Here is a 70915-nt window from a genome sequence, read left to right on the forward strand (position 1 = left end):
CTTCTTCTTTAGGGAATCCTATAATGTGAATATTATTACGTTTCCAGTTGTCCCACAGTTCTCTTAAGCTGTCTTCCTGTTTTTTAAATTGTTTTTTCCTTTTGGTTTTCTGATTGGTTGATTTTTTTTTCTACCCTGTCCTCTAATTCACTGACCCAGTCCTCAGCTTCCTCTACTCTGCTGTTTAGACCTTCCAATGTGTTCTTTATTTATGACATGTCATTCTTCATTTCTTCTTGGTGGTTTTTAATTTCCAACTGGTTGATTTTCAACATTTCTATGTCTATACTCATGGTGTTGATGTCCTTACTCATGCTATTGAGCTTCCTCAAGATCATGGCTCTGAATTCTAGCTCTATTAACTTGCTTAACTGCTTTTCATTTATCTCATCTTCGGTAGAGGTCTCTTGTTCTTTCATTTGGCATTTGTGTCTTTGTTTCACTATTTTGGCTATCACAGTAGGTTTTGGAGGTTGCCAAATTATCCCTGTGGGTGTTGGAATTCTGCTATTTGTGGCTCCCTCTCCTGAATTTGGATGAGTGTGGGAGGACCCATGTTAAACACCACTGTCAAGTCTTACTTTCCTGGGCAGTGTTGGAAGCCAGGAATGGTTCAGTTATCCTCTTGCTTTTGGCCTGGGGGCTATTAGTTGAGGTTATTTGAAGAACCTTGGGTTCTCAGTTGAATGAAAAAATCTCTCAGGTGCTCAGCATAAGGGGATTTCCTGGGGGTGGGGCAGATGCTGGTTGTTTATGAGCCTCAATTTGCATTTCAATGGCCCACAGGGTGGGGTTGAATCTCCGAGGGAGGGGCCACCACCTCTCCCCAGAGCCCTGGGAAGGAGTAATATGGCCACTGTCCTGTGTGGCTGCAACTCAGCAAGAGCTCTGAGTGCCCTTCAAATCCCGAGTGTCCCCACACAGTTTCAGTCCAGTCCCCCCTCCCTCTGCTGGAGCCCAAGGTGAATAGTTGTGGCTATTTTTGCATTTGTCCTGGCTCTGTGCTGTGGAGCAGCCTGGGAGTGTAACCCAAGGGCGCTGATCACAGCTAAGACTGCTGCTATCCATGGGCTCCCAGCCCCACTCTGGTGCCTCCACAACCCTACCAGAATTGAGTCAGTGCCCCTGGTTATATGGTCCTTGCAAGCTGCTTTTCTGTTGCTTTTTCCTGATGATTTGTCTTTACTTTAGTTGTAATTCCAGTTTGGTCCTGGGAGACAGTCTGTGTAGCTTCCATTCACTCTGCTGCCATTTTGGAATCAGGCTCATATTTATTTATTTTTCTTTTATTGTTCTTTTTCCATTTTTGCTTTCCTAATTCTTTCCTTTTGCGTTTGTCTTTGCTGCTGTTCTAGGGTCATTTGTATGTTTTTGTTTAGCTCTGTTGGCACCTCTACAACAGCTCATAAGACGGGGTCAGGGTTGAGCCTCACAGTGAGCTTGAGGGGACATCTCACCCATGAACAGGACAAAAACTATGAAGACCCATTTACAACAGGAGAGCCCAAATATCCCATACAGGGGACATTGCTAGAGCATCTAACTCAGGAAATCAAAGAGACTGCACCACTGGGTCGCAGGGGACACTCACTACAAAGGCCATCCCACAAAGACTGGTAGGCATAGCAGTTCTATTCAATACATATTCTTAACAGATTCAAGAAAACTAAAAGTATACCAAATATCTTCTTGGATCACAGTGGCATGAAACTAGAAATAAACTAACTAAAAAATTCAAAAACACTTAAACTCATGGAGGCTAAATAGCATGTTATTAAATAATAAATAGGTTACCAAGGATATTAAGGAAGAAAAAAAAAGTTACCTAGGAATAAATGAAAAAGAACACAACAACTCAAACTTATGGGAAATAGCAAAAGCAGTCTTGAGAGAAAAGTTTACAGCATTACAGGCCTACTTCAAGAAGCACTAAAACAAAACCCACACCTAGAAGAACTATAAAGAGACCAACAAGAAAAGTCTAGAGTAAGCAAAAGGACAAAATAATAAAGATCAGAGTGGAAATAAATGACATAGAGTAACTAAACAAAAGAAAGACAAAGAACCCAATTAAAAAATGAGCAAAGGAGCTAAACAGACACTTCTCCAAACAGGACATACAAATGGCCAACAGACATATGAAGAAATGCTCACTGTCACTAATCATCAGAGAGATGCAAATTAAAACCACAATGAGGTATTACCTCACACCTGTCAGAATAGCCGCCAACAACAAATCATCAAACAAGTGTTGGCGAGGTTGTGGAGAAAAGGGGACTGTAGTACACTGCTGGTGGGCATGCAGACTGGTGCAGCCACTATGGAAAACACTATGGTGTTACCTCAAAAAACTAAAAATTGAACTGCCATTTGTCCCAGTGATCCCACTTCTAGGAATATACCCTAAGAAGCCTGAACCACCAATCAGAAAGAATATATGTACTCCCATGTTCATAAAAGCACTACTATAATAGCTAAGATCTGGAAATAGCCCAAGTGTCCATCAATAGACAAATGGATAAAAATGCTGTGGTACATATACACAATGGAGTACTATGCAGCTGCAAGAAAGAAAGATCTATTATCCTTTGAGATGGCATGGAGGGACCTGGTGAGTATTATCCTAAGCAAAACAAGTCAAGCAGATAGACAAATAACACATGATCTCACTTATATGTGGGATATAATGAACATAACAGTCTGAGGAACAGGGTAGACCCAGAGACATGGAAGTAGGGTACAGACTGACAACCCTCAGAAAGGGAGTGGGGGGAGAGCGATAAACCACAGAACTTATATGCATGTACGCATAACTGATGGACATAAACAACAAAGCTGGGAATGGGGTGGAGAGGATGGGGAGGAGGGTGTCAATGGGGGAAAAAGGAGAAACATCTGTAACAAAAATAAATTAATAAAAAAAAATGACATAGAGTCTAAAAATACCAAAGGTCAATGAAACCAAGAGTTAGTTCCCTGAAAAGATAAATAAGACTGAAGAACCTATAGCCAGCCTTGCTACGAAACAAAGAGAGAACCCAAATAAATATAATCAGAAATGAAAGAGAAGTGACAACTGACATCACAGAAATACAAAGCATTGTAACAAAATACTATGAACAACTATATGCCAGTAAACTGGACAACATGAGCAAAATGGGAAAATTCCTAGAAACATACTTTTCTAAAACTGAATCAGAGCCCTGGCCAGTTTTGCTCAGCAGTTAGAGCATTGGCCCACAGACCATAGAGACCCGGGTTTGGTTCCCGCTAAGGGCACGTACCTCGATTGCAGTTCGTCCCTGGCCCCAGTTGGGGTTGTGCCAGTGGCAACCTGTCAATATGTCTCGCTCATGTTGATGTTTCTCTCCCTTCCTCCCTCTCTTCCTCCTGCTGTATCTGAAGATAAATGCAAAAAATATGCTCAGGTGAGGATAAAAGAAAAAAAAAAAAAAACTGAGTCAGGAAGAATCACAAACCTGAATAGAAAAATAACAACTAATGAAATTGAGGCAGTAATCAAAAAATTCCCAGCAAACGAAAGTCCTGGCTGTATGGCTTCACAGGCGAGTTTTACCAAATATTCAAAGAAGAACTAACACCTATCCCCTCAAACTATTCCATAAAATTCAAGAGGGAAGACTTCCAAACTTTTCACAAGGCCAGCATTATCTTAATTTCAAAACCAGATAAAGACACCAGAAAGAAAGATAATTACAGTCCAATATCCCTGATGAACATAGATGCTAAAATCCTCAACAAAATAATAGCAAACCAGATTCAGTAAAACATTAAAAAGATCACACACCATGACAAAGTGGGATTTATTCCAGGGATACCAGAACGGTATATTCACAAATCAATAAATGTGATACACCACATAAACAAAATGAAAGATAGAAAACACTTGATCATATAAATAGATGCAGAAAAAGCATTAGATAATATCCAGCACTCATTTTTTATAAAATCTCTAAGCAATGGAGGGGTCATACCTCAACATAATAAAGGCCACATATCACAAACCTACAGCCAACATCATACTCAATGGGCAAAAAACCAAAAGTATTTCCCTTAAGATTAGGAACAAGATAGGAACGTCTGATTTCACCACTCTTACTCAACATAGTGCTAGATGTTCTACCCACAGTGATCAGACAAGCAGAAATAAAAGGCATCCAATTGGAAAGGAGGAAGTAAAACTGTCATTATTTACCTATGACATGATTTTGTACATAGAAAACCATAAGGACTTGATCTAAATAACTACTAGATCTAATGAATGAATTCAGAAAGGTAGCAGGATACAAAATTAACATCCAGAAATCAGTGTCATTTTTATACATCAACAACAAATTCTCAGAAAGAGAAACTAAGAAAACAATTCCATTTACTATTACAACAACAACAAAAAATAAAGTATCTAGGAATAAACTTAACTAAGGAGGTAAGAGATCTGTACTCAGAAAACTAGGACACTAAAGAATGAAATACAGAAAGATGCACACATCTGGAAGCATATACTGTGTTCATGGATAGGAATAATTATAATCATTAAAATGTCTGTTATACCCAAAGCAATCTATATATTGAATGCAATTACTGTTAATATACCAATGGCATATTTCAGATCTAGAAAAAATAGTCAAAAATTTATTTGGAATCAAAAAAGACACTGAATAGCTGCAGCAATCTTGAGAAAGAAGAGTAAAGTTGAAGGGATCACAATACTGGATATCAAACTATACTACAAAGCCACTGTAATCAAAACAGCCTAATACTGGCACAAGAACAGGCATATAGATCAATGGAACAGAACAGAAAACCCAGAAATCAACCCATGCCTTTATGGTCAATTAATATTTGACAAAGGTGGCAAGAGTATACAATGGAGTAAAAACAGTCTCTTCAATAAATGGTGGTGTAAAAATTGGACAGGTATATGCAAAACAAAACAAAACAATTAGACCACCAACATACACCATATATAAGAATAAACTCAGAATGGGTAAGACTTAAATGAAAGTCATGAAACCATAAAAACCCTAGAAAAAACACAGGCAGTAAAATCTCAGACATTTCTTGCAGCAATATTTTTGTCAATATGTCTCTAAGGGCAAGGGAAAGACATGAAAAAAAAATAAATGGGACTACATCAAACTAAAAAGTTTCTGCACAGCAAAAGAAACCACCAACGAAAACAACAGTAACCCCACTATAGGGGAAAATATATTCACCAATGTGTCATCAGATAAGGAGTTAATCTCCAAAATATATAAAGAATCTATGCAATATGTCCTTGGGTAAGGATAAAAAAAAAAAAGAACTCATGCAACTCAAAACCAGGAAGACAATGCAATTTAAAAATATGCAAGACCTGAATACACACTTCTCCAAAGAGGACATACACATATAACACACACATTGAACTATGCTCAAAGTCACTAATCATCAGGGAGACGCAAATTAAAAATACAATGATATATCACCTCACAACTGTCAGAATGGCTACTACCAATAATCAATAAACAACTGCTGGTCAGGATGTGGAGAAAAGGGAACTCTAGTGCACTTTGTGGGAATGCAGAATGGTATGGCCACTGTGAAAAACAGTATGGAGTTTCCTCAAAAAATTATAAATGGAACTGCCTTTTGACCCAGCAATCCCACTTCTGGGTATATAGTTTAAGAATCCTGAAACACCAAACAGAAAGAATACATGTGCCCCTATGTTCAAAGCAGCACTATGGAGTTTAAAATAGTAATCACTATTTACAATAGCCAAGATCTGGAAACAGCCCAAGTGCCCATCAGTAGGTGAGTGGATAAAAAAACTGGCATTACACAATGGAATACTATGTGGCTGTCAAAAAAGAGGGAAGTCAACATTTGTGACACTGTGGATGGACCTGGAAATTATTATGCTAAGTGAAATAAGCCAGTGAGAGATAGACAAATACCATATGATTGTACTAATAGGTGGAATCTAGCAAACAAACTGACAAAATAGAACCAGAGACATGGATACATGCAACAGACTGACAAATGTCAGAGGGGAAGAGGGAGGGGAGACTGGAGAAAGGAAGGTGAAGGGATTAGCTATAGAACATGTCTGCTTAGGCCATCTACACAGAAAATAGTGTGGTGAGGGCCAAGGAGGATGGTGGCTGGGTGGAGGTAGGCAAAGGGGGGTGGATAGAGGACATCTGGAATAATGTCAAAAATAAAAAATTTAAATAATAAAAAAAAGGATGGACCTTCTTGTGGATGGTCCTCCCCACACCTGCCAGGCAAAGCTTAATTTCCTTCATCCTCCTCCTCCTCTATCCCTAGGGATTGATTCCTATTATAGCTCCCTCCAGCAGAAAAAATTAATGAAAATGAGCAACGACATTGAGCAAAGAGAAGAGGGGGCAACTGGGAACAACCAAGACTGGTGGTAGTGGACGTTCTTTGGCGACAGGTTGGGACTGCAGAAGGCTGACCATGCAGGAGTCTGGGTGTGGATGAAGAAGGTGGTACAAGCTTCATAGGGCAGACAAGCCACCCATGAGCCCCAACTTGAGGATTCTCTAAGATGGGTTTCTCCATCCCAGAACTATTGACACTTCAGGTAAGAAATTTTTTTTTTGTGTGTGGCTATCTGTGCATATAGGATGTTTAGCAGCATCTCTGGCCTCTACTGCTAGATGCCAGATACATCCCCCAGTGCTGACAGTGTCTCTAGACATTGCCAAATATTCCCTTGGGGGTAAAATCACTCCAGGGTGACAAACTCTTCTGTAAAGATTTTGAAAGGCAGCTTGGTCCTTACCCAAGAAATGGTTTCACATAGCAGTAAGAAATTGTTCTATATATTTTTGTTTTCTTTTTCAGAACCATGCAGTCAACTAGCAGGGAGTCTTGGTTTTGGTAAATGGATTGCTGGTTTGCCTTCCAGTGTTAAATGTATATCAGGGTAGTACCACTGATGTATTTAACCATGGCTCACTTTAATCAAGAGACTATCAGATAATAAGGTATCGCCATCTTCCAAGGCCTTCCCTGTCAGTCAAAATGGTTAGTAGACAATAATGATCTGCCCTCAAAGAAAGGGGATGAAGCAACACAGGCCACAAGTTAATGCTGCAAAAGACCATTCTCAGTGTGTGAGAGTTGGGTCACCTAAAGCACCTGTTTCTAAATTAGTCTAACTGCTGGCTAAAATGAGGGCAATCGTAACTCTAGCCTGAGGTATATTTAAGTCAGCACCACTGGCCTCTGGCAGGATCCCCAAATCCATTTATACCTCTGTACAGCTGGCCCTGGGAGTCCCCTTCCAAGTGACTATACTGAAGAAAAAGAGAGGGAGAGGGAAGGAAGGTGGGAAGAGGGAGTTTGTAATAGTACAGGATGGTTATGCCCCGTGATCCTTCATTCTGGCCCTGAAATCTCTGTCCCAAGGATGTCAGGTTCCATGAAAGGGGAAATGAGCCCCATGTGGGTCTTCCCTGTGTGCGGAATCTAGAAAAACAATAGAAATTTTTGGCAGGTTATTAAGATTACAAAGTAGTTTGATCTCAACTTTGTGAGACCCTGAAAGTGGTTTAGCAACCAAAAACTGTACTTCCTTTATTCAGTACTTCCTCATTTATTGTTTTTTTCCCCCTTATTATTCATTTTGTCTCGGAGTCATTGCTATTACTTGTGACTTGAAAGAGAAAAGGCATGCCTAGTGTGGTTTACACAAATCAAAGTTTAGGGCTTATTGGTGGTATTGTTGAGGCAATTAATCAATCTCTACCTGCGTGATTCAACCAGATCAAAGTGTGGTCATGGAGACATTGAAAGTTTGCATCCCAGCTTCACTTATGAGCAGTGGGACCTTGGGTTAGGATTTCCTTCATGCCTCATCTGTGTACTGGGCATAATAGTACCCACTTCTTGGAGTTGTTAGAACTAAGTGTGATAGCATCTGCAAAGCATTTAGCATGGTGGTTGGCACTATTATCAATAAATATGCAAATAAAGTGTCGCAGGAACACGATAACACAGCATTCCAAGGGTCGGTATAGTCTTCAGTCCCAAGAGTTGCCAGGGGGATTTCAGAACATCCATGAGAGTTACCGGGCATCATCAGCAGACCTAAGAAGGGTTAAGCAGGGCAGGAATGAGAAATGATGGCAAGACAGAGAGAAGACAGGAAGGAAAGAGAAAAGAGGCACAGGCAGGCAGAATTATATAGAACATTGCTCAGTCAAAACGTTGAGCCAGGCGCTATGCATTCTATGAGGAAAAGACAGTCCCTGCCGTTGAGTCTTGTAATGTTTTGAATGAGACAGTGATGTGAATAGAGCAAGATAAACTATCACAGAGAGAGTACAGGTGATTGGAAGCACAGAGCAGCCATCCCAGTGAGGGGTGGGGTTTGGAGTTGCAGAGTAACAGTGGAGCCCTTAAGGACACCTGACAGTTAGAAGGGTACAGCGTGTGCAAACACATGGAGGGAAGCTGTGTACAGCAGAGGCTGAAATTGTCTGGCTGAAGGTGGAATGTGAGATTAAGTCAGGAAATCTGTTATCCAATTCTGCTGTATTTGTTGTGGACCATCTACACGACAGACACATGCAGGATGTGGTAGGGACAAAGCAAAGTCCCTCTTCTCAGAAATAGTATTTTCTAGAAGGAGGTCAGTTTCCTCGGCAGCAGTGGGAGAGCACCCAGAGCAGTGCGATCGCAGGGGCCACCGGAGACAGCGCCGGCAGCAGCACTGGCAGAACAAGGGCGCAGCGGATCACACTCGAACAACAATGCACTTGGTGCCCCATGCAGGGTCGCGTTGCTGTCCAGTTTGGCACTGGTCCTACTAGCTGCCTGGACAGCTTGGGTGCTGAAGGTGCCCACTGACAGCAATGCAGAACGCCAGGTCACCATGTGTTGTGGCAAATTGAACATGCACATGAATATGCAGAATGGGAAGTGGGGGTAGGATCCATTGGGGACCAAACCCTGCATTGGCACCAAGGAAGGCACACTGCAGTACTGTCAGGTCTACCCTGAACTGCAGATTACCAATGTGGTGGAAGCCAACCAGCCAGTGACCACCCAAAACTGGTATAAGAGGGGCCACAAGCAGCGCAAGACCCACGGCCACATGGTGATTCCCTACAGCTGCTTAGGTGAGCCAGCCAGTGTGGCCCTGATCTTTGGGGATGAACAAGAAGGGTACTCTAATCTTTGGGGATAAACAAGGATGCTCTGATTAGCTCAAATACAGACTTTTTTTAGCATATTGCCACTCTGTGTCAGAGTGTATTTTGGATTGTTAAGGTAGCCTGTGTTCCAACAGTACAGGAGACTTATTTCTGAATTTCTAGCACAGAATGAATTTACCCAGTACATTTTTCAAAATCACAAATTCTTGGACCAGTCCCAGGACTGCTGAATGAGTGCCTGGTGGTAGAGCCCAGGAATCTTAATTTTACCAAATTCCATAGGTGATTCTCACGTTTACTGACTATCCAGCCTTGTAGAATTAAGACTTTGTGTTTTTCCTCCCATAGACTTCATAGAAGAAAGGACCTAATGTGAAGCTCCAGCAGTTTGCTATTTAATCTCTTTCCTACAACTGATTACTCTTCCTGTTTGGCCATAGCTGGGGAATAGGGAGTTGGGGATTTTTTTTTTTCCCTGCTCACATCAAACTAGAGAAAACAGTTTGATCACTAAGGTTTAAAAATGTGTATATCTCTTACCCACCTCAGATTTTACTTTAATTTTTTATTTTAAAAATTGAATTGTTTATGCCATTTGACCCAGTGATCCCATTTCTAGGAATGTACCCTAAGAAGCCTGAAACACCAATCAGAAAAAATATATGTACCCCTCTGTTCATAAGCAGCACTATTTACAATAGCTAAGATCTGGAAACAGTCCAAGTGTCCATCAATAGATGAGTGGATAAAAAAGCTGTGGTACATATACACAGTGGAATACTATACAGCTATAAGAAAGATCTCTTATCCTTTGAGACGACATAGAGAGACCTGGAGAGTATTATCCTAAGCGAAGCAAGCATCAAAGACAAATAACACATGATCTCACTTATTTGTGGAATATAATGAACAAAAAAACCTGACGAACAAAATAGACCCAGAGACATAGAAGTAGGGTACAGACTGACAAACCTCAGAAGAGGGGGTGGAGAGGGGAAGGAAGAGATAAACCACAGAACTTATGTGCGTGTATGCATAACCAATGGACACAGACAACAATGCTGGGGACTGGGCGGGGAGGGGGGATGGGGAAGAGGGTGTCAATGGGGGAAAAAGGAGAAACACCTTTAACAAAAATAAATTAATAAAAAAACTAAAAAAATATTTTCTAGAAGGGATAGATGATAAAGAAGTACAGACTAGCCCTGGCCGGTTTGGCTCAGCAGTTGGAGCGTTGGCCTATGGACCAGAGAGTCCCAGGTTCGGTTCCCACTAAGGGCACATACCTCGGTTGCAGTTTGTCCCCAGCCCTGGTGAGGGTCGTGTGGGTGGCAACAGCTCGATGTGTCTCTCTCACATCGATGTTTCTCTCTCAATGAAAAAAAAAAAGTAGAGACTAAGTAAACAAATACATGAAAGTTCTATGATGGAAATAAACAATGGGTAAAGTGATAGAGGATGAGTGGATGGGAACCCAGTTTAGACAAAGTGATCAGCAAGACTGAGAATGGGGTGTTTCAGCTGAGTGAAGGATAAGATTCAGCTGGCAGTGCAGAGATGGGCTGTGCATTTAATGTGGTGGGAAGCCCCAGTGCAAATGCCCTGAGGCTGAAAGGGTAAAGCAGAGATTAGCTACTAACAACTGCTCCAAGGTCTGGGTAGTGAGTACTGAGGAGCCTGAATGAGGGAGAGACTGCCGCAAGGGGATGCAGAAAGGTCACAAGTTTGACTCAGGTGGCCTTCAAAGGTGCAGAGACCAACAGTAGTGGGGGTCCCCAATATTTTGTCCTGCATCTTAGCCAGAACTTTGTGTTAATTTCCAAATTCTGCCTAAAAGCTAGGATTCAAATATCACCTCAAGTAACTTTTCCTTCTGAGACAAAGGTGGTGAGATCCAGGGAGGGGCTGACAGCCTCAGTGGGCACAGCAAAGAGAATCCCAGATGACGGTGACAACAGCAGCCCATACCAGTGCTTTGTGCACAGAAGATGAGGGAATTCCACCAACATGGGCTTTCACAAAAGCTGCTTTGTAAGGACCTCCAAGTAGTAGGTGTGGCTGGGTCAGGAGTAACTTCCGCGCCTGTAAAACGTGGACAATCAAAATTCTCTGCCCCTGCGTAGCCCGTGTGGCTCAGTGGACTGAGAGGTTGGGGTTGGACTCCCAGCGAGGGCAATGCTCGGGTTGCAGGCCCATCCCAGTAAGAGGGGTGCCGGAGGCAGCTGGTGGATGTTTCCCTCACATTGATGTGTCTCTCTGTTTCTTCATCTATCTAAAAAAATCATACTTAAAAAAATTCTCTCCCCCAGGCCGGTTTTGCTCAGTGGTTAGAGAGTCAGCCTGCGGTCCAGAGAGACCCGGGTTCGGTTCCCGCTAAAGGCATTTACCTCGGTTGCAGTTTGTCTTTGGCCCTGGTTGGTCGTGCGGGTGGCAACCACTCGATGTGTCCCTTTCACGTCGATGTTTCTCTCTCCCTCCCACTCTATCTGAACAAAAAAATGGAAAAATGTCCTCGGGTGAGGTTAAAAAAAAAAAATTCTCCTCTCCCTATAACCTACAGCAAGATATCTTCCAGATAAAGAGGAAAAGAGAAAGCTTTTAAGCTCAGTGAAAGTCCTTGTTAGTCGCTTTTAAGCTCAGTGCAAGTCTTCGTCGACCAGGATTGCAGCCTGTCTGCAGGGCACACTCGCAGGTGCGGGGCCAGGTTCCAGGCGGAGGTAGCATGCCATCCAATACCGGAAAGTGCAGGACACCGTCTAGGGCCCGGGTTCTAAACTGGTCAGTCCTTGGCCTTCGAGGTCTAGGACAGACTTCAGCTGGGGGTGGGGGGCGGGGTCCCCCTGTGCCTTTCTCTCAGGAGCGAGCCTAGAGAAGTCACTCCCAAACGGACGTCTCCAGAAGAGAGACTGTCTAGCTCTGAGGCCTAGTCCACTGCCACATTCTTACCGCTGGGAAAACTACAGGCGCAGGTCTAAGAGCCCAACCTCAGAAGCGCGGGGAAACAGAAACACCTTCAGGACTCACTCAAACCTCGATTACTCTCGCCACAGGGCCAACGCGCCAAAGCCAGTCGCTGGATATTTGCGTACTCAGTCGCGGAGCATTGTGGGGCTGGTAGTCCAGCCTGGGGTACGTCTTCGGACTGCAGAAGCCACGGAACTACATTTCCCAGGAAGGATTGCGCCGGCGACGTCGTATGCGTGACGACCATACTTCCGGAAGAAGCCGGGGCGGACCGCGGCTGAGGCCTTAGCCAGGTGTCAGGATGCAGCGCCCTGGGCCCTTCAGCACCCTCTACGGGCGGGTCCTAGCCCCACTGCCCGGGCGGGCTGGGGGCGCGGCATCTGGAGGAGGCGGGAACACTTGGGGCGTGCCGGCCTCCCATGTGCAGCCGCCTGGGTGCGCTCAGCCAGGGATACTCGGCGCGGGACAAGCAAGCACTCACGGTGTGGAAGCCAGCAGCGTCTTCCCGGCCCCCTCCACGATGTCCAAGGCCGAGGAGGCCAAGAAGCTTGCGGGCCGTGCGGCGGTGGAGAATCACGTGCGGGTGAGCATCTCCGGGCGGCGGTGGGCTCGTGCTGGGCTCTGCCAGGGCGCCCTGGTTCCCGAGGGCTGGGTTCCGGAAGGGGCGGGCTGCGTGTTTCCCGGCCACTGCCCTGCCCCCTGAGGGCCGTTTGGAAGTGGGGCTGCGGGGCGGCTTTCTAAAGACTCCTGTGCGCCCGACATCAGCGTGCAAGTGCAGCCCGGCGGGTCTGGGCTTCCGTGGGGTGGAGGAGACTTGGCCCTGGGATCCCGCTGGGCACCCGGAACTGGGCGTCCTGGGGCTGCAGAGAGGTCTCCTCACTGTCCTGGGAAGCCGGGGACAGCTGCCTTGAACATGCCCGCAGCTGGACTCCAGGGAGGTGTTAGCTGGGCGCCCGCCCGAGTGGACTCCCCGGAGGGAAGGGGAGGGAGTGGAGGGAAGACCGGAGCTTTCAAGGCCCTTCCACAGGCCTGGTGGACACTGGGAGTCCGGGGGTGCTCTTGGAGAGGTGCACCTGACAGTGGCGAGGCCTGGCCCCACGTGTTTGTAGGAGGGGTTGTCGTGCTGTTGGCGGGAATCTTTGAACCTTAGTGGGTTTTCTGTGGCCAGTCAAGTTAATTATATTGATGATAGTATTTGGGGAGCCAAGTGGAATATCTTTGTCCTTATGTGGAGTTTCTTTGACTTTATTGGCTTTCTGTCTTTCTTTTCTTTTAAAAAAATGGTATCATCCTCTAATGATAGTTCTTGGAAATACATTATTTTACAAAGTTATTTTGCATACATAGATGAAGTTTGGTCCCCAGTCAGCCTGGTTAAGTGGGAGGGGCCCGTGTGGTAAACGGGCTCAGCTCAGCATGTGCTGCAGAAGGAATGGCCAAGGCTCCCCCAGGACAGGGTGAAACAGAGCGACTCCTGTTGCGGTGCCCTTCCACCAGTCCCCTGCCGCCCTGTCCTGGTGTCACTTATTTCTAGTCTGGTTGGCAGTGGGAATTCCCAGGGTTAGTGTAACATGTGTTCTCTGGCTCTTCTGTTGGGATTCAGTGCCTCAGCTGCAAAATTGGGACCAGAAGCTGAGATTTCAAATGCCAGGATAAAGTGAATAGCTAAAGGACAGGTAACTGAAATCTGTACAATTAGAAATCTTAGTTTTCCTATTTTAATAAAATATTTATATTGATTTTCAGAGAGAGGAAGGGAGAGGGAAAAAGAGAAACATCAGTGTGAGAGTGGAATGTAAATAGGCTGCCTCCTGCACACCCACCACTAGGGATCTAGCCCACAACCCTGGCATGTGCCCTGACTGGGTATCAAACCGGCCACCTTTTGGTGCATGGAGAACGCCCAACCAACTGAGCCACACTGGCCAGGACAGTTTTCCTATTAAACCATTTACTTAAAACTTGGTCATGCATATTCCTCTGACCTTTGTTTTATATTTATGTATTTGCTTAAATAAAAATCTGCAAGCCCCCAATTAGGCTAGAGCCCCCAAACAGTGGATTCCAGATACTTTATTCCATGAAGTTACCAGTTGATCCTAGAGCGATCTCCATTGGGTTTTTTTGGGTTATCTCACCCCAGTCTCAGTGGCATCCACTTTCCCTATCAACATTCTTTTGTGAGATGACAACACTACTTGAATATTGTATTTTCTGCTCTTTACTGTTGGTTTATTCATTTCATGCATTTTCTGGGTATTTATTGAGTGCCCAGCAGTGTCAGTTGGTGTGGTACCAGAAATGTGTCTAGAGGGGATGAGGAGGAGAATCTGGTCATGGATACTTTGCAAGTAGATTAACCATTCAAATCCACACAAGTGTTCAGCATGTCCATGTACTTCCTTGTCATGCTCTCTCCAGGGAGATGCTTTCTCCATCTGAGGCCATGGTTTCCTCTAGGACTTTGTGACTTGGATTTCTTTACCCACTTGTATAAGCTTATTAAGTTATGTTATATGCTAAGTCCTGTTGGTCCCGTCATTAGAATGTTCTTAGAACTGATCCTTCCCTTTGACCTACCGGCTTGCCCCGTTTACCTGCTCCCCAGGGCCGAATGATCGTAGCTGCCCTTGTCTTGTCCCCTCTGTCAACCTCCCAAGTGGTGCATTGTCGTCTTTTATTTTTTATCCTCACCCGAGGACACTTCTTGTATTCATCTTCAGATAGAGCAAGAGAGAGAGAGGGAGAGAGAGAGAGAGAGAGAAACATCGATGTGAGAGAGACACATCAACTGGCTGCCACCCATATGACGCCAACCGGGGTTGGGAACAAACTGCAACCGAGGTACATGCCCTTAGCAGGAACTGAAACCCGGTCTCTCTGGACTACGGGCCAACGCTCTAACCGCTGAGTCAAACTGGCCAGGGCACATTGTCATCTTATGAAGTGCTCATCTGCTCTTATGACAGTGGCCCGCATGGGGCTTCACCATGACCTCTACGTGACACATCCAGAGCATCTGTTGTAAGCCAGGTCCTGAGCCCTGTGGGGAGGATCACAGCCAAGAGACTGGTCCTTGTCCTCAGTTCCACCATCTTGCTCCCTTCTCTGCTCCCTTCTCCCCTGTACCAGAACATTGGGAAGGTCAGACAACTGGCACATAGTGTGTTTAACATCACTGCCCTTGACCTAGAACGCTCTTTCCTGTCCTCTGCCTGTCTGTTAAAGTCGTGTACTTCCTTCAGGGTTTGGTTCTCAGGCCATTTCTTCCTTTCTGTTTTCCCTAGCCTCATAAGGAGAGGGTGAATTATCTTCAATTTCATATCACTTTATACCTCTTGGGCATCTTATGCAGGTGTCTTAGGTTCTAGGCATCTCTGTGTTTGTCTCTCCCAGCCCCATAAAGTGTAAGCTCCTGGAGAGTAGTTAGCCCTATCTTTATGCAGAGTTGATACAGTGGGGCCTTCCTTCCTAGTGAATGTTCAATGAATTGTGTGAAGTGAGGACATAAATATGGAGGTTATGGGATTATTGGTGGATTGAATCTGGGGGGTATAGATCCAGTTCCCTAGTCCATTGGTATTCCATTGTGGTAACCATGTCCTCATCTGAGTGGATGGAGAACTGGGAGAGTCTCAGCCCAATCCTTTGGGTAGCCACCCTAAACTTTGATCTGCCTGTTTCCGGGAGTATAGTCACCCCGGATGGATTACCATCCAGGGCCCTGTTCTCCTGAAGCTCCATAGCCCCCTTTGTTCTTTTTGGAATCTGGTTTTGTTGTCGTTGCTGCTGCTACTGCTACTGCTGTTGCTTTTGATAGGCTAAGCCTGAAGGAATTGCTGGGCAAGTGGTTCCAGTTGGTTAGCAGGAGTATTTCCAAGGTTACCACAGTGGACAAGGTGAGTGAAGTTCTGATGCTGCACATGTGACATGTGGTTCAGAATTGCCCATTAGAAGATGCCTACTCCTCCAGCACAGCCTGCTTGGCGGCCTTCTGCTGTTGGGCCACCTCATGGTCAGCCTTTGACCACATCTGTTGGGCTTTGGCTTGGACACTGATTCCTGGGCCATTGAATTTCAAGGCCCATCACGTGGTAGAAGAGCCTTGGGCCTGGTTGCCCCCAGCAATTCCTAGCCTCCTCCAAAAGCCGAGGGAGGAGCTTCACACACAGCTTGTCTGACTCACCCTAGTTCATCAGTGTGCCACCTGCCTGCTGGGTGATGGGAGTGTATGGCTGAGCATTGCAGTGAGCAGTGTGGCAGTTGACCTTGTGTATGGCTAGAGCTCTCAGCTTCAGGTGAGTGTGAGTCTGCCTAGGCATTCATAAGTCAAAGTATGTATTTTCTTATTAGTTCAAGATTTTTACATGTTCTGATATTTAGCTGCTTTGCATGATTTTGCATCATGATGTACTGTTTACTTGTCTTGAAGACCTTGCTGTTGAGGTTTGCCCAGGTAGCTAAATGACCATTACAGGGTCTGATCCATCGGGAGATCACATCCACAACGCAAGGCCAGTGTAGAGCAAAATAACTTTATTGCGTGTGCCTGGGTGTAGGCGGGCCGAGCCGAAAAGAGCCCAGCACCAGTTTTTTTGTTGTTGTTGTTCTCTGGCTTATATAGGCACAGACTACAGAAACTACAAAAAAACCCCAAAAAACTAAATTAAAAAAACCCCACATTCTCTTGGCTCCACTTTTTGGTACCAGGGCTGATGTGAACTGCTACAGAGGTGAGGGAGGAATCTGTTGCGGGGGATGAGATGGGCTTGTTACAGAGATCAGGGCAGTCGTTAATCTTTCTTTTTCATGGTCCCTCCAAGTTTTCCAAGGCACCATTAACCCCTTATCCTCATGGTTCCTCTGAGTGTCAGTCCCAGGGTTTTTAGAAAACTGCTCAGGTGTTTACGTGCAGGAATAACTGGTCAGAATGGAGTTTAAGTTCGGTAAAACATTACTACCCTTTCAACTATAGGATGCATTGCCTTCTTGAGGGCATCACTGCTAGTAGAATCCTGACCTGGCAGGAGTTCTGTTTAAAGGCCCGTCGGTGTATTTGGTGAACTTGAAATAATGAGCTGGTAAGTGATTTCCATCAAGTTACAACACTGAGGTTGATGGGTAAAGCCCTCTGTGGGTAGGAGACACCCAGCTGGAAGTTGGGACATTAGCATTTGATATCATTTTGTAACTCCCTCAACATGTTCGTCATTGTTTCCAGTCTTTTCTATCTTGAAGTGCAGTCTCATTTGGGGGTGTGGTGTGGGGGCCTGGGCTGACCTTGGGTATTCCTTTGGCCTTTGTCCTGTGGGGAGGAGGGCTGTTGGCTGCAGCCTCCATTTTGTCCTGAGGGTCCAGCATCACCTTTCTTCCTCTACAAAGTAAGTTTCACTACTGGCTTCCCTTCAGATGAGTTCGCTGTTAGTTTCTGGAACTCTAAGACCTTTGAAGTGAAATGATGTTTCAGCAAATTGAACTCCTGGAAGTCTCTCATTCAAAGTGAGATGTGTATGGGGGTTATTGATATTGTTCAGAAATGATTTTTTAAAAAAGTAAAATCATGGTTCTTATACATATATAAACATATAGCAAAGATTTTATTTTACTTGGTAAATTAATGAAGGGACTGGAAAAGATGTTATAACCTGTTCACAGGAAATACCAAAGAGCCATGATTTATTTTTCCTTTTTTATTTTAAATTACAGTTGATGTACAATATTATATTAGTTTCAGGTGTACAACCCCATGATTAGACATTTCTATAATTTGCAGAGTGATTACTCCAATAAATCTAGTACTCATCTCACATCATATGTAGTAATCTTGGTTGTAAGGTCCTTGCTTTTCATCACTTTGAATATTTCTTACCACTCCTTTCTGGCCTGAAAAGTTTCTGTTGAGAAATCAGCTGACAGTCTTATGGGAGCTCCCTTGTAGGTAATTAACTGTTTTCTCTTGCTGCTTTTAAGATTCTCTCTCTCTCTCTCTCTCTCTCTCTCTCTCTCTCTCTCTCTCCCTCTCCTTTTTAAATAGAGTGGGAGGCAGGGAGGGAAAGCAAGAGAGAAACATTGATGTGAGACACATCAATTGGTTGCCTCCTGAATGACCCCGATTAGGGATTGGGATCGAATCTGCAACCAAAGTACATGCCCTTGACTGGGAATCGAACCTGCAACCCTGGCCCACATGCTGATACTCGGCCTCTGTGCCAAACCAGCCAGAGCTTAAGATTCTCTCTTTATCTTTACCTTTGGCATTTTAATTATGATAGGTCTTAGCGTGGGCCTCTTGGTTTATCTTGTTTGTGACTCTGCACTTTCTGAACCTGTCTATTTCCTTCACCATTTAGGGAAGTTTTTCATCTTTAGTGTTTCAAATTCCTTGTTCTCTTTTTCTCCTTCCATACGCCCATGACTTGAATGTTGGTATGCTTGAAGTAGTCTCAGAAACTCCTTACACTGTCCTCGTTTTTGTTTTTTTCTGTTCTGATTGGGTGTTTTCTGCTTTCTTATATTCCAAATAGTTGATTTCATTCTCTGCTTCATCTGCTGTACTGTTGATCCCTATAATTTATTCTACATTTCAATTAATGTAGCCTTTATTTCTGACTGATTCTTTTTTGGTTTCCACATCGTTTTTTTATGCTGTTGAAGTTCTCACTAAATTTCTTGAGTATCCTTATAACCATTGTTTTCAACTCTGTCTCTGGTAGTTTGCTTGCCTCCATTTCATTTAGTTCTTTTTTTTAGATATTTCTTCTGTTTATCATTTGGGATCTGTTTCTTTGTCTCCTCATTTTGGCTGCTTCCCTGTGTCTGTTTCTGTGTATTAAGTAGAGCTGCTACATCTTCCGTATTTGGTGGAGTGGCCTGATGTAGTAGGAATGCTGTAGGGTCCAGTGGTGCAGCCTCCCTAATTACCCCAGCTGGGTGCTCTGGGTGAGCCCCCTGTGTGGGTTGTGTGAACTGTCCTGTTGTAGTTGAGCCTTGATTGCTGTTGGCATGTCAGTGGTAGGGAGTGACCCCCACGTCAATCAGGTGTGAGGCCTGGCCTGGACTACAGCAGAGGAGCTGCGTGCAGGAGTTGACCCTTCGGAGCAGGACTTGCTCTGTGGGGCTTTGGTGCTCACCGAGTCTTCCCCTTAAGTGTGTCACTCATGAAGGTGGTTAGTTTGTAATCTTGTGTGGTCTGAAATTGTCCACTGGGTGAACTGGTTCTGGGGCCTCCTGAGAGGTATTAAGTCAACCACTGCCTGTGCCCTGCCTGGGGCCACCCAGTACAAGCTACAGAGCAATCTGCAGGTTGCTGCTACTTGTGTTGTGCTTGGAGGTGCCCAGTAGAGAACAAGCTGTGAACTAAGGCAGGCTGCCACTAGTGCCAGGCCTGGGGTCACTTCGCAAGAGGTACGGGGCACGCTGAGGCCAGCTGCTGCTTGTTTGAGAGATTTTAGGAAAGTCTGAAGCATGAGCCAAGAGAAGCTGTGTGTATGGGAAAGCCACAGGAAATGGCTTGCGTTGGGCCCACAAGTGGGTTGGGCAGGGTCTCAGGGAATCACCAGGAAAGGGCAGATAGTATTAGCAGGTTGATGGAGACTGAGATATGGCACCTGCCCTCCAGGTCTGGCGGAGGGCTCAGCAAAGAAACAGTGGTCTGTGCCTACACTTCTATCTGGGAGAAAGCTGTCCCTCCAGCCCTGGCCTTGAAACCAGGCAATTCATTTCCTCCCAGTATGTCCCAGGCTCCTTTCTAGCTGCTACCCCAGTGCTGGAGCTCAGAGTGAGTACAAATATGTCAGTGCCCAGGCCCTTTAAGAGGTGTTCCTTAGACTTCAGCAGCCTCCATGTCACTAAGCCACAATCCCCGCTGGTTTTTACAGTCAGAAGTTACGGGAACTTCTCTTCTCAGCACTGGAACCCTGGGCTGGTGGGCCTCGCTCCTGAGGGGGGAAATCCAAAGATGAGACATTCCTCCCTGTTTTTAACCTCCACATGTGGGTGTGGGACCAGTTCTTCCCTGTCTCTGCCCTTCCTACTGTTGTAAGGTGTCAGCGAGATAACCAGAGACACACAGCCGAATCGTAACGGAGCACTTTATTACACCGGCGGGCTGGGGGATCTCCCAAATCCCAGCACTGACCTTTTCTTGTTCTTTGCTTATAGAGGAACAAAATACAGAAAAAACTACATTAAAAAAACAGAAAGAGCTACATTCAAAGAAAAAACTTACATTTCTCCTGGCTCCACTTAATTGGCATCAGGGCTGATACAGACTTCTCCAGAGGAGAAGGGGGGTCGGTTGCAGGGGTCAGGGCCATCATTAATTTCTTTCTTTTTTATGGTCCCTCCAAGTTTCCCAAGGCCACCATTAACCCCTTATTTTTATGGTTCCTCTGGGTGTCAGTCCCAGGTTTTTTAGAAAACTGCTCGGGTGTTGACTTGCGGGAATAACTGATCAGAATGGAGTTTGATTTTTTAAAATAGCCCAGTTCACTACCAGTTTAATGTGGCTTCTTTATATCCTTAGTTATAAGACTTTTGTATAAATTTTAGGCATTCTGAATGATGGTTGTTCTATGATTGAGTTGTGGATTTGATGTGGTGGGGAGGTTCTGAGTACAGTGTTTACCTACACCACCATCTTGACTGGAAAAGAACCATAAATTAATGTGCAGTCAAAAATGTTTAAATGGCCCTGGCCGGTTTGGCTCAGCGGTTGGAGCGTCGGCCTGCGGTACAGAGAGACCCGGGTTCGGTTCCCGCTAAGGGCATGTACCTCGGTTGCAGTTTGTCCCCGGCCCTGGTTGGTCGTGTGGGTGGCAACCACTCGATGTGTTCCTTTCACATCAATGTTTCTCTCTCTCTCTCTTCCTCTCTCTCCCTCCCGCTCTGTCTGAACAAAAAATGCAAAAATGTCCTCGGGTGAGGATAAAAAAAACAAAACAAAAATGTTAAAATGTATAAGATCTGTTGGTGGCGACAAGAATGGTCCCAGGTGTTAGACTGGTGGGGTCAGACCAGACCTTGGTTCAGCAACCTTGGCACTTGAGGTCTGGTAGGAAAGAATTCAGAGATAAGACTCAAATCATAAGGGAACATTTACTTAGAAATTCATAGAGGTGGAAGAAATGGGCTCAGGAAACAAGTTACAGAGGCAAAAAAAAAGGATTGTGAAGCTTGGGAGTGAGGAGGGTAATGGTAACGCACTTTGGGGGGAAGGGGTAGGGGAGATGGAGGGGAAAGATGCAGGAGGGAGAGCAGTCTGGGTCCTTCGTCCTACCTAAGGGTTTTAAAGGTGGAGATTTTAGGGGAGCATCTCAATAGAATATTCAGCACCTTTCCAGGGTCTAGGTCTCCATTGATGGATTGATTGGTGCCAGGGCAGGAGGTCATTAGTCAATGCAGCTGGTCCTGAGGTCAGCTGTGGGGTCACTTGTCTGGTTTTGGTGCTTTTCTGGGTCTGGAGCTGAAACACAGGAGAGGCCTAGATGTTATCTCTAGGGAGGAAAGATCAGGGGTTCCAAACCTCATTTCTAGGGTTATGCTGGGGAGGAAAGGTCACCTGGGGGCAAGGTCCCACCTTACAATTGTCCATGGCTGGGCACCCAAGGAGTTCTGTCCTGGTGACCTTCTGTGCCTGGCCCGTCCTCCTTGCTCTGCCTCCCACAGATCTGTCTCTAGGGTAGTAATCAAATGGATCTCACAAAACACAGTTAATTTGCATTTCTGTGGGCATGAATTATTTGTATTGTTGACGGTGTTCTACAAGTTAAAGTTTATATCTACAGAGGTGTAAAATATACCAAAGTGTTTCCAGCATTAGGGTTCTTGGGTTCCCCAAGATAGAATCGAGAGGAAACCCCAGAGAAACGTCGAGACGTATTTTAGTAAGCTCATGCCCGAGCACAAGGGGAGCAGCACGGAGGAAGCGTGTTCTGTTACCTGGCTGGGGACTGGCTGGGGACAGGCTGGGCCCCACTGCTCTCAGAGGCTGGGGGCAAACGGCTTGCCTGCAAAGGGAGTCTTTTTGAAAAAGGCAGATTTGCAGAATTTTCAGTCCTGGTCGTGGGTGATTTCTTTCCCAGTCTTGTTGCCAGGTAAGTACATTGGTTCCAGAGCTGTCAGGGCAAGATGGTCCACTGCTCATTACTGCCACACTGGGAAGGTCAGTCAGGAGTCCCTGGCTTGTGGGTCAAGTTAAGAAGGCAGAGAGAAGGAAGATCCAATCAGCTACTTCTGTGTTTTTGAGTAGGGAGTGGAGGGGTGGAGACATTTTGGGGTCTGGCGTTCCTTTTGACCATCTGGTGCCCTTAGGATCCTGGACCCAGGTCCCGGTGCTGCCTCAGGCAAAGGCACACACCCCTGTAGAAAGTACAGCACCTACAGGCTCCAGCATGACATTGAATCTCTTTTGCTCATTTTTAAATTTTACGTTTTTCATAGTGTTGAATTCATCTCTAAAGTGGGGAAAATAGGTCTTGAGATCATAACAGGTTTTGTTGTGAGATATGACTTATAATAATGTTTGTAAATCTTCTCAGAAGACACTTGAGAAATGGTAGCTGCTGCTTTGGTTTTCAGCTGCTTTGCCTTAGACTGGCAGGAGAGTGCTCCCGGGAAGTAGCTTAGGAACCGGGCTCCACATTAGTGCCCGAGTGTTCCTACCCTGACCTCGGTGTGCTGTTTGTGGTGTGACTGACCTCAGCTGGGCCCCGGCTTGGCCTCAGGTCTGCTCATGGGTATCTTCGCCCTTTGTGAAGAAGGCAGGCTCAGTAGTGTGATGCCTGTTTCTTGTCCGTTGCACCCAGGAAATGTTCTACATCTTTACAAATCCTTCCCGTTGCAGAAGAACTTCCTCATGTTCCTAACGAAGCCTTTGCCCTCTTTCCAGATTCTTTGAGGCAGGTTTATGCAGAATGTGGACCCCTTAGCATCAACTGGATAGATGCTGATATAATTTGCTATTTTGCTGTTACTGTAGACTCTCCCCTCTTCTGGTAACTCTGGGGGAGTTCTGGATGGTGGGCTGAGTATGTTCCTCAGTTTTCCTGTGATGTCACCAAGGTGAAGGTATCTGTGGTCAATTGCCTGCCTTCTAGATGCTAGGCTCTTGTGAAAAGCTACTGAGGCTCTGGCCGGGTAACTCGATTGGTTGGAACATCATCTCAATGCACCAAGGTTGCAGGTTCGATCCCCAGTCAGGGCACATACAGGAATCAACTGGTGAATGCATGGATCAGTAGAACAGCAAATCAGTGTTTCTCTCACTCTAAAACCAATCAATAATAAAAATTAAAAAAAAAAAAGGCATGCCCTGGCCGGTTTGGCTCAGCGGTTAGAGCGTTGGCCTGCGGTCTGGAGAGACCCGGGTTCGGTTCCCGCTAAGGGCACGTACCTTGGTTGCAGTTTGTCCCCGGCCCTGGTTGGGCTGTGCGGGTGGCAGCCACTCGATGTGTCCCTTTCATGTCGATGTTTCTCTCTCTCTCTCTCCCTCCCACTCTATCTGAACAAAATATCGAAAAATGTCCTCAGGTGAGCATAAAAAAAATAAAAAAAAGGCACTGAAGCCAGATCTGCTTCTTGCTCTGTGGGTGCTTTTTCCCTAGTGCCTTTCCTTTCTGATCGCCCTGCCCCGGGGTTGGTCAGGGATCCTTCAGGGCTCATCTACAAGGATTTTACTATACACTGTAAGTGAGCCACGCCTTTGTCTGATAGGGTGTAGGACTGTTAACTGTTAGACAACAGGTCCAAAATGGAGTCGCATATGCTAAGCCCACATCACCAAATGAAGACTTAATTACAGTTTTAAACCAGTCAATCAGCCTGATAGGCCCCTACCATCCCTTAAAGGAAAGTATGTGAAGTTTTTCAGTTTGTACAGTTGCTTGGAGTTCTTTTCTGTCTGCTAGATTGGATGATTGGATGCTGCCCAACTCGAATAAGTTTTTGCTCAAATAAACTCTTAATATTTTTTTTTTCTTTATTGATTTTAGAGAGAGAGGAAGGGAGAAGGAGAGAGAGAACCTTGATTGGTCACCTTCTGCATGCCCCCCACTGGGGATTTGGCCCCCAACCTGGGCATGTGCCCCGACTGGGAATCGAACTGGTGACCTCTTGGTGCATGCATGGGTCAACGCTCAACCATTGAGCCACACTGGCCAGGCAACTCTTAATGTTCTTAAACTTGCTCAGCATATCTTTCAACAGGTAGAGCTGGTGACGTCAGTGTCAGCAACGAAAGGAGGAGGGCTCTGCTGATAAACTGCCACTGGGCACTGCATTAAAGGCCAGCTTTGAAGTTCAGTGGTTGTGTTTCTGTAAAATGGGCACAGTACCTGGTTGGTGACTAATGTTCATAATAATTTTATAGCTCTAGGAAGCAGGCTGAAGAGGGAATGAAAGATGGTATTAATATGTTTTGGTTATTTTTCCTCTCTTTTTTTGACAGAATAATCAAGTGCTGGGAATTGGAAGTGGTTCTACAATTGTCCATGCCGTGCAGCGAATAGGTATGTTCCTGAGCTGTCTCTTGGCTGAGTCGTGTGTGCAGTGGGTGTGTGGGGGCGGGGCAGGGGGCAGAGGTTTTGCCTGGGCCGGGTCGTCTCCAGCAGTGTGGAGCTGGGAAGAGGGGCCGCTTGCCTGAGGTCAGCTGAGTGTCCCTGCTGCTCTGTGACAGAGGTGTTCTTGGGTTTCTTCAGCCACCTTTCAGAGTTACCCCAGCTTTGTGTGCTCTGCTCAGCAGGGAGGGAGGAGCCAACTTAGAGTGAGGTTTCATCCTCCTCAGTGTGTGTGATCAGTGCAGGCTTGACCCTGGAGTGAACTTGAGGGGCCTGCAGTTGGTGCCTGGGTCCTGCAGGTGCTGACTTAGTCTGATTAGGGTGTTTCTCTGCTTAGCAAATGCTGAGGAATTCTCAGCCCCTGTGGCTGTTCAACAGGTTTTACTGCCCTGCTGTTTGTAAGAACAAAGCCCAGAGGAGAGGCTTGCTAGAATGCTGACCTCTTCTAGTTCCAGGGGACATTGCTCAGGAGACAAAGTCCAGCAACGCTTTGTCTTTAAGGAGTGGCCATGGTGCCACTGGAGTGATGGCTCCTGGAAGCCTTCTCATTGGTTGAATGAGGGCTCTCGTGTTGTACACTCTTCTGCCTTAGCACTGTGTGTGTGGAGGATTTTAAGCTCAGGAATTAACTGTAGGTTTCATAATAGTGACATCTAAACTTCAGAAGGTGCTACCCAGTGATTAAAAAGACTTAAGTCTGAACAAGACAGTGTTTTTCTTAAGACTTTAAAATCAAGTTTTTCTGAAAGGTATAAACTCCAAATGAATAAGCAAACCCACTCTAATAACCCTCTGGGGTCTACAAATGATTCTATATTTTGTACTAAATATAACATTTGAGTTCTACCTTTTCTCTGTAAAGTAGCAGAGAGGTAGTGAAGACTATCTGAGAGCATATTGCAGTTCTGCCAATTGTGAGCTGCCTAACTACCAGTTACTTTACTTCTGTGCCTCAGTTTCCTCACCTGTGAAATGGAGATAATAATGGTAGCTTATCTCTGGGTTCTAACTGACCTTTATGATAAAGAGTGCATATGTACAAAGTTTCTTGAACGTTGCCAGGCACATAATAATAGCAAACACTGGCCTTGCTTTGTCTGTAATTAGCACCTACTTAGCCTTCCCAGTGTCCCTGTCTTGTGACATGTGACCTATGTTCACCAACTTGGTCAGCAAGAGTGGGGACACAGGATGAAAGGCAGTATGCAGTAGAGGGTTGACCTTTCCTTTTCCATTGGATTTGAGCAAATGTGTCCAGAAAATATGACAAGAAAAGTAAAGTGAGAAAGTGAAAATCCACCAACACAACTTCTGTCTCCACAGCTGAAAGAGTGAAGCAGGAGAATCTGAACCTCGTCTGTGTTCCCACTTCCTTCCAGGTAGGTGCTGCTTTCCATTCACATCTGAACAGTGGCTGCTGAGTCTTCTGGGTCCCTGAGCACATCGAGGTGTGGCTTTGGGGTGTGCACCAGGGATGAGGACCAGGAGCAGGAGAAGAATTTATTGACTGAGGATTGCTCCTCAGAAGTGGGGCTTTAGATGCAATCATTCACTCACTCTGAAAATTTTAGTGTGTCTTGCGTTAGGCATGATGAAGGCTGTAGAGAAGACCTCATGGTCTCTATCTTTAAAGAACATTATTTCCATTTATAGATTAAAAAACCTTAGGCAAAGGGCATTAATTGATGTGTTAGTAAAGAAAGTGCAATATTTGCAGTTCATGTGTAATGCTCTTTCACCTGGAAATAGGTGCTGGAGGAGGAACGTAGTGGAGCCAGCTAAACATAGGGAAAGGTCAGGGGAGAGTAGACTTCGGGGAGGCAAGGAGGAGAGGTGCCCAAGTAGAGCCGTCCCTGTCCCGCATCTGGCTCTTGTGGGGAGGGTCTGTGCATCACCCCTCATTGGGTTCATCACAGTGACTGAACTGAGGTAAAGGTTGGAATTGCAGGTGGTTGGTGCTCCTGTTACTTTGTGGACTTAGTCTTACACAGCTAGGTGTTAGTAAGGAGACTCGCCCAACCCTGGAGGCTCAGGTGGCTCTGGTGAAGGGAGAGCACAGGTAAGGGGCCTGGTAAGTGTCCTCTAAGCCAGGCAGGGGTCCAGCCTATCAGGGAACTGAACAGGGATTCCCGGTGGACAGGAAAATGTCAGGACAGGGCATGCTGGAGTGAAGTCTCTGGGGACCCTCAACAAGGTGGGCAGGAACCCAGGGGCCTGAAGACAGTACCACAATTCCTGCCGCAGGCTAGAAAATGAGTGGTTTCACATCACTACTTTGCCTCAGAGATTCTCCTGTTCTGAGTAGATGCTTTTAAAATCAGGTGTTGAGACTTTTCCAGTAAGGATGGCAGGTGGGTAAATGTGGTATCACATCCTCCCACAACCATATCAAAGTTACAACTAAACTACAGAACAACCATCATTCAAAACTTCCTGACATTGAGTTGAATGGAAGTCCTACAACTACAAAATTAAAGAAGCAGCCACATCGAGACTGGTAGGAGGGGTAGAGGCACGACAGGTTGGTCCCACACCCACGTGTGGCGGATAAAAATCAGGAGGGACATCTTGGTTGGGAAGGTCCTCCCTGAGATCTGAGGGGTACCCGGCCCACACCAGGCACCCAGCTTAGGGTTCCAGCGCCAGGAAGAGAGTCTCCATCACTTCTCGCTGGAAAAACCAGCGGGAACTGAGGCTAAGGGAGGCTGAGGCTTCTGGAGCCCCAGGCAGCTCCTCTTAAAGGGCCCGCGCACGGACTTACTCAGACTCACACCCTCCAGGCTCTAGCATGGGGGAGGCAGCTTGAAAGGCACCAGAGACATATGGGGAAGAACTTACTTGTTTGGCACTGGAGCGAGGGGTGGAGAGGCAGCTTTCTGGACAGACGTGCTGTCAGAGGCCTTTGTTCCTTTGGTGAGCCTTCCCCTGGGGTGGCAGACAGTTGCCATATCTGGGACTCCAGCAACCTGGCTCACACTGGTTGCCCCGCCCTGGTGATTCCCTGAGGCCCCGCCCCACCCAACTTTCAGGCCCACCCAAGCTGTTACCAGTTGCTTTACCTTAGGATTGATCTGTCTTGGGTCCTGCTTCAGGTTTTCCTAAATTCTTTCAAACAAGCAGAATCTGGTCTCAGCTAGCCCCATACCTCTTTTTAAACAGTACATAGAAACAAACACAGGGAGGTCACTAAAATAAGGAGACAAAGAAACAGGTCCTAAATGAAAGAACAGGACAAAACTCCAGGAGAAGAACTAAGTGAAATGGAGATAAGCAACCTAATAGATGCAGAGTTCAAAATACTGCTTATAAGGATGCTCAATGAACTTAGTGAGAACCTCAGTGAACTTAGTGAGGGCCTCAGGAGCATAAAAAACGATGAGTCAGAAATGAAGGAGGCACAGTCAGAAATTAAGGAGGCATTAACTGCAATAAAGAATAATTTACACAGATTCAATAGTAGAGTAGGTAAAGCCAAGAAGCAAACGATTTGGAATATAAAGAAATGAAAATCACCCAATCAGAACAGCAAAAAGAAAAAAGAATCCAAAAGAATTGAGGATAGTGTAAGGAGCCTCTGGGACAACTTCAAGCGTACCAACATTCACATCTTGGGGGTGCCAGAAGGAGAAGAGAGAGAACAAGAAATTGAAAACCTATTTGAAACAATAATGGCAGAAAACTTGTCTAACTTGGTGAAGGAAACAGACATACACATCCAGGAAGCACAGAGAATCCCAAACAAGATGAACCCCAAGAGGCACACCTCAAGACATATCATCATCAAAATGCAAAAGGTTCAAGACAAAGAGAGAATCTTAAAAGCAACAAGAGAAAAGCAGTTAGTTACCTACTAGTGAGTTCTCATAAGACTGTCAGCTGATTTCTCAAAAGAAACTTTGCAGGCCAGAAGGGAATGGCAAGAAATATTCAGAGTGATGAAAAGCAAGAACCTACAACCAAGATTACTCTATCCTGCAAAGCTGTCATTTAGAATCAATGGCCATATAACAAGTTTCCCAGACAAGGAAAAGCTAAAGGAGTTCATCACCACCAAACCAGTATTATATGAAATGTTGAAGGGTCTTCTTGAAGAAAAAGATAAAAGATAGGAACAAACAAAATGGCAATGAATACATATCTATTGTTTCTAATGAACAAGCAGAACAGAAACATTCTCATAGATACAGAGAACGTTTTGTTGGTTGCCAGATGGGAGGGGGGGTTGAGGGAATGGGTAAAAAAGGTGAAGGGATTAAGAAGTACAAATTGGTTGTTAGACTGACAAATCTCAAAGGGAAGGGGGGTTGGGGAGTGGGAAGAAGTAAACCAGAGAACTTATATGTATGTACGCATAGCTGATGGACACAGACAGCAGTGTGGGGAAAGGCAGGAGGGGGGTGGGAATGAGGAGGAGGGAGTCAAATAGGGGCAAAATGAGGAACATCTGTAATACATTCAACAATAAGATAAGTTTAAAAAAATTAAATAAACAAATAAGAACTCTAAAAAAAAAATCAGCTCTTGAATGGATTTTTTTGGCCTTTTGAAAAGCTAGGTATCTACTTTTCCCAAGTGACTTGACCATCTAGTAATTTTATTTCCTATTTAATAAATTAATTATATTGGATTTTTTTTTACATTGTGGGTCTTGATAAGCTCAGATGTGTTCCTGGTGGTCCGGAAGACTGCATTTGGGCAAGGTGCAGTGTGTGCAGGCTGAGGACAGACCAGAGACAGGGCTTAGTTATCTGCTTGTCTTCCCTGGGTGACTATGGTGCCTGGAGCAAGTGCGGAGGAGCCATAAGAAAGCCCAGCAGAAAATAAAAGCCAGGAAGACTTGTAAAGTGCCTGATCTTTGACTGTGTTCCTCCCCAGCCCACACGTAGGTCTGTCACAAAGGGTGAACGCCTTGCTAGGTGTAGGTGCTGAAGCGTAGCTCTGGTCAGCTAAACTGTGCTGGTACAGGGCCAGTCTCAGCAATCTAGGCTGACAAATAAAAACACTGGAAGAAAATACAAAACTGAGCAAAAATATCAGTGGCCACGCACTGCAGGGGAGATAAGGCTATAGAATTAATGCAGGCAAGTCACCAAACAAACAGCGAAGACAACTCCCAGTGGGGGACCAGAATCCAGCGCTGTTACAGCATATTGTCTAAAGTATTGAGTTTAAACTTTTATTTTTCAATTATAGCTGCCACTCAGTATTATTTTGTATTAGTTTTTCTCTGGCTGACTTATTTCACTTAGCATAATACCTTCAAGTTTCATCCATGCTGTTGCAAATGGTAAGATTTCCTTTTTTGTGGTGGATAATATTTTATTTTGGAGTTTAATTAAAGCTGTACAGTCATCTGCCACATAACATTTCGGTCAGTGATGGACCACATAAAGTGGTGGTCCCATAAGATTATAATGAAGCTGAAAATTTTCTGTTGCCTAGTGACATTGTGGCTGTCATAACGTCCTAATGCAGTGCATTACTGACATGTTCGTGGTGATGCTGTACGAGCAGACGTGTGCTGCAGTTGTCCAGCGTGCAGCACATGCAGTTGCAGTAGTGGACTACACCACCTGACTGTGCGTGCACACTGATGTTCTGCAGTGACAGAGTGGCCCAACATCCGTATCACCATTGTTAAGTGACCGTGAATGTACATACACGTGGATTGAAGAATCTAATCACTCAAGTCTTTTTAGTAAATACAGAAACAAAAAACCAAGACTCCCCTAATGACCCGTCCCACAGGTCGAGCAACGCGGACTCTAGAGGGGGAGTGAGGATGAGGAGGGACAAGAGACACCAGAAATGGAGACAAGACAGGGCTCTGATCAAGTCTCGTTTATTCAGGGGTAATTCACATACTATATAGGGCAAGAAGCACCTTTTGCCAAGCACCAAGCTTGCCCGAAGCAATTCCAGGAAATACTACAAAAGGAACAAAAGGTCAGTAAAGACTGGCTTGATGAGTAAATGGTTACTTAAAGAAATGCAAAATGCAGAGATAAAGAAATGCAGAATGCAGAGATATCCTGCCTTGGGGCAGGCGATGGCAGAGGAGATTTTAACAAAATTGATGCCATGCAAAAAGTCTCCCACACCCTAACCCCCCACCCCTGACCACCACCCTTTCTTATTTGTAGATGGACATACTTTTTGCCTGGCTGGTGTGGCTCAGTGGGTGAGCGTTGACCCATACACCGAGAGGTCACCTGTTCAATTCCCGGTCAGGGCACATGCCCAGGGTTTGGGCCTGATCACCAGTGGGGGGCATGCAGGAGGTGGCCAATTGATGTTCTCTCTCATTGATGTTTCTCTCTCTCACTTCTCTCTCTAAAATCAATAAAAGGGGGAAAAAAGGAATAAACTCCTTTAGCTGATTGGACATTTGCTCTAATATCTCGGAGAGACATGCTTTTCTTGGTATTTAAAATTATTTTTCAACTTTTTTCTTTATTGATTTCAGAGAGAGGAAGGGAGAGGGAGAGAGTTAGAAACATCAATGAGAGAGAACATCAATTGGCTGCCTCCTGAATGCCCCCCATTGGGGATCTGGCCCATAACCTGGGCATATACTTTGACCGGGAATCGAACCGGCTACCTCTTAGTGCCTGGGTAGGTGCTCAACCACTGATAAGTCTGCACTGAAGGGATGCATGGAAGATAGCATTCAGTTATCTCTTACCTCCTCGGTCTCACGGTTCACACGCTCTTTCTTCCAGTCTCCAGTAGAGTTACGTTTTGGTGCAGCTTTACTCAGTGTTCACAGGATTGTGACCATCCAAATTACAGCTACCTGGGCAGTGTGCATGGTTACTCTTCCTCACATGCCCATTGTACTCTTTCTCAAAAGTTAAGTAAATATTGCCTTTGTTTATTTCATTTGCTTGGTTGTCTACATACTCCTTAGTAATTCAACCCTAGGCCCTTACCCAGTTGGGAAAATCTCACCTCTTTCTGACACAGCAAGTAATACACTCCATCAGTGCCATCTTCTTGGCAAGTCTCTTGAAGGGTGGGGTTGGTAATGCTATAGCAGCTGCAGCTGGCTCATACCTTGGGCACTCCCTTTGTAGTCAGGGAATTTCCTTCTCTGGGTTTGGATCTACCCTGTTTCTTGGTACTGTTGTTCCTTATACCTCCCCGACACCCTTTTGTTTTCTTCAGTTCTGGCTAAGCACAGCACTTAGGTAGCTACTCAGGTGTACGGGATGCATATCTGCTGACACTTGGGGTATCTGAAAATGTCTTTCTTCTAGCCTCTCTGGAAGCCAGTCATTTGATTCAGTAGATAATTTTATGTTAAACCATTTCTCAGAATTTTCAAGGCATTTCTCTCTTGTCAATGTTGTCTTCTGGTTTTCAGTTTGCTGTTGAGGAGCTGGGAGCTCGACCCTCTGTGTGACACTTATGCCCTCACATTATCTTCTCCGTGTCTCCAGTGGCCTGACGTTCACTGTGTCGTGTGGGTCGCCTGTGGGTTTGTTTTGTTCGCTGCTGTGCACTTGCTGGCACATTTTATTCTGCAGAGGAAATCCTCTTCAGTTTGGGGGGCTTTGCACATTAATTTTTTTTTTATTTTCCTTCCTCTGTTTTCTCTAGCCTTTCTTTCTAGGACTACTATGTCCTTGGTGCTTGTGGCCTATTCTGTTCTTTTGTTTATTCAGCTTCATCTTTTTCTAACCTTTCTATTGAACTTGGCTCACATATGTTTAATTTCAAACAAAACTCCTTCTTTATTGTCTGAAAAAAATTTCTGTTTTTAATGGGTTCAGTTTTTCAGTTACTTCTCTTACCTCTTTGAGGATATTAATGATAATTTTGATTTTAAGATTTCTTCTTTTTTTATATCTGTTTCCTCAAAGTCATTTTTTACAGACTTTTGGAAGTTTAGTTTACATACAGTAAAATACTCTTTCTAGCATATAATTCTTAGTTTTGACAAATACAGTCATGTAACAACCAGCACAGTCAAAATGTTGTTGGATTGCTTTGGTATTTTAAAAAATTACATTCCTGATTTTGTTACTCTGATGTTCCTTGGCTGTCTGCTCGCTGTGAAGACCAGTGGGCTAGGAAGTTGCCCTCAGGATGTGGGTGGTCGTTGCTGTTGGTTTCTCTGCTGAGCCCTTGTCTTGAGTAGCTCGTGATGTCAGACCATTTGTCTCTGCTCTGGCTGGTCAGTTTCCCAGAGAAGCCTGCCCATTCCCTCTGAGGAGGACGTGCATGTCTGCTTGTGTCCTGGGAGCCAACCAGGTAAGAGGGCTGGAGGACACCTGTCGTGTTCTGGGTGCAGACCCGCTCTTTTTTTTTTTTTTTAATCCTCACCCGAGGATATTTTTCCATTTTTTGTACAGATAGAATGGGAGGGAGAGAGAGGGAGAAATATCGACGTGAAGGGACACATCAAGTGGCCGCCACCCGCACAACCAACCAGGGCCGGGGACAAACTGCAACTGAGGTACGTGCCCTTAGCGGGAACCGAACCCGGGTCTCTCCGGACCACAGGCCGACGCTCTAACCGCTGAGCCAAACTGGCCAGGGCCAGACCCGCTCTTACTCGTTTCTGGTGGAGCACTTAGGTCGATGACAGCGCAGTGTCAGCAACATCGGCAGTTTCCTTGACTGTGATCACGAGACTCGTTTGCCAGTGGAACATGACCAGATGTTATGTCAGAGAGGCTTGAAAAGTGCTTTTGTATTGTCAGCAACATCGGCAGTTTCCTTGACTGTGATCACGAAACTCGTTTGCCAGTGGAACATGATCAGATGTTATGTCAGAGAGGCTTGAAAAGTATTGGGCTTGGCCCTTCTTAATGCTGAAACCATTCTGCCACCCGGTGAACAAGCCCAGGCTACTGTCCTGGCGGATGAGCGGCGGAGTAGGCCCAGGCCTGGGAGGCCACACTACGGCACCCAGCCCGGACCAGAAACTTCCCTGTCAGTCCAGGGAATCATGAGAATTAATAAATATTAGCTCTTTTGTTTTGGGTAGCCTGCTCCACAACAAAAGCTCACCGAAGGAGTACCTCTGGTCTTTGACTGTGCCTGGCAGCCCAGTCCTCAGTGCTTGGCTTGGCCTTCTCCAGCGCGTCCGCGTGCTGTTTGGGAGCAGCAGAGAGGGATGCAGAGGTGTGACCACTTCTCACATCGCCTGTCCACCAGTCTCCTCGTTGCTGCCGTTGTCAGGTCTGCTGCCTGAAGTTCACTGTGCTGAGTTCTGAACCTTTTGGAAGGTTCCGTGTTTATTTGGTTGCTTCTTAGCTTTGTCCAGTACTGGCTTAGAGTTTCTTCCTCATTTCTGTCATTTACCATCATGCATTAGTGGCCCAGTTTCTAAGAGTTTGTTGTTGTTTCTCTTTCTTTGTTTATACCTTTAAGAAAAATTACTTTATTACAGTTTCAGAAAGGTTTTGGGAAAGAGCTGAGCTAAATACAGATGTTTATATTGCTGTCTTTAGTTGGAAACTTGATCCAGCATTTAACATATAGTATCATCCTCTTAACCCCCAACCTGGTTTATGGTGGTAATTAACGTTAATGGCTTAGACAGGAAAATGCTGGTGGCTTCCAGGAAGTTAGGAGGAGGTTTGTTCACAGTTCACAGGGCTTTAAAAAATTCACATGTTCAGTTACTGTTTTTAAACAAGTAAACTTATAGTGACTTAAAGGATTTGTATAGATTTTCCCTTTAAAATTAGGCTTTGGAAGAGGAAAATAAAGCATTTGAATGTCAGATCTGGGCTAAGCCAAGAACCGTTGTATATTGTTCATGTTTGCCTTCAAGTAGGTGGTAGAAGGGAAAATGTTTTCAGGTTTTATTATAAAACTTATGACAAGCAGAAGGACTGCTGGCCTGACACATGCCACTTCTGGGGCGTCGGCTGTGGGGTGCAGCGAGAAGGCACTGCTCTGTCTCTACCAGCACAAGCTGGTCCTCGCGAGCTTTCTGGCTCCCTGCACTTCCGAGAGCTGGAGGAGGCCGACGGGGTTTCTTCCACACTCTCAGGAGACCCCTTAGCTGAGAGCTTGGAGTGTCTGGTGTCCGGTGGAGGCTGGTCTCAGTGGGGCTCCCGAGGCACAAAGCTAACTGAGCCGGTGATGGTTCGATGCTCCCGGATAGGGCTGTTGTGTTGAAGTCAGTCGCCAGTTTACTAGGGCTGCCCTAGCATAGCACCACAGACTGAGAGGCTTAGAAAACAAGCGCATGTCCGCACAGTCTGGAGGCTGCAGCCCATGATCCTCTGTTGGCAGGAAGAACCCGTCTCTGCCTGTCTCCCAGCCGTGGTGGTTGTGGCCGTTAGCCTTGCTTGGCTTGCAGGCACGTGGCCCTGATTTCTTCTTTCATGCTCACATGGCCTTCTCTTTGTGTGCCTGTCGCTGTGTCCAAATTTCCCTTTATAGGGACACCAGTTATGTGGGGTTAGTGCTCGCCCTAATGATTTTAAGGTGATTACCTCTGTAATATACTGTCTCCAAATAAGGTCACACTCTGAGGTGGTTAGAACTTCAACATATCTTTCTTTAGGGGCACAGTTCAACCCCTAAAATCCGGCCATTTTCGAGTATGACTTCTCTGTGTGTGTACAGGGCCCCTTGCAGGGCCTCCAGTCAGAGGAGGGGAGGGTTTGCTGAGGGGAGCAAGCCCAAAGGGTCCCATCCCAGCGGGATCTTGAGGCCATTGTCCAGGGTCCTCCATGTTGTGAATGGGGTACATACTGGGCTAAGGAAGTACAGATCCAGTGCTCCTGTTGCTTATTGCTTATTGTTGGGAAAGATAAGAGTTGGTGTGGGGCAGGGAGATTACCTGCAGGCTCCCAGCTGCACACCATAGACAGCACTCCCTCCAGCCCCCTCTCCTGCCGGCTCTGGCCCCGTGCTGGGTGGGCAGCTCTGGTGGTGGTGGGGAAGCAGTCGGTTGGATGTCGTGATTACGGAGGGTGTACATATTCTTCTCAGGGACATGAGAAGACCTGTGCATGGGAGGTCTTATCACTGTCTCCAGACAGGTGTGCCTGGCTCTTAGGCACACTACAAGTGTGTGTGGATTAGTTAATGCTGCATTTATGTGTGTCATTTGTCACAAATATAGAGCAGAGAAGAAACAGATGTGCCTTTTAGAGGAAGGAGAGAGCACTTTCTTTGCCGCGGGTTGGGGAGGCTTCCTGGAAATGACGGCCTTTGAGTTGGACATGAGGGCTGGAGTCGGACAGTTCTGGTAGAGGAGGAATGCCGAGAGCTCAGTCAGCTCCTTTTGTGGTTGTTGTTGTTGTTGACTTTTTAGAGAGAAAGGAAGGGAGAGCAAAATAGAAACGTTGATCAGCTGCCTCCTGCATATCCCCTTCGGGGGCTCGAGCCCACAGCCCAGGCATGTGCCCTGACCAGGACCTCTCAGTCCATGGGATGACTGCATCCACTGAGCCACACCGGCCAGGCACAAACAACACCTTTTAAAATTGTTACTGTTGATAGCATTATTACGTAAGATGATTTCAATTCCATTTGTAAGCAGGATTGTCCTTTTTCCCCCTATCATTCCCTCCATTTTCCTTTTCTTCTAATTCCATTCCTAGTCCCCACACAGGACAGGAAAGCAGGAGACAGTAATTCTGGTCCTCATATATCCCTGATGTGTGACTTCCCTGGGCTTGCACTGAACGACTCCTTGGGGATGGAACTAGAGCGGCCAGTAATTTCCTGGCCTGCTGTGTGTTTGCAATGTGGTCCTTCGTCTGTGGCGGCAGCCGGCCTGGGCGCCAGGGCTCCGCAGGCAGGGATGCCGGCAGGTGGACTTTCCTCTTAGGAACTGTGGTAGAACACTTCTGACATCCAATTTTTCATGGATTCTGTTTGAATATAGTTTGGTACTGTTTCTAAAGTATACAAAATTACTAGGAAATCATAGTACATCATAGTTTTATTTGCATGATACGATATCACACTGAATCGTATGCATTTTTTCTAACTCTTATCATTTTTCTAACACCGTCTGTAGTAGATATTTGTTGCTATGGCACAAATTATCCCCAAGCTTAACTATTTCCAACAACTAGCATTTGTTTTGTAGTTTCTAAGAGTTCGGACTCTGAAGTGGTTTAGTTGAGTGGTTCTGGCTTCAGGTCTCGTGAGGTTGCAGTCGGCTATCGGTCAAGGCTGCAGTCATCTCAAAACTCAATGTTGTTGAAGGACCTGCTTCCAAGCTCAGTCACGTGGGTGTTTGCAGGCCTCAGTTCTTCACAGGCTGTTGGGTAGAGGGCCTGTGCCCAGGGCTGTCTCAGTGTCTAAGGATAGAGCAGTTGGTTTCCGCAGAGCGTGTGGTAAGGGGGGGAGAGAAGGGAAGGAGAGGGTGCTGGAGCATGTCACTCTCCTCGCCCGTGCCCTGCCCAGTGGCATTCTGCATGAACTCATCTCAGCAGTTCTGTGCCATGCATCCCCCGCCTGCCGTGTGCCCTGGTCACACAGACCAGCCCTGGGACATTGAGGGACATTGTGGGCAGGGATTGCCCACAGGCATGAACACCAAGAGGAGGAGATCACGGGGGTCATCTAGGGGTCTGCCTTCCAGACATTTCCCACTGTTTTTATAGTCTCAAGTTCTGGAATTCATGTGATTTCTCCACTACTACTTTTGGGGAAATCTAGGAACTTGGAAATAATCCAGCAACACCATCTTTATTATTGTTTTCTCCCTCATTATGTTTCTCTTTAATAATAAAAACATCTCTTTTTATACTTGTGTTTTTTCAGTCAGCATTTTATTATGGAAAATTTAAAACTTCAGAAAGGCTAAAGAACAATATAATGAGCTGCCATGTACCCATTATCCAGTGTGAACAATTACTGATTCACGGCCAGTGTTGTTTCATCGGTCCCTCATTCTTCTCCACCTTGGTTACTTTGACACCTCACAGTCACAGTATAAATTCGTTGTAAATATTTCATTATATCTGTCTAAAAAATAGGGAGACTTTAAAATATCTCAATAATACGTTAGAAAATGTAACAAGAATCTTTAATAGCATCAAATAAAAACCCAGGGTTCAAATCCCCCTCTTGTCTTATTGTTAAAAATATTTTTTACAGTTTGTTTGAACCAGGATCCAAATAAGGTCTATATATTCCAAATTTCAGTGTCTTTGCATTTTATTCTTATATCTTGGATGTGAAGATTTATGTTGGTTTTTTCATCCATCCTCATCATTTTATAGATGAAAACATTTGCCGGGGGTTACATTGCTGGTTCACTTAAGATTAGAACCCACACCTTCTAGGGTTTCTTTGGTTAATCCTCACCGTAGGATATTTTTTTCCATTGATTTTTTTTTTTTTAAGAGAGTGGAACAGAAAAAGATAGGGGGAGAGCGAGAGAGAGAGAAAAACATCAGTGTGAAAGAGACACATTGATTGGTTGCCTCCCACATGTGCCCTGCCTGGGACCGGGGAGTAAACCTACGTGTCCTTGATCAGGAATCGAACCCACGACCCTTCAGTGCAGCTGACGCTGTAACATCACTGAGCCACACCGGTCAGGGCATACCTGATTCTTTGTCTCAGATGCTTTTCACTTTAAGCAGAAGATATTTTCAAGGCACACCTTTGAAAGGAACTTTTCTGTCCTTTGGTTTCCTTTTGAATTGTGAGCGATGACATGAACCTGCGTCCTCCTCACTTGGCCCCGGGTGACCGAGCTTGGTGGTGCAGATTCCAGCTGTGAGTCCCGCCCAGGGCCATGCGCTGGTGGTCCCGCTGCTCTCAGCTTTGCTCAGCCTCTTTTCAAGGTTAATTGTAGGCCCGTCTGTAAAGTCAGTGGTGCGGACCTTTGCCGCAGACAGCCTAAATCTCTCCCAGGTTGGTGCTCTCAATTTGCGGAGCCCTCACTTTGCCCTTCCAGACGTCCTGCTTTTGTTTGCTCCTGATTATATATTCTTTTGCTCATTTTTCGTCGACATATAGCATGGGAATTACTCCGTATCAGTTCGTAGTGGTCTTTTTCAGTCTTTTTTCCACACTGTTGGGTTTTTTTTTAACTTTTGTAATATTTTATGGATTTGCTTCTTATTTCAGGAAGCATTTTTAAATACTGTGTCTCCAGAAGCTTTAGAAGGTGATCACGTCGTCTTAAATACAGGCCACAGGAGGAGCTGTAAGGTAGCAGTCTTCACTGTGTGCTGTTTCCGCCTTCTGGCTCCCAGGATGAATTAATTTAGTTTTGCCTTCATGGGTCTAGATCTCCTATCTCCTGGTGAGCAAGGTTTGGACTTAGGAGAGAGCCTCAGTCAGGACTCAGTGTTCGACACTGACATCCAGCAGAATGCTCACATCCTTGCTGTGTGCTCAGGGTCGGTGATCGTGGGTGCTTTTCCGTCCTCCACAGGCCCGCCAGCTCATCCTGCAGCACGGCCTGACGCTCAGCGACCTGGACCGGCACCCAGAGGTAAGTGTCAGGCCGCTCTGTCTTGCTGTCTCCTTTTTTGTGGCTGTCGCTTATCCATGGGCTCTGGGTATCTGTCACATGTAGGACTAAGTTCAGTTCATCATATTAGCTTTTCTTCTGAGACCTTGAGTGTTAATCTTGGCTGAGGTCACAAGTTGAGAGGTGTTTGGTTTCCAGAATATCCCCTTTGGTTTAACCATGAAGACTCAATCTGAGTGTAGTGAAGGGGGATTAGACGAGCCCCCAGCTGCTCCCAGGGCTTCCTTCGGAACCTGGACAGACATATGGTAGCGAGTCGGCCCACAGAGCTTCCACCACGTGGAGAACAGAAGTAATCGTCTGAGGCACCATGCTCATGCTCATAGGTTAAAATTAAGTTTTATGGCAAAGATGATCACACACCTGGGAATTCCAGAGGAGACTGAAGTCGAGAAGGGTGAGCAGCATGCTCACAGTTAGCGTTTACTGAGCCCTTACTGTATACTAGGTATTTTGCTTAGTGCTGCACCTGTGGTAAATTATTTACTCTCCAGTAGTGTTGAGGGTGATTACTGTTATGTACCCATCTTTTCACAGATGTGACAAAGGCACCGAGAGGGCAAGCCACTTGCCCAAGACCGTGCTTTTTGTAAGCAACAGAACCTTTGAATTCGAGTGCTTCTAGCTCTAGAGTGATGAGGTCAGATTTGAGTGGAGCTGTGAAGGCTCTGTGGCGAGGGCAGGAGAGGACCTTCTAGAGAGGGATGATGGGAACCACAGGAGTAGTTTCAGGCAGACATGTGGACATATGTGGACAGTGCCCAGACTGGCTGGGGTGATCAGGACTGAGTGGTGGACGATATTGCTGCAGGTGGGTGCAGGGGAGAGGACAAAGCTGGATGGAAGAGGCAGGAGAGTAATGGCAGCTCAAAACCAGGCTGTTATTGGGGGATGGTGGCCTAGTACCCTAGTTGTCATGGTATGCAGGGGCCTGCAAAGGTTAGCAAGGACCATGGAAGGTCTTGTTGGGAGAAATCTGTGGGCAGAGCTGGGTGCAGGCTGAATCAGCTGTTGAGCACTGTTGGTCTAAATATGGGCCTGCCATCCCAACAGAAAGGGTTGCTACCTTCCAGGCCCCGGAGAGTCAGTTGTCCAGCCAAAGCCTGGCCCTAGGATTATGCAGGGTCAAGAAGGAGCAGTGCAGGCCATGACTTCAGATAAAGGCACCCTGAGCTTTGCAGGCCTTACTCCTGTGCCCCGGCAGCTGCACCAAGCAGCTTCCAGCTGCAGCTCAAACTGAGTCTGTACCCTGAAGTTCTCTGTTGCTGTTCTTAAAAACTCCTGAAACTCCTGCATTGCCCATGTGGAATACCAGGAATGAGGAGAAATACATGCTCCCTTGATTTCTGAATTTTGAAAGGCGAATGGACCGATTGCCCTTTGACACTTTGGGGGCTTTGAGGGCTGGCAGTAGAGCTTCCTAATGAAAGAATGGGCAAGCCCGACAGGTGCTCTGACAGTGTCATCGTTGGGGTGCCTCAGATAACTTCAGTTCCGGATCACACCACTGTGTGTAACTTGATAACTCTTCATCGGGTCGTCTTTGTCCGTTAGAAATTGCCCATGTTTGCCACACTAATGTGCAGACTTCTGTGTCAGTGTTTCTCAGCTCTTCCTCCCTTCCTCCGTGATATTTTAATACCACAGATACATGTGTATATCTGCTTCTGTGCTTGGGGGTGATGTCACCCACATTGAGATTGCATGATTCCCATAATTGCAGTGTGTCCACAGAGAAGCTTGTCAGTGAGAAAAGGGAGTGTAAGAGCTGAACCCAGGTGTGGTTCCCAGGCTCCATGTTTTTTTCCAGGGACCCTAGGAGAGCAGTTGAACCTCTCAGGCCTCAGTGTCTTGATTGGTTAAAAGCAGATCACTGTACTAGCTTATTGGGCTGCTGAGGGTCTGTGAGCTATTGCATGCTCAAGCTTTGCACAGAACCTTCCCTTGAAAGGCTCTTAGTGGTTTTTGTATCTTTCCTTCTCCCAACACAGATTGACCTTGCCATCGATGGTGCTGATGAAGTGGATGCCGATCTCAATCTTATCAAGGGTGGTGGGTGAGTGTTGTGGCGACTTTCTTGTTAAAGAGTATCTGCCAGTTAATCCTTAGCAAAGCAAAATGGATTTCAGAATAAGCAAATTGTTACTGTGATGTACCTGAGCTTATCTTTCGACTAGGATGTTGAGAGCTATGACTGGCAAAATAGGCATTTCTTGTCATTAGCTGCAAAATCTGGTTACTAGGAACCTGGGCCTCTTCAGTGAGATTATTCATCCTAATGTGTTTTCTGTCTTCTGCTTATTCAAGCTTTGAAACTGTGCAGGCTAAACAAGCATGTTCTGCCTTGCCCGGTTTGGGTCAGCAGTTAGAACATCGGCCCATGGACCAGAGAGTCCTGGGTTGGGTTCCCACTAAGGTCACATACCTTGGTAGCAGTTTGTCCCCAACCCCGGTTTGGGTCGTGTGGGTGGCAACCAGTTGATGCGTCTCTCTCACATTGATGTTTCTCTCCCTTTCTTTCTTCCTTTCTTCTTCCTGTTCTATCTGAAGATAAGTACAAAAATGTCCTCGGGTGAGAATAAAAAAAAAATAATAATAATAAATAAATAAATAAACAAGTATGTTCTTGGGCTACATTATTAGGTCTGTGGGCACCCGTGCGTGATCTTTGCTTCGAAGCTGCTCTTACCTCTGAGCAGTTACTGATGCATTTATTCATTCATTTAGAAAACATTGGTGTTTCTTAAGTGTTGATTTGGGGGGGGTTGGGAAGGGTGAGTTACAGAAGGTGAATTTCCTGTTCTACTGGTTCTTATACCCAAGCAGACTATGAAATGACTTAAAATTTGTTTAAAAGTTAATTGTACTGTCTACTTCATCACCCTGTTGATAGCCTATAGGCCAGGTTGTTCCAAGCTTATCTTACTTCTCCAGCCATAGACCCCTTCTGTTCCCCCCTGCTCAGATGGCTTCTCCCGAAGCTTGGGCTTTCCTCACAGATGCATCTCAGCGGCGCCAGGCCCGGCCTAACGGGGGACCCTGGTCCACTCCTAGGTTTCTCCCAGGCGCAGGCTGAGGTCTCCATAGTCCCTGCAGTGGGTGCAGCACGGCCTCGCTTCGGCTCCTGTGACAAAATGCCATTGCTGGGTGGCTGCGACAGGGGCCATCCTCAGTTCCGGAGGCTCCTTAATCGAAGGTGGCTGCCTTTCCACTGTCTTCACATCATGAGGGAGAGACTGGGCCAGCTCTCTGGTGTCTGCTCATAAAGATTTCCATCTCACCAGACCAGGGCCGCACCCCTGTGACCTCAGTTAACCACAGTTACTTCCTCAGAGGCCCCGCCTCCAAATGCGGTCACACGGGGTTAGAGCTTCAGCCTGAGAATTTGGGTGGGACACAGCATGATGGACTTAGGTCATGTCCCTTAATAATTACAAAGTAAAGGTCTCTCTAATTGCCAGAATTGAGTGGTTTTCTGTACCTGACTAGTTCCCAGATTGAGTCTGTCCTGCCCTGTGTTCATGTTCTTCTCCCCATCCAGCGGCTGCTTGACCCAGGAGAAGATTGTGGCGGGCTACGCCAGTCGCTTCATCGTGGTTGCTGACTTCAGGTGTGGTGCTGAGTGTTGTGAACTGTCTGCCAAGGAGGTAGTTAGACCCAGGCCTCACCCGCCTCTTACAGAGGAGGAACCAGAAACTTGGAGGGACTGCCTGACTCTGAGACGCACTCCTGGGATGCGCAGTGTCTGGGGCGGGGGTGCTGCTTCATTCCTGGGATGTGCAGTGTCTGGGGGGGGGGCTGCTTCATTCCTGGGATGTGCAGTGTCTGGGGGGGCTGCTTCATTCCTGGGATGCGCAGTGTCTGGGGGGGCTGCTTCATTCCTGGGATGTGCAGTGTCTGGGGGTGCTGCTTCATTCCTGGGATGTGCAGTGTCTGGGGTGGGGGTGCTGCTTCATTCCTGGGATGTGCAGTGTTGGGGGGCTGCTTCATTCCTGGGATGTGCAGTGTCTGGGGGGGCTGTGTTCTGCTGGAGGGGGGGCTGCTGTTCATGTGACCTTTGGGACGAGGAGGAGCAGCTCCATTTCCTGGCTGACAGACACCCTCACATGTCACTCACTCGGCCTCAGGGAGCCTCAGGAAGCAGGGCAGAGCCTGCCACGGGCAGTGACTCAGCACACCCCGCTTCCTCTCGGGGTCTCATGTCACTTGTGCTGCGCACAGTCCTTGACCTGGCTCTCAGGTTCTGCTTCAAGGAGTCGGGTAGAGGCACTTGTGCTGAGGTTTTGTGTTTGTTTGTTTGTTTTAGTATTTACTTGTGAACTATAGCAGTAGGAAGAACATAAATAATAAATACCTGTACCCACACAGACTAGCCATAATCAGACTCCCCCATTTTTGTCATTCTTCAAATACATTTAAAACCTCTGTGTACTTATCCCTGCTTGCCTGCTGTGCCCTTTCACTGTATTATTGACCCCATTCCTGAATTTGGTGTTTATCTGTACCACGGAGCTGGTTTATATTTATTGTGGTGTTTACTCTGTTTGCAGGAAAGATTCAAAGAACCTTGGGGATCAGTGGCACAAGGGAATTCCCATTGAGGTCATCCCCATGGCTTATGTTCCAGTGAGCCGAGCTGTGACTCAGAGGTTTGGGGGCGTGGCTGAACTTCGCATGGCCGTCAACAAAGCAGTAAGTGGCAGAGGAGGTTTCTGGAAGCCAGTCCAGGTGCTGTGTGAGCAGGAGTGCTGGGGAAGCCTGGTGTGCACGGGCTCGTGGTGTACCCCTGCTCCCCGGTCTCCTAGTGCTGGGGAAGCCTGGCGTGCACGGGCTCGTGGTGTGCCCCTGCTCCCCGGGCTCCGAGTGCTGGGGGAGCCTGGCATGCACGGGCTCGTGGTGTGCCCCTGCTGCTCCCCGGGCTCCGAGTGCTGGGGAGCCTGGCGTGCACGGGCTCGTGGTGTGCCCCTGCTCCCCGGGCTCCGAGTGCTGGGGGAGCCTGGCATGCACGGGCTCGTGGTGTGCCCCTGCTGCTCCCCGGGCTCCGAGTGCTGGGGACGCCTGGCGTGCACGGGCTCGTGGTATGCCCTGCTCCCCGGGCTCCGAGTGCTGGGGACGCCTGGCGTGCACGGGCTCGTGGTATGCCCTGCTCCCCGGGCTCCGAGTGCTGGGGACGCCTGGCGTGCACGGGCTCGTGGTATGCCCTGCTCCCCGGGCTCCGAGTGCTGGGGACGCCTGGCGTGCACGGGCTCGTGGTATGCCCTGCTCCCCGGGCTCCGAGTGCTGGGGACGCCTGGCGTGCACGGGCTCGTGGTGTGCCCCTGCTGCTCCCCGGGCTCCGAGTGCTGGGGACGCCTGGCGTGCACGGGCTCGTGGTATGCCCTGCTCCCCGGGCTCCGAGTGCTGGGGACGCCTGGCGTGCACGGGCTCGTGGTGTGCCCCTGCTGCTCCCCGGGCTCCGAGTGCTGGGGACGCCTGGCGTGCACGGGCTCGTGGTGTGCCCCTGCTCCCCGGGCTCCGAGTGCTGGGGGAGCCTGGCATGCACGGGCTCGTGGTGTGCCCCTGCTGCTCCCCGGGCTCCGAGTGCTGGGGAGCCCTGGCGTGCACGGGCTCGTGGTGTACCGCTGCTCCCCGGGCTCCGAGTGCTGGGGGAGCCTGGTGTGCACGGGCTCGTGGTGTGCCCTGCTCCCCGGGCTCCGAGGGCTGCTCTACTAATCCCGTGTCAGACTGCTGTGGGCTGACTTCCTGAGGTGTGTGTCTTCTGTGCAAGGGGGACTTTCTACCTGAAGCCTGGACCACCCTGATTAACATCTGCTCAATCCGGGCTTTGGGAAGCCCCTGGGACATCAGGTTTTTCAGCTATTGTGTTATAATTTTCTTTTCTCCTCCTTCTTTCTCATTCTGTGGTTAAATTTGACAAGTAGTAGAATTTCTTGGGGGATTTGAACCCCTTCTCAGGAATATACTCCAGATACTTAATCCAAATGTTTATCTTCAGCTTCTAAAGTGGGTTACACTGAACTTGCTTTTCTTACCCATAAATAATTAAAAGCAAAAGTAATTAAAATGTCTGAGCGGCGGGAGATCACATCCACATGCAAGGCCAGTGTAGAGCCAAATGGCTTTATTGCATGTGCCTGGGAGCAGGCGGGCTGACTCCTCGAACAGAGTTTGTTCGCTGGGTTTTATAGTTACAAACTACAGAAGGTAAAAAAACTACATTAAAGAAAACCCACATTCTCTTGGCACCGCGTAATTGGTTTCAGGGCTGATACGAGTTGTCTGCGAGGTAAGGAGTCTGCTCTGGCAGAGGTCTGGGCCATTATTAACCTCCTTCTGTTTCCTGGTCCCTCCAAGTTTCCCAAGGCCATCATTAACCCCTTGTCTTCATGGTTCCTCTGGGTGTCAGGCTCAGGTTTTTTAGAAAATTTCTCGGGTGTTTGCTTATAGGAATAGCTGGTCAGAATGGAGTTTAATTTTGTTAAAACACTATTAACCCTTTCAGTAATCATCTAAAAACTAACTATAGTTACAAGTATTACAGTCAAACCTTGTTCTCAAACATCTCCCATCTCAAACAGTTTGGTTCTTGACCAAGTTGTTCATGGAAAAAAGTCTTGGTTGTGAAACAAAACTTCGTTCTCTACCTGACTGATACCTCAGCATGACAAAAAGCGTCTCTCGGGCCACAAAGGAGAGAGTGTGCCACAGTGAGTCAGTTTACCGCTAAACCTGGCCCTGTTAACATCTCAGGAAATTGTGCTGTGATTTTTTTTTTTTTTGCTTTTGTTGCTGGTGAAATGGATGATTAGCACAATTTTAAAACATAAAGAGGCCATCAAGGGTGCTACTGTTGCCCTGGCTGGTGTGGCTCAGCGGTAGAGTGTAGGGCTGCAGACCAGTGCGTCTCGGGTTTGATTCTGGCCAAGGCACTGGCCTCGATTGTAGTTTGTCCTTGGCCCTGGTCTGGGTCATGCGGGAGGCAACCAGTCCATGTGTCCTTACATCTGAGACAAGTACTGAAACTGATTAATTTAAGGCTAATGCGGGGGATTCAGTACATTTAAGAAAAGAAGTATTTGTTTATAGATTAAACAGTACATTAGACATGTATTGTATATGAGAAAGATTAAAACGGAATCATTGGATTAATCATTTGAATTAATCTGGAACGGGTTAATATTCAATTTATATATTTCTAATGGCAAAAAAATGATTAGGTTTTCTAACAAATTGCTTCTCTGACAGCCTTCTGGAACCAATTAAATTCGAGAACTGAGGCTCCATTGTATATAAAAAAACTTAAGATACAGAAAAGAAAGGTTATCTGTAAATCTTCCTTGATACATTTTTTAATACATTTTTATTGATTTTTTTTAGAGAGAGAGGAAGGAAGAGAGATACAGAAACATCGAGGTGAGAAACATCCATCAGCTGCCTCCCGCACACCCCCTACTGGGGATCAAGCCTGCAACCAGGCATGTGACCTGACCTGGAATCAAACCGGGACCTCCAAGTCCATGGGACGATGCTCAGCCCACTGAACCACACCAGCCGGGCTCTTGATACATTTTTATCTTGATGTGTTTTCTTTCTGGTGTGTTAGTGACTTTTCAGAATCATTGTCCTGATCATTGTCTGTAGTTGGACAGACCTCTGACTCGGGCTCCCTTTGTAGCTGAGGGACCAGGAGGAAGTTGTTGGAGGTTCCCTCTCGTAGCTGTGGTTATTCCAGAAAAGAGCCTCGGCGTCCTGCCTTCGTGGACCCCTTCACTGAGCACCCGCCCTTCCCAGTTGCAGGGGAGCCCTAGTCTCTCTGCCTTTGACTGTGCTGTTCTCGCGGCGTTTGTGGTCCTGAACACTTCGTAGTGCCCGGAGCTGTTGAGGAATTCTGCATCAATGAACTGAAACGACCCCCACCTGTTTGACCTCAGAACCCATCTCTGCTTCCTCTCTTTCTGCTGGGGCTGCCTGTGACTGTGGGTGACATAGCATTACCTCATTTCACGTTATTGACGGTACTTCGTGTGAGGCCCTGAGAATTCTGTGCCTGGTAGCCTGGTTCTGAAATCCAGTAATAGCTGAGAATTGCTGCGCGCTCACTGCGAGCATTCGCTGTGGAAATTGCTTACCCACGTGGTTTAGACCTAAGCTGCCTTGTGAAGTCGGAATCACATACTTTCTGCAGCTGAGGAATCGAGGCTCACAGAAGTCCGTGGTTCCTGAGATCTGCCCCTATGTGGCGTCCAGACTCCAGTCCGGACCCCAGAGCTCTTGCTCCTCGCTGCTCACAGCACTGCGTCCTGGAAAGAGGGGGGCAGGGGGACGGCTGGGGAGGGATCCTTGGGACACTTTTCTTTGGCTCCTGCCTCCACTTTCCCGCCCCTGTCTACCTACCTGTATCTTCATCCTTGTAAATGTGGGAACTTATCTCCTAGGGCCCCGTGGTGACGGATAACGGGAACTTTATCCTGGACTGGAAGTTTGACCGGGTGCACAAATGGAGTGAAGTGAACACCGCTATCAAAATGATCCCAGGTAACGTGGGTGGCATTCGCCCTCCCTTCACGGAGCCTTCCCTCCTGACCGTTGCTGAAGCGGTAGGGAAGGTGGCTGCGCTTGCGGCCTTCCCAGACCAGCCACAGGCAGGGCCTCTCCACTGGCAGGGAGCGCTCGCCCCAGAGAACGTGGTGTGCCCCGAGGAAGGCGATGTGGCTGTGGGGCCACGGCCACCAGTAAGAGGGCGTGGGCTACATGCCGCCAGGGGAGGAGAGGCCTAGAGTCGCCAAGCTGTGTCTCAGGGAGTGTGGGGCAGCCCCACGGACAGGCAGCTGTCCTCGCTCTGTGCGCACACGTGTCCCCTCTGAGCCCAGCCCCTTCGCACAGGCACACGGTGCACGCAGGATGAGGAAGCTGAAGGGTTTGTCCAGGGTCCGAAGCGCCAAGACAGGAGCCCCAGGCAGCCTTCAGACCCTAAACGTTTGGTTCCTCCTCCTTCCAGACCCAGGGGCTGAGTGACAGGGACATCGGAGCACTGGAGAGCCTCAGGTCGGGGCCCTGGGTAACGGTGGGCGGGCAGCGTAGAGCGGAGTTTTGAGTGTGGGCTAGCGGAGGGGCTAAGGGCTCCTACGAGGGGATCAAAAGGAGGAGGGAGAGGTGAGAAAGATGAGTCTGCGGTTTGAGAGACTAACATTCCGGCTTCCAGAACTGGCTGACGAGGCAGGGAAGGCGGCTCAGCAGGTGGCGACGGCGGGGCAGCCTGCCCCAGCCCTGCCCTCCACGGGTGGGGCACTGACTGTCTCGCCCTCTGTAAGGCTTATTCTAATGCCCACCTCGCAGGATTGTTGGGGTCAGATGAGGTGAAATGGTGCTCAGCATCCAAGGTGGTGGTTGTTGAATGACTACATCCCTGGGAAGAAGATATCGTCTTCATTACTTAGTGCTAGATTCTAAGTTATCCTGCTTTGGGATTGAAAATGGTGTGAGTATATACCATGTTATAAAGAGCTCATTCTTCCAACCTTACTTTAGTTCGCTGTTTCAGTCTTCCATCGACATTTTTTACCAGATTTCTTAAACTAAAAAGATGAGTTGAATCATGCTTATTCTCTCACTTAGTGTTATCTTTTTATTGGAAGAACTAAAGAATCAAGCAGGCAAGAGGAAGAACAAACACAGAGGTCACGCTTAGTAAGATGGGAGGATTTGCCTTAATGACAACACAAACCAGCCACGGGCCCGGCAGGAAACGTCACTGGTGCCGCTGCTGCCCTGGGGCAATCGCCACAGTGCCCACGGGCAGCTCCGTGCTCCTGCTCAGCTCTTTCCTGCTCACTGTGACACGGAGGTGCCTTTGCTCTTCACCTCAGTACAGGTTTCAGCCCAGAGATGACTAGAGTCTGAAGAACTTACAGTGAAGAACATGAAAGAAGAGAGGCTTGGATGTGAAATCATTTAGCACAGTGCGGCCAGGATCGCCTCGTGGTTCGCTCTCTCTCTTCTCGCCCCGGTTTGGGCCATTGTACTACTTGCTGCTGGACCGAGACCCGGGAGGGGAAGCACGTGTCCTGCTCTGCTGTCACCCTGCTGTGTGCGCTCACGAGGTCACTGAGAGGTCACCACACTGCCTCTGCATGTGCCCTTGGGTGACGCCCAGAGCAGACGGGCTGTGTAGAAGGGCCCCACTGCTGGGGCTCTTCCCGTGTCCACACTGGGCGTCCTCGGCCATGCCTGCTATGTGAGGGATGGGGTCGGGCATTCCCTCCATCTGAGGAGAGGTTGCTCCCGGATTAGACATTTGACACATTTTCTGAACCTGGTTTGACTGTCTCTCGGATCGGATGGAACCTGTCACCTGTGTCACGGTGATGTGAAAAGGACGGGTCTTGAGTGGCCACTTTGCTTATCTTTGGGAGGCTCCAGCCTGTTCGCACAGTTCAGTGCGAGGGACCTTTGTGTTTCAGTGGTTTATTCTCTACCTGGTGGCTTTTCATTGACGATAGATTATTTTATTTATGTATTGGAGGTGTTTGGGGAAGTTTTAATTATTTTTATTCTTTTGAATTTATGTAGTTTAATAATACAAGAGTAAACAGTGAAAATCTCTTTCTTCTACCCCTCCAACTTTCCCTGTCTGGAGGCAGGCAGTGTTCCCAAAATTGTGTCCTCCTTGAGCTCTTTGGTGAACAAAGCCACCCTCCCCCATGCCACTGCTCTTTATACAAGTGAAAACACACTAGATACAGGTTTTGCTTCCTAGTTTTTTCTGTCGTATAGATTAATACAGAATAGTCAGTGAAAGAGCTTCCTCACTCTTTTAAAAATAATTGCAAGACTAGCCCTATCCTCCTGACACTTCCTGTTGCCCCACCCTGCCAACCTTGAGCCCTGGTGGCTGCAGCCAACCTGGGCCCCGTTGCCTCCTGCACATGCCTAGACCAGGGCTAGGGATTGAACCTGCAACTCAGGGGGTGCACCCTTGACTGGGAACCAAACCCATGACCCTTCAGTTGACGGGCCAGTGCTCCAACCACTGAGCCACACCAGCCAGGGCCCATTGTATTCTTGAGGGACTCTCGAGGTCCAGGAAGGCTAAGGGAGTGTCGGAGACACATGGGGAGAGACTGAGTGTGTGGCCCTCAGGCAAAGGACATTATTTCCTGCGTACCCCGTGCCACCGTTCCTGTGCAGAGATCTCCCTTCACAGGACCAAGTCTTAATCTGTTTTAGCCTGATGGACTCTGCTGGCCTCACCCTGAGGACTCCTTGAGACCCCGCCCCGCTACAAAGTTGTGCGGGCACTGGGTGGGGGGCAGCCACACTTGGATACCCTGACACTTTGTTGAGTGGCCTCAGACCCAGCACTGCCATCGAGATGGAGAACACCTGTTTCCCTACCTGGTGACTCACTGAGAATCTCTTCAGGTAACTCAGGCGTTTAGTGACTGACAGGCAGCCAGCAGGCGGAGCTGGGTCATGGGTGCTGTGGGCCTTTTGCTGCCCTGCCCCTGGCTCAGCACTGGTGGTAGTCAGCCTCGGGGCACTGCTTGGCTCCTCCCTTGCGGACACAGGCCCAGCAGAGGACCACCAGCTGTGGACCACTTTGTAGCTCCAAACAGGTAGCCCGGGGCCAGTCACAGGCAGTGCCTGACATCAAGCTGCACCAGAGTCCCTCCCAAGAGGTCCCAGAACCAACACATCCAGTGGTGAGCTTCAGACCACATCAGAGCACAAGCCAATTAGCTCCACAGGCAGCACACTCAAAGGAAGATCTCCGCAGGCACCAGACCCTGCTGGGCCAAACTTTGCTTCGTGAGCTCAGCCCCCACACAGCAGCTCGTACACGGGTCAGGGTCAGTCCTCACAGCCCAAGGGTCATCCCCACACACGGATGATTCAGCAGCAGTCAAGACTCAACTACAACAGGAGGGCTCACGTTACCCATTCAAGGGACATTCCTGGAGTGCATGCCTCACATGATCAGGGAGACTGCACCACTGAGCCCCACAGGACACCTATTACATAGGGCCATCTTACCAAGACGAGACCAAAAAAAGAACCAGTCAGACATGAAGACTACAGTAACAAATTAATACACTGGAAGGAACCAGCAGCAGATAGATGAAGCAGGTCAGATCAGCAATTTGGAAGACAAGGTAGCAGAAAACATTCAATCAGAGAAGCAAGAAAATAATTTTAAAAAATGAGGATAGTTTACGGGACCTCTGGGACAATAACCGTATCATAGGGGCACTGGAAGGAGGAGAAAGAGAGTGAGGGATTGAGAACCTATTTGAAGAAATAATGACAATCCAAGAGGTGAGGGTTAAAGGCAAAGAGAGAATCTTAAAAGCAGCAAGAGAAAGACATACCTACAAGGGAGCTCCCATAAGACTGTCAGCTGATTTCTTAACAGAAACTTTTCAGGCCAGAACGGAGTGGCAAGAAATATTCAAAGTGATGAAAAACAGACCTATGACAAAGACCGCTCTACCCAGCAAGGCTGTCATTTAAAATCAATGAAGAAATAAAGAGCTTCCCAGACAAGGGAAGGCTAAAAGAACTTATCACCACCAAACCAGTGTTATAAAACGGCTTCATGGCATTTCATTTTCCAGCTATTGCATAATTTATTTCACCAGATCCCTACTAGAGGATATTTGTGTCCAGTCCTTTGCTAGAAGGGAGTTACTGGATCAAAGGATAAGTGTGTCTCGTGTTGCTGGATGGTGTTGAGTGGCCCTCCATGGAGTGCACCAGTTTACCCATGTGCCCGCAACACATGCGGGAGCCATTGGACTTTCCCTGCTGGTTGAACAGTATCATTTCATTGTAGCCTGTGTGTATACAGTTGACCCCTGAACAACACAGGATTTGAACTACACAAGTCCACTTATATGTAGACTTTTCAGTTGACCTGTGCAATTCAAACCCGTGCTGCCTGAGGGTCGGTCCCGGGTGGGTATCAGTGTATGGCAGAGGGCCAGCTGTAGTTATATTTCAGTTTTTGGCCATGAGGGAGGTCGGTGCCCGTAACCCCCGAGTTGTTTAAGGGTTAACTGAATAAGTATTTTCAGTAAAGGTCGCTCACACTTGCAGTTAATTCTCATTGCTGAATAGTATTCCATCCTATTTATGTGTGTGAAAAAAAGTTTCTGTATTTATTCTACTCTTGATGGGCATTTGGGTGTTTCCAGTACAGGTCTCTTGATGACCATATGTATGCCTAACAGTTGCTTATATAACCAGAGTCGCACTGCTGGATCATTAGATATGAATATGTTCAGCTTTAGAAACTATATCAACAAACATTTTCCAAACTGGTTTGCCAGTTACTCTCTCTGCCAACATGTAAAATGTCTTTTCACCCTCGGCAGATTCCACCACGCTCTGTCCGCGGGGCGCGTCGTGGTGTCGCGCAGCTCTAATCTGCACTCCTTGTTGTGTCGTTTGACCCCACTTCTCCTGTTTATGGCCGTTTTTGTGAAGGGCCTCTGAGTCTTTTGCCCATTTTCCTACTTGGTTGTCCTCTTACTGATTTGGAGAGTTGTTTACAGATTTCGATGTGGGCCTTTTGTTGGGTATACACATTGCAAATAGCTTGGGCTCTGGGGAAACCTCTAAGGCTCACCATGTGATTTAGAGTAACTGGGAGCGGGTTTACTTAGTCACGGAAGACCCCCAAACTGGAAAATGACTGTTGTGTGACATCTGAGGGACAGAAGAGGCAGCTGTTGTAGCTGTCAGAGGTGACCAGTACAGCAGAGGGAGTAGCATGACAGCTGCTGCAGCGGTCAGAGGTGACCAGTACAGCAGAGGGAGTAGCATGACAGCTGCTGCAGCGGTCAGAGGTGACCAGTACAGCAGAGGGAGTAGCATGACAGCTGCTGCAGCGGTCAGAGGTGACCAGTATAGCAGAGGGAGTAGCATGACAGCTGTTGCAGCGGTCAGAGGTGACCAGTACAGCAGAGGGAGTAGCATGACAGCTGCTGCAGCGCTCAGAGGTGACCAGTACAGACAGGGAGTAGCATGACAGCTGTTGCAGCGGTCAGAGGGGACCAGTACAGCAGAGGGAGTAGCATGACCGAAGGCTGTGAGGCCGGAAGACGTTTCCACACGTGGTCTAGAGTCAAGACAGCAGGGGAGAAAGGACTTGTAAGAAGAAATAAAAAGAATCAGAATCTCTTTTTATTTTTCCAGTGTTGCTAATGGTCATTGCTCCTGCTGACCCTCTAACCCTTGATTCTTTTCTTGCCCTGGAAAGCTGAAACTTAATGCTTCCTCCCTTCCTTTGTCCTGCAGGTGTGGTGGACACGGGCCTGTTCATCAACATGGCTGAGAGAGTCTACTTCGGGATGCAGGATGGCTCCGTGCACATGAGGGAGAAGCCTTTCTGTTGACCCTGCCAGGAGCGCAGCGTGTTCACCTCGCGCCCCAGCCCCAGCCCGCAGCCAGGTGGACGCGCCTCCGCAGGAGCCTTTGCCTTAACGTACCCGTGCCAGGGGCAGCCGGTGGGGTTCAATCAGTCTTCTTGTATTGTTATTAAATGTTTTTTTAAAAAGAGAAATATGAACATATATTTTTACTATTAAAAGTACTCAGTTTTTAAAATAAAGTACAACTTGAATTCATGGTTTATATAAAACATTTGCCAAAAAGGGGGTGGGGCCTGTCTTTTAAATGTTTAACTTGAGCCTGCTGGTTAAACTTCTGAATACTGTTTGCTGAGGGTTGTAAACCGAAATTTTTCTGTAACATGAGAAGAAGGGCCAGCCAGCGATGCCCCTGCCTGCCCGGAGCGCGGCGCTGCTTCCCGCCACACTCCTCCTCGGGTCCGAGTTGTGCCGTGTCACGCACAGTGCCTCGTCACACTTCTGACTGCGGTGTGCGTGACCCCGCGTGCACTGCCGGGGACGCGTGCTGGCCTCCTGTGAAGGTCGGGTTCCTTCGGAGCCCTGCTGTGGGAAGCACTTGGCCCGGAGCACGTGCTAGTACTGCTGTGAAATGTGAGGCTCTTGTAAACGATTGTCTGTTTGTTACTGTTTTATTTGTTCTTTTATAATTACCTGCATGGCTCAGCATCAGAAGTCTCACCTCTTTATATTGTGTGAGGGTTGAAATAAAACAGTGTGGTGCCTCTTCCACGTCGACTCTTGTCTCTACTGCAGCGTTTGCAGCAGGTTGTGCGAAGATGGGGGTCAGTGCTGTGCACTGGCTGGTTTGGCTCAGCGCTGGAGTGTTGGCCCTCAGACCAATGGCTCCCGGGTTCGACTCCGGCCAGGGCACGTGACCTCAGTTGCAGTTTGTCCGCAGCCCTGGTTGGGGTCGTGCGGGAGGCAATCAATCGCCGTGTCCTTCTCACGTTGATGTTTCTCTCTCTCATTCCCCTTCTCTCTCCCATTCTGTCTGAGGATAAATGGGAAAATATCCTCAGGTGAGGGGGAAAATCAATTTTGCTCACCTAGTTTACATTGGATCTTGATGAGGGGAGAAATTTACTCAACAAATCTTGAGCCACAGAGTAGGTAAATATTTCCTTTATTCCTGAGAGAGCTTGGTATCAGTTTTATTTTCTTTGTTAGTTATGGACAACACAGCTGAACAAGTCACAAATTATTCCCAAGTTTTATATTAGTAAAACCTTTAGTCAAGGACACTGACAAGTGGTGAAATGGTGACCTGAATGTCACCCTCATCCCCCTCCTGTGTGCCCGGAGATCAGTGAATTGCCCAGAGAGCCCCATGGACAGGGACAGGAGAGGCGGGGACAGCTGGTCGCGGTCGTCCTCCCGGGCCACGGGAACCGCCTGAGAATCCTGCTCTCCCGGTGCTGGCTCAGGGTCCGAGAACAGTCGGCTTGCCCTCCGTTTGGAAGCTTGGGTCGTCGCTGCCAAACTTGTTGACATCTAAGTCTCTGCCAAATTAAGTTGCAGAATAAAAGTTCAGGACTGAGCATTGAAGAGGCTTTGTTTTTCTTGCCGAATTCCTTCTATTTTTCTTTGAGCTCAAAGTGCTCTTTAAAAATGTTTTTTTTGCCCTGGCCGGTTTGGCTCAGCAGTTAGAGCGTCAGCCTGCAGACCAAAGAGTCGCAGGTTTGATTCCGGCCAAGGGCATGCATCTCGGTTGCGGTTTGTCCCTGGCGCTGGTCGGGGTCATGCGGGAGGCAGCCAGTCAGTGTGTCCCTCTCACATCGAAGTTTCTCTCTCTTACTCTCTCTCCCCCACCTCTCCCTTCCTTCCACTCTATCTAAAGGTAAATGGAAAAATATCCTCAGGTGAGGATTTTTAAAAAATAAAATAGTTTTCTCACACACAGTTGGGAAACCTACTGTTAGGAGTGCTTTCTTTTTCTTCGAGACTATTTTGGTCTCCATGACAGTCAGTTTTTGCACAAAATGGGCACTAGGTCTTAGCTGAGAAAATCTGATAGAACTGATGTTAAAAAGGACCTTTAAGGCTCTGTGGTGTGGATTAAATTCAGGAGTAAGACCAACAACAAGCCACCCGGGTTCCCGAGGACGCCGCACGGGCTCTGGGGCCGGCCTTCAGCTGCGTCACTGGCCCTCAGCCCACCGGAAGCCACTCCAGGTGAGGGGCCTCTCTTCCCGAGAAAACCCGACTTGCCATGCTTCAGACACACGCACCGCAGTTTGTTCTTGGGGTAAATTTTGATTCAAGTTTCTTCAATAAAATTGTTAAATGTGACCTTATAGGCGGTAGGTTGGATGGAAACCACTTGCAGGCTGCTGATCAGTGTGAGGGCACAGGGAAGGTGCTGGTCAGTGTCTGGGAACCGTTATAACCAAGTTAAACTGCCCCGTCGCTGGGGGGGATAAAGAACAAACCCTACTGAATTTTGGTTTCAGCGGTGGCTCATAAAGTATTTATACTCTTCATCTATGAAAATTGTTCTGAGTCCCCATCATATGCAAATTCCTAGGGGGACTTGGGGCAGGGACAGAAAAGTGAGATGCCACCAGTGCTCCAGATGTTTCCAGCCTGCTGGGCTGGACAGACAGGTGGGGGGGGGACACTCCCATGGAGAGGGAATGCGAGGGGAGGCCACTGCGGCACAGTGCGGGAGGACACGGGTCGTGTGAGCCTGTCACCGCTGCGGCACAGTGCGGGAGGACACGGGAAGTGTGAGCCTCTTTCCACTGCGGCACAGTATGGGGGGGGGGGGCACGGGACCTGTGAGCCCGTCACCGCTGCGGCTCAGTGCGGGAGGGCACGGGTCGTGTGAGCCTCTCTCCGCTGCGGCACAGTGCGGGAGGACACGGGAAGTGTGAGCCTCTTTCCACTGCGGCACAGTATGGGGGGGGGGGGGCACGGGACCTGTGAGCCTCTCTCCGCTGCGGCACAGTGCGGGGGGGCACGGGACCTGCTACCACTGCCTGTGTGCCCTGCCGCTGCTCGGGGTCTTCAGCCTGTTTCAGCAACATGCTGGCATTTGCTCAGTTTGTGGAGTGAGAAACAGGCTGAGTTTGAGTTACTTGTCCAGGCCATGTGCTGGAAACAGACCAGACTTCTCTGGCTCGGGCCGTGCTCCTAATTTCAGTGGCGCGGCTGTGACTAGGTTTGTTCCTGAACTACAGTGTCCATCACTCGCAACTTGAGTCACAAGTACTTTGTGCAAGTACTGAAGTGAGTGAAATTGTGTATTTGGCTGATGTGTGTGTAGGGGGGCTCTTAGGGAACCTATACTATTCACTTCTGTTTTCTGATGGGCTTTCTTAGTGGGAGGAGGGGTGGAATATTGCACAACTTAGGGTTGGCCGTGGGCAGGTGCCCTTTGCTGAAGTCACCGGTGTCTGCCCCCACTGAGTTTCCGCTCGCCCCTGAGCTCCTCTGCCCCTCCCCGGGCCTGGGCTACGGGCCCTGTGGCAACCGCAGCTGGGGAGGATGTTATGGCCAAGGGTTGGTGGCTCCCCTTAGCCAGGCTCTCAGGGAAACGCAGTTCTGCACAGCGGGTTGGAGGGGCCAGCTCAGCCACAGGCCGCAGGAAGTCTCAGCGCATTGGGACTGAGGGCCTTGGGGCTCCGTCCTCCTGTCTTCTGGGAAGGACTCCAGGAAGCGGTGCTTGTCCCTGGCCGGGCCGGATGTCCTCAGAACAGGAGGATTCTGTGATCGGAACTAACTGAGAAGGGCAGCGGCGTTGAGGGAGGCTGACGCTGGGCTGAGACGGCAGCAACCCCGCTCCTGAGCCAGGGGGTCTGGTCCTTTGTGTGGTCTGGACAATGTTGTCTTGTGCCTGTGTTGAGATGTGGTTACAGGGTCATCTGGTTTCTGTTCATTTCTCACAGTCCGAGTGGCCTTGTGTGATGCTGTTCTGTGAAATGTTCTGGGTTCCACAGGAGAGCACAGCAGCCTGCCTGTGGGGGCCAGGCTAGCTTGCAGCAGCCAGGCCCGACGAGCCGCGCCAGTCGGTGGCTCATTCTCATCAGGATCTGCTGAGCCCGGGATCCAGAGGGCCCAGGCGTCCTGCCGTCACCTTGTGGCATTCCCTGGGTCCCTAGGCACTGAGCTCCGCCTGTGCACGAGGCTCTGGGAGGAAGGCTCAGGTGCCCTGTGCTGTAGCTCCAGCCTTCAAAGACCCCACTGGTGGCACAGCAACTGCTCCCTGTGACTTGCTCCTCAAAGCCTGGCGTTGCTCACTTCCGGGCACACCTAGCAGCTGACGCGGCCAGACTTAGGACTTCATTAGCTTTCGCTCCCCACCGACCTTGCCAGCAGTGATGTTTGGCACAGGCTCAGTGCCTTTCCCTTTGCAGTGACGGGTGGCACCACAGGTCAGCAGAGCATTCCCGTGTGGCCCAGCAACCAGACGCGCCCACGTGGCCCTCAGCGCGGAGCAGCGGGAGGGGAGTGCTGCTCGGAGAGGTGGGGGGCTGGTGAGCGCGGGCAGCGGGCGCAGAAGGGCGGGAAGGGCTGTCCTGGAAGGCAACCCCAGTGTTCCGCGGACAGTGCGTTATTCACACTGACCAACGAAGTAAATTTGGTTTTGAAACCCTTCTTTTCTGTCGGACCCCCGAGAACATTCCTGCTCAGCAGTGTGGAGGGAAGGAAACCAGAGGCCTGGTGGGGTGTCTGTTCCCTGGTGTCGGAGAGAACATCACTCAAGGGAGCGACCAGGTTCCGGGGTCCCAACCCAAGTTTCGAACAGAGCTGTCCTCAGCGGAGGGTGGGCTGGTCTGCAGTGGCTGCTGAGCCCTGACGTGGGAGCCGGCTGCTGGGCCAGTGCCCCTCTGTGTCCCTGGAGCTGTCCCCGTCTCTGCAAACCCGCGAGACGCTGGAGCTGGCGTCCAGGGCAGCACAGGCACAGTTGGGGACAGCGCTGCCGGTGGAAATGGAGCCGCACTACAAACGTACAAACAGGTGAGATCAATTTTTTAAATTTATGTTTTTGTTGATTTTAGAGTGAAAGGGAGAGGGGGAGAGAGAAAGAAACACTGACGAGAGAGGATCGGTGATGGGCTGCCTCCCGCGCGTTCCCTGACTGGGAATCGAACCCGTGACTTCTCGGTGCTTGGGACCACGCTCAACCAACTGAGCCACGCGGACCAGGTCCAGGTGAGATTAATTTTAACAAAATATTATGTAACCCAAAATATCTAAAATGTTACCATTTTAACATGTAATCAATATTTTACTTTCTTTTTTGTACTAAGTCTTAAAAATACAGTGTATTATACTGCATCTCACGGAACTGCACACTTCAGGGCAGGCCAGCGCGCGAGGGGCTGGCGCAGGAGGGCACAGCGTGGAAGGTCCACGTGCCGGCGGCGTGGCTTTAGGGCTCTGATGTCCTGGAGCCAGCCTGGGGCCTGCGCACTTCCTGAGAGACCACAGAGGGTCAAGTCAAACTGAGGGCACCCCAGGGGCCCACTTAGTGGTCCCAGTTTGAACTGAGACCGTCTATGCTTCAAGCATATGAACTTCTTGACCTTATCAGTGGCCTTAAGTCCTGGAAAGAACACATTCTTTCAGCTTCTAAGTTCAATGGTTATGTTAGTGGAGTTCATATTATTTTTTGTGATTAACATGAACTACTATCTTAAGATAGTAACGTCGGTTTCTTCCACTTTGTTCTGGAGAAGTTATTTCACCTCTAACCCGTGGTGTCCTTATGTGGCCTAACAACATTACCTTTGGGGTTGTCTCCAGGATAAATGACTCATTCACTCCCAGTGCTTAGGACAGTCATTGGCGCACTGAGCACGGATAAGTGCCAGGTGCTAGCAGTCTGCTTGGACTCCTCATGTAGGAGCCCCAGGCTCAGGGTCAGGGGTGTTGGCAGGCGCGCACAGGGTCTGGAGCACAGGCGGTGGGGGCATGCCGGGAGAACACGGGTGATCACGGGACACGCACAGGGGTGTGAGCACAGGCGGTGGGGGCATGCCGGGAGAACACGGGTGATCACGGGTGATCACGGGACGCGCACAGGGGTGTGAGCACAGGCGGTGGGGGCATGCCGGGAGAACACGGGTGATCACGGGAGGCGCACAGGGGTGTGAGCACAGGCGGTGAGGGCATGCCGGGAGAACACGGGTGATCACGGGACGCGCACAGGGGTGTGAGCACAGGCGGTGGGGGCATGCCGGGAGAACACGGGTGATCACGGGACGCGCACAGGGGTGTGAGCACAGGCGGTGGGGGGCATGCCGGGAGAACACGGGTGATCACGGGAGGCGCCACAGGGGTGTGCGCACAGGCGGTGGGGCATGCCGGGAGAACACGGGTGATCACGGGACACGCACAGGGGTGTGCGCACAGGCGGTGGGGGCATGCCGGGAGAACACGGGTGATCACGGAGGCGCACAGGGGTGTGAGCACAGGCGTGGGGGCATGCCGGGAGAACACGGGTGATCACGGGACGCGCACGGGTGTGAGCACAGGCGGTGGGGGCATGCCGGGAGAACACGGGTGATCACGGGACGCGCACAGGGGTCTAGAGCACAGGCGGTGGGGGCATGCCGGGAGAACACGGGTGATCACGGGACACGCACAGGGGTGTGAGCACAGGCGGTGGGGGCATGCCGGGAGAACACGGGTGATCACGGGTGATCACGGGACGCGCACAGGGGTGTGAGCACAGGCGGTGGGGGCATGCCATGAAAAACATGAATGAGTGACGTGGAGATAGAAGCTCACTTTTCTCTTCTTTTTAATATGTGATATTTCCCATAATAGAACTTTTCTTAAAATGTCTTGTCAATTTCTGTTCTGGAATTTGCTAGAAGAAGAAATTGTTACAGTAATTTTCTGTGCCCCGTGAAGTGCTGGGGTTTACTGGGATGAGTGTGTGTGTGTTCTGCTTGGGGAGGTCAGGGGAAACCTCGTGGGGTAGTAGTCATTGAGCTGAGTCTCTCAAACAAATTTTTTGATTAAAAATTTTATCAGCTTTGCCGTGGCTGGTTTGGCTCAGTGGATAGAGCGTCGGCCTGCGGACCAAGAGGTCATGGGTTCGATTCCAATCAAGGACACATACCTCAATTGCAGTTCAGTCCCCTGCCCTGGTCAGGTTGTGCAGAGGCAACCAATCGATGTGTCTCTCTCACACCAATGTTTCTCTCTCTCCCTCCCCCTCCCACTCTATCTAAAGATAAATGAAAAAATATCCTCGGATGAGGATTAAACAATTATTTTATCAGTTTAAAAAACATTTTTTCATCTTTATTGAGGCATAATTCACATACCATACAATATACCCATTTAAAGAATATAATTCAGTGGCTTTTGGTATATTTACAGTTGTACAACCTTCACCACAATGAATTCTAGGACATTTTCTTCAACTCAAAGAGAAACCCTTGTTCACTAGAGGTCACCCCCATTCCCCCTAGTGCCACCCTCACAGCCCTAGGCGATCATGACCTCACTTTCTGTTCGTATGGATTTGCCTCATCTGGGTATTTCATACAAATGCAATCATACAATATATGATTTCTTGTATCTTCTTTTATTTAGCATAATGTTTTCAAGGTTTATTCATGTAGCACGTATCAGTACTTAGTTCTTTTCTTTTTTATTACCAAATAATAGTTATTGTATAGTTGTACCACATTTTATTTTTCCATTCATCAGTTGATGGGCATTTGGATTGTTTCCACTTTTTGTAAATGATCCGCTATGAGCATTCATGTACATGTTCTTGTATATGAACATATGGACCAATGTTCTTTTCATTGTCTTCTGTCTTTTTTCTTAATCCTTTCTTCCTCCTTTCTTCCCTTCTTTTTATTTAAATAAATATTTTTTAGCATACAATTCTAATTCCTTTGTGGTTTTATTATTATACATATTTTAGTGGTTACTCAAGATGTTAAAAATTGAAAGAAGAATAAAAGACAGGCGGACAGTGGTGGGTGTGAGGTGAGTGGGGTGGAAGGACGCATTCCATGAAGGGGGAGTAGAATGTGCAAAGACAGAGGCTGGTCAGGAGCTGGTGGGAATACAAAACTCGAGGACCTGTGCATGGCCGACAAATAACGCTGGCTCTGGGAAGACTTGGCCAATGGGCTGCTCTTGCCCAGTGTTTGAATCTTAAAGGAGTGTCTCACTTATCTATTGCTATATAATAAATCACTCCCAAACTTAGTGTCTTTACACAATCACCACCATTCATTCATTACTCCCAGCCCAGCAGATTGAATAGAACTTGGTGGGGATGGCTCATCTCTGTCGCATGTGGCTCCCCCTGGAGCAGCTTGGCTCAGACAGACTGGGATGTCTAAGGGGACGCCTGGCCCTTTCTCCGCGGGTGACCTTGGGCTTCCTCACAGCATGGCGACTGGACTCGCAGAAGGAGCATTCTCTGGAAGCTTCGAGGCTTCCTCAGAAATTGTACAATGTCACTCAAAGCAAGTCAAAATGCCAGCCCAAACTCGAAGAGGTAGAGAGAGACTAGTTCTTGATGAGGGGAGGAATTGAGACAGAGTTTACAAGTGGTTACAAGGAGTGACAAAGGTGTAAGAAGAGTTTAACACTCATTATGCCGGTGGCATCCAGGAGTCCAAGGTGCGGGCAGCAATGCCAGGAGCAGCGTGCAGGCCGGCAGTGTCCGGCACCTCATTCGGAACATTTTAGGGCGGGATCTTGACTAGTTTTCCAGCTTATCGGGGTTCCTCGGTTCCATCTATTTTCTAAACCTAATTGTCCAGCTTTTTCATCCACTTTGGAGCTGAATAGTATGCTTTCAGTAAACCCCAAATCTGCTTACTTTAACCAAAGCCACCTTCTGTTGTTTGCATCTGAGAACCCTGATACCCTAATCAATAAGAGAATCATTAAGGACTGTATAGTAATATAGATCATTTATCGAAGGGGAAATACACATGACTAGTAAACACCTGCAAACTATTCCACCTCACTAACAATATAAAGAAAACACATCTGCATTAAAACAGTAATGATGACCTGATGTGCCAAGGTTACAGGTTTGATCCCCGCTCAGGACATATACAAGAATCAACCAATGAAATGCATAAATAAGTGGAACAACAAATCGATGCCTTTGTCTCTCTCTCAAACAAACAAACAAAAAATAAATAAAACAACAACAAAAACAGGAACCTGGGAGCCAGGGCCTCCTCAGGAGACCCATCCGCAGGCTTCTCTTGCTCCATCGATTCAGAGGAGCGGCGGCACTTCAGCCTCCAGAGTCTCCGAAGGACCCAAGCAGCAGTGGCCGGGGTGGTGTTGCTGGGCTCACTGCAGGTGAGGGGTCAGTGCTGGGGCAGGCGGCGGAGCGGGTGGCCAGCAGCAACCTCCTAGCCATGCTACTGATCGCGTGCGCCTTCATGCTCAGCCTGGTCCACCTGCTCCTCCTTGCCTTTGGCCACCTTGCCCCCTGCCGGCTGGGGCGAAGCCCACCCTACATTTGCTCTCCAATCCCGTTCCTTGCGCATGCCGTAGCATTTGGGAAAAGTCCAGCTGAATCCCTGGAAATTGTATATGAGAAGTACGGACCTGTGTTTGTTTTACTATGGTGTGCGGCAAGATGCGCTGCTGTTTAATAGCCATGAAGCCTGAGTGCAGATGTCTGCAGTTGTCTGACGGCACCTGTGTTTGGGAGGGAGATGCATATGATGTGCCTGATCCAGTTTGTGGAGCAGAAGAAAATGTTTAAAAGTAGCCTTAACATAGCACGTTTCTATAATAGAAAACAAAACAAAGGAATGCTTTCAACATTGGGGAGGAAGTGGAGAAAGAAATTTGTTTGAAGCTCTTTCTGAGCTAATAATTTTAACAGCTAGCCATTGTTCACATGGAAAGGAAATCAAAAGTCGATTCCATGAGAAGGCCATACAACCGCATGCAGATGGAGGTTTTTGTAAGGTATCTCGCAGAGGAAGAAAGAAACTACATCTGGTGCCGAAACCCGGGAGGAGCTTGAGCCCGCCTGGGCCGCTCCTCTCCCCCCCTCCCGAGGAAGACCAGGGACCACCGACCTTCCACCCAGTTCAGCGCACGCACGGTGTGCTGAGTCCCCGGCCTCTGGCCGCTCCTCAGTTCACTGCGCCTCTGGGGCTCCCTGTCTGTAATCACAGCTGCGTCAGGGACCTCCTATCCGTTCCGAGTGCATGGGGTTCCGCGGAGACATCCCGGACATGCCCACTCCATCCGTCCGTCCGGTGACCAGAGATTGAGTCTCAGGACACCAGTTCCCATCCCCGATCACTCCAGGGCTGGGGCCGACCATGCGCAATTAGGAATCTGAACGGATCCAAAAACACCTCTAGGGTGTCTCATTTTAAATCTCTCAAAAATAGATCCCTCCCTAAAGAAGAAGAAACTGTTCTTCTCCACTGTGGCCTGGCCACAATACCCACTGGACAACCAGTCCAGATGGCCTCCTGAAGGGACTTTCGATTTTACCATACTCACCGACGTAGGAAACTTTTGCCAAAGAAATGGGAAATGGTCAGAAATCCTATATATTCAGGCTTTTTGGTATTTGCGATCCCGTCCTAACCTCTGTGCCTCCTGTTCCACGGCACAGGTCCTCCCAGCCAAAGACCCCCCTCCAGACCCTCCGCTCCCCACCCCTCCTTGTTTGCCGCCCCCCCAGAGGAACTGTCCTCGCCTCCCATCCGGCCTGATCCCCGTCTTAACTCTCCTCCACCTTACCCTGACCCGTCCGCCTCTAACCCTCCTCCGCCCTCCATCTCGACTCCCACTCTCCCCTCCCCGTCAGCACCCACCCGCGGTCACATCATGACCCACGGGAAGGAGCCGACCTCTGCCCTGTCCATGAGGCAGCGGAGCAGAGGGACTTGCGCGGGCTCATGTCCCCTTTTCTCTCTCTGATCTATCCACTATCGAAAAGCGTTTAGGATCTTATTCTACCAATCCCACAGCCTCTATCAAAGAGTTCAGATATGTCACTCAGGCTATGACCTTTCCTGGCATGATCTCTATGTCATCGTGTCCTCCACCCTCACCCCTGATGAACACGATCGGACCCGAACAGCGGCACGAGCCCACTGGGACTCAGGCAGTCCCCGAGGCAGAACCCAACTGGACTTACCAAGCAGGGCAGGACGGTAGACGGAGGTGAGACCGGATGGTCCGATGTCTCTTGGCAGGCGTGCAGAATGCAGCCCGGAAGGCAGTTATCTACCACAGACTGAGAGCAGTCACTCAGGACCTGATGAGAGCCCAGCTCTGTTCCTACACCGCCTGACTGAGACTGTGGCTCTCCACACCCACCTGGACCTGCCTCCGTCGCGGGGCCACGGTCTGAGCTGCTCATTTTATCTCCCAGTGAACTCCAGCTGTTAGAAAGAAACTTAAAAAGGCAGAGGAGGGCCTCAGAGCCCTACCCGAGACCTGTTGAACCTGGCGTTCGAAGTCTTTGATGCCCGGGGGACAAGGCTGAGGCCACTCTCAGCCCGAACGCAGCAGAAGGTGAACCCCCAAACCCAGGCTCCAGTGGCAGCCCTGAGGCCGGCAGCCCAGCACGGGCGGGGTACAGGGGCGCCCGACCTAAGGGACATAACGTCTCCGGGACGCCGAAGGGAACCCCACTGGGGGCCTGCTTCAATGTGGCAACGAAGGCCACTGGGCCCGTCGACGCCCATGTCCACGGCCACCTACAAACCACGCCCAGACTGTAAACAGCTGGTCACTGGCGGAGCGATTGCCCTCTCCGGGCGACGGGCTCACCCTCGGTGTCTCCACGTGGGGGACAGGCCGGCCAAACAGCCCATCACTTGAGCTCCTCGGCCTCATGGACGACTGACGCGGCCCAGACTGGAGGACCCCAATCACCCTGCCGAGCCCCGGGTAACGCTGCAGATAGGGGTAAGTCCACCTCACTCCTGGTGGACACGGGGCCACCTTCTCTGTTCTGCCATCTCACTCCGGCCTCTAGTCCCTTCTCAGGTCTCGGTCATGGGAATAATGGGACACCCTCCTCTCCCCTCCTCACACAGCCTCCGTCATGCAGTCTAGACGGACACCCCTTTCCACACTCCTTCCTAGTTATGCCCTCTTGCCCCGTGCCCCTCTTGGGCAGAGACATATTACAAAGTCTTGGGCCTACTGTGGAAATGACATCACTCTGGATGCTTCCTCTCATCTTCTCTTACCCCTCCTCACCGAAGACTCTGCCACCACCACCGACCACCCTCCTTCTCTCGAGCCCCTGTCTCCCCAGACATGGTCAACCCTTGAGTCTGGGACACCTCACCACACTCCCATTCAAGGGCGTTGGTGGTACAGTGGTGAGCATAGCTGCCTTCCCATTCAAATTCCACTGAAGGACCCTTCACAGCACCCACCGAGGCCCCAGTTCCCCATTTCGGTGACTCACTGCCGGGGCCTCAAACCTATAATTACCCATCTCTTAAGTCAGGGTCTGCTGATCCCCACCGACTCACCTTGCAACACCCCAATCCTTCCTGCTCAAAAACCTCAGGGGCTTACCGCCTGGTCCAGGACAATCGTCCCCATCCATCCGGGGGTCCCCAACCCTGACACCTTACTTTCACACATCCCCCTGGTACCACCCACTGCACTGTCCTCGACCTTAAAGACGCTTTCTTTACTGTTCCTCTTCACCCGGACTCTCACGTCCTATTTGCCTTTACCTGGACCGACCCGGGCACCGACATAGCTCAGCAACTCACCTGGACTGTCTCGCCACAGGGGTTTGGAGACAGCCCACACCTAGTTGGACAGGCGTGGGATCTCGCTTCCTGTTCACTCGAGCCCAGCACCCTCCTTCAGTACGTAGAGGACCTTCTCCTTCGCGGCCTTTCCCTGTGCTGTCCGCCTCTGCTAGTCTCCTTAACTCCCTCCGCTGCAGGGGACACCGCGTCTCCTCTGCTAGTCTCCTTAACTCCCTCCGCTGCAGGGGACACCCTGTCTCCTCTGCTAGTCTCCTTAACTCCCTCCGCTGCAGGGGACACCCTGTCTCCTCTGCTAGTCTCCTTAACTCCCTCCAGTGCAGGGGACACCGTGTCTCCTCTGCTAGTCTCCTTAACTACCTCGGCGGCAGGGGACACCCCGTCTCCTCTGCTAGTCTCCTTAACTCCCTCCGCTGCAGGGGACACCCTGTCTCCTCTGCTAGTCTCCTTAACTCCCTCCAGTGCAGGGGACACCGTGTCTCCTCTGCTAGTCTCCTTAACTACCTCGGCGGCAGGGGACACCCCGTCTCCTCTGCTAGTCTCCTTAACTCCCTCCGCTGCAGGGGACACCCTGTCTCCTCTGCTAGTCTCCTTAACTCCCTCCGCTGCCGGGGACACCGCGTCTCCTCTGCTAGTCTCCTTAACACCCTCCGCTGCAGGGGACACCGTGTCTCCTCTGCTAGTCTCCTTAACTCCCTCCGCTGCCGGGGACACCGCGTCTCCTCTGCTAGTCTCCTTAACTCCCTCCGCTGCAGGGGACACCGTGTCTCCTCTGCTAGTCTCCTTAACTCCCTCCGCTGCCGGGGACACCGCGTCTCCTCTGCTAGTCTCCTTAACTCCCTCCGCTGCAGGGGACACCCTGTCTCCTCTGCTAGTCTCCTTAACTCCCTGGGCTGCAGGGGACACCGTGTCTCCTCTGCTAGTCTCCTTAACTCCCTCCGCTGCAGGGGACACCGTGTCTCCTCTGCTAGTCTCCTTAACTCCCTCCGCTGCAGGGGACACCCTGTCTCCTCTGCTAGTCTCCTTAACTCCCTCCGCTGCAGGGGACACCCTGTCTCCTCTGCTAGTCTCCTTAACTTCCTCCACTGCAGGGGACACCCTGTCTCCTCTGCTAGTCTCCTTTACTCCCTCCGCTGCAGGGGACACCCTGTCTCCTCTGCTAGTCTCCTTAACTCCCTCCGCTGCAGGGGACACCCTGTCTCCTCTGCTAGTCTCCTTAACTCCCTTGGCTGCAGGGGACACCGTGTCTCCTCTGCTAGTCTCCTTAACTCCCTCCCCTGCAGGGGACACCCTGTCTCCTCTGCTAGTCTCCTTAACGCCCTCCGCTGCAGGGGACACAGTGTCTCCTCTGCTAGTCTCCTTAACTCCCTCCGCTGCAGGGGTCACCGCGTCTCCTCTGCTAGTCTCCTTAACTCCCCCCGCTGCAGGGGACACAGTGTCTCCTCTGCTAGTCTCCTTAACTCCCTCCACTGCAGGGGACACCGCGTCTCCTCTGCTAGTCTCCTTAACTCCCTCCGCTGCAGGGGACACCGCGTCTCCTCTGCTACTCTCCTTAACTCCCTGGGCTGCAGGGGACACCGCGTCTCCTCTGCTAGTCTCCTTAACTCCCTCCGCTGCAGGGGACACCCTGTCTCCTCTGCTAGTCTCCTTAACTCCCTCCGCTGCAGGGGACACCCTGTCTCCTCTGCTAGTCTCCTTAACTCCCTCGGCTGCAGGGGACACCGTGTCTCCTCTGCTAGTCTCCTTAACTCCCTCCGCTGCAGGGGACACCGCGTCTCCTCTGCTAGTCTCCTTAACTCCCTCCGCTGCAGGGGACACCCTGTCTCCTCTGCTAGTCTCCTTAACTCCCTCCACTGCAGGGGACACCCTGTCTCCTCTGCTAGTCTCGTTTACTCCCTCCGCTGCAGGGGACACCCTGTCTCCTCTGCTAGTCTCGTTTACTCCCTCCGCTGCAGGGGACATTGTGTCTCCTCTGCTAGTCTCCTTAACTCCCTCGGCTGCAGGGGACATTGTGTCTCCTCTGCTAGTCTCCTTAACTCCCTCGGCTGCAGGGGACACCGTGTCTCCTCTGCTAGTCTCCTTAACTCCCTCTGCTGCAGGGGACACCGCGTCTCCTCTGCTAGTCTCCTTAACTCCCTGGGCTGCAGGGGACACCCTGTCTCCTCTGGTAGTCTCCTTAACTCCCTCCGCTGCAGGGGACACCGCGTCTCCTCTGCTAGTCTCCTTAACTCCCTCCGCTGCAGGGGACACCCTGTCTCCTCTGCTAGTCTCCTTAACTCCCTCCGCTGCAGGGGACACCGTGTCTCCTCTGCTAGTCTCCTTAACTCCCTCGGCTGCAGGGGACACCGTGTCTCCTCTGCTAGTCTCCTTAACTCCCTCCGCTGCAGGGGACACCGCGTCTCCTCTGCTAGTCTCCTTAACTCCCTCCGCTGCAGGGGACACCCTGTCTCCTCTGCTAGTCTCCTTAACTCCCTCCACTGCAGGGGACACCCTGTCTCCTCTGCTAGTCTCGTTTACTCCCTCCGCTGCAGGGGACACCCTGTCTCCTCTGCTAGTCTCCTTAACTCCCTGCGCTGCAGGGGACACCGTGTCTCCTCTGCTAGTCTCCTTAACTCCCTCCACTGCAGGGGACACCCTGTCTCCTCTGCTAGTCTCGTTTACTCCCTCCGCTGCAGGGGACACCCTGTCTCCTCTGCTAGTCTCCTTAACTCCCTGCGCTGCAGGGGACACCGTGTCTCCTCTGCTAGTCTCCTTAACTCCCTCCGCTGCAGGGGACACCCTGTCTCCTCTGCTAGTCTCCTTAACTCCCTCCGCTGCAGGGGACACAGTGTCTCCTCTGCTAGTCTCCTTAACTCCCTCCGCTGCAGGGGACACAGTGTCTCCTCTGCTAGTCTCCTTAACTCCCTCCACTGCAGGGGACACCGCGTCTCCTCTGCTAGTCTCCTTAACTCCCTCCTCTGCAGGGGACACCGCGTCTCCTCTGCTACTCTCCTTAACTCCCTGGGCTGCAGGGGACACCCTGTCTCCTCTGCTAGTCTCCTTAACTCCCTCCACTGCAGGGGACACCGCGTCTCCTCTGCTAGTCTCCTTAACTCCCTCCACTGCAGGGGACACCGCGTCTCCTCTGCTAGTCTCCTTAACTCCCTCCGCTGCAGGGGACACCGCGTCTCCTCTGCTAGTCTCCTTAACTCCCTCCACTGCAGGGGACACCGTGTCTCCTCTGCTAGTCTCCTTAACTCCCTCCGCTGCAGGGGACACCCTGTCTCCTCTGCTAGTCTCCTTAATTCCCTCCGCTGCAGGGGACACCCTGTCTCCTCTGCTAGTCTCCTTAACTCCCTCCGCTGCGGGGGACACCGTGTCTCCTCTGCTAGTCTCCTTAACTCCCTCCGCTGCAGGGGACACCCTGTCTCCTCTGCTAGTCTCCTTAACTACCTCGGCGGCAGGGGACACCCCGTCTCCTCTGCTAGTCTCCTTAACTCCCTCCGCTGCAGGGGACACCCTGTCTCCTCTGCTAGTCTCCTTAACTCCCTCCAGTGCAGGGGACACCGTGTCTCCTCTGCTAGTCTCCTTAACTACCTCGGCGGCAGGGGACACCCCGTCTCCTCTGCTAGTCTCCTTAACTCCCTCCGCTGCAGGGGACACCCTGTCTCCTCTGCTAGTCTCCTTAACTCCCTCCGCTGCAGGGGACACCGTGTCTCCTCTGCTAGTCTCCTTAACTCCCTCCGCTGCCGGGGACACCGCGTCTCCTCTGCTAGTCTCCTTAACTCCCTCCGCTGCAGGGGACACCGTGTCTCCTCTGCTAGTCTCCTTAACTCCCTCCGCTGCAGGGGACACCGCGTCTCCTCTGCTAGTCTCCTTAACTCCCTCCGCTGCAGGGGACACCCTGTCTCCTCTGCTAGTCTCCTTAACTCCCTGGGCTGCAGGGGACACCGTGTCTCCTCTGCTAGTCTCCTTAACTCCCTCCGCTGCAGGGGACACCGTGTCTCCTCTGCTAGTCTCCTTAACTCCCTCCGCTGCAGGGGACACCCTGTCTCCTCTGCTAGTCTCCTTAACTCCCTCCGCTGCAGGGGACACCCTGTCTCCTCTGCTAGTCTCCTTAACTTCCTCCGCTGCAGGGGACACCCTGTCTCCTCTGCTAGTCTCCTTTACTCCCTCCGCTGCAGGGGACACCCTGTCTCCTCTGCTAGTCTCCTTAACTCCCTCCGCTGCAGGGGACACCCTGTCTCCTCTGCTAGTCTCCTTAACTCCCTTGGCTGCAGGGGACACCGTGTCTCCTCTGCTAGTCTCCTTAACTCCCTCCCCTGCAGGGGACACCCTGTCTCCTCTGCTAGTCTCCTTAACGCCCTCCGCTGCAGGGGACACAGTGTCTCCTCTGCTAGTCTCCTTAACTCCCTCCGCTGCAGGGGTCACCGCGTCTCCTCTGCTAGTCTCCTTAACTCCCCCCGCTGCAGGGGACACAGTGTCTCCTCTGCTAGTCTCCTTAACTCCCTCCACTGCAGGGGACACCGCGTCTCCTCTGCTAGTCTCCTTAACTCCCTCCGCTGCAGGGGACACCGCGTCTCCTCTGCTACTCTCCTTAACTCCCTGGGCTGCAGGGGACACT

General features: G+C 49.1%; 1 protein-coding gene and 1 pseudogene across 1 annotated transcript; both read left to right on the forward strand.

Moving 5' to 3' along the window:
- Positions 1–12432: 12432 nt before the first annotated feature.
- Positions 12433–54308, forward strand: RPIA (ribose 5-phosphate isomerase A). Its single transcript, XM_036257172.1, has 9 exons — positions 12433–12741; positions 24604–24664; positions 26036–26091; positions 39087–39146; positions 41177–41241; positions 42727–42795; positions 43736–43877; positions 47621–47720; positions 53484–54308. The coding sequence occupies exons 1-9, from the start codon at positions 12460–12462 to the stop codon at positions 53579–53581; spliced, it is 933 nt and encodes a 310-aa protein (XP_036113065.1). The 5' UTR covers positions 12433–12459; the 3' UTR covers positions 53582–54308.
- Positions 54309–62731: 8423 nt separating this feature from the next.
- Positions 62732–70915, forward strand: part of LOC118626863 — a 12730-nt pseudogene continuing 4546 nt past the window's right edge.

This window comes from Molossus molossus, unplaced genomic scaffold (genome assembly GCF_014108415.1).
Source record: "Molossus molossus isolate mMolMol1 unplaced genomic scaffold, mMolMol1.p scaffold_m16_p_12, whole genome shotgun sequence".
Lineage (NCBI taxonomy): Eukaryota > Metazoa > Chordata > Mammalia > Chiroptera > Molossidae > Molossus > Molossus molossus.

Coding starts and splice junctions, on each gene's coding strand:
- RPIA (XM_036257172.1), top strand. CDS start 12,460: ATGCAGCGCCCTGGGCCCTTCAGCACCCTCTACGGGCGGGTCCTAGCC. Junction 41,242..42,726: donor AATCTTATCAAGGGTGGTGG/GTGAGTGTTGTG, acceptor CTCCCCATCCAG/CGGCTGCTTGACCCAGGAGA. Junction 42,796..43,735: donor ATCGTGGTTGCTGACTTCAG/GTGTGGTGCTGA, acceptor CTCTGTTTGCAG/GAAAGATTCAAAGAACCTTG.